Source organism: Dromiciops gliroides, chromosome 1 (genome assembly GCF_019393635.1).
Source record: "Dromiciops gliroides isolate mDroGli1 chromosome 1, mDroGli1.pri, whole genome shotgun sequence".
NCBI lineage: Eukaryota > Metazoa > Chordata > Mammalia > Microbiotheria > Microbiotheriidae > Dromiciops > Dromiciops gliroides.
Genome location: NC_057861.1, coordinates 758,227,077 through 758,296,825, shown reverse-complemented (window position 1 = coordinate 758,296,825; position 69,749 = coordinate 758,227,077). Strand labels below are relative to the sequence as shown.

The following is a 69,749-nucleotide window of genomic DNA, read 5'->3' as shown; positions in this document are numbered from 1 at the left end:
GCAGCCAGGATGAGAAGGCATTTGGAACCTTTCCAACATGATCTGCTCCATGCTATGGGAGAACCAAGGAGGAAACTGAACTTCCATCTGGTTGGAAGGAGGAGAGAGTCTAGGAAGGCTTCATGGAAAAGGTGGAATTAGATCTAGGACCTAAAGAAATAACATCAGGGCAGCTAGGAGGACCTGAGTTCAAATCCGGCCTCAAACACTTAACACTTACTAGCTGTGTGACCCTGGGCAAGTCACTTAACCCCAATTGCCTCACCAAAAAAAAAAAATTAAAAAGAAAAGAAAAGAAAAGAAAGAAAGAAAGAAAGAAAGAAAGAAAGAAAGAAAGAAAGAAAGAAAGAAAGAAAGAAAGAAAGAAAGAAAGAAAGAAAGAAAGAAAGAAAAGAAATAACATCATGGTTCTAAATCTGGAATTTAAGTCCAGAGTAGTTATCTACAAATGAATAAATTTTGAATGAAGTAGAACCAAAGGATTATCTAGTGCAAACTTCTCCCTTCCTATTTTATAGATGAGGAAACTAAGTCCCCAAATGGGGCAGTGATTCACAAGTTGTAAGCAGGACCAGGGTTTGAGAGAGGACCTCTCACTATAAGCCCACCTTTTATTAAAATGTTCTAAGAAGAATATTCTTAATCTTCCCTGAATGAGTGAGACAGAACAACAAAGACAGAGAGAGACAGTGAAAGAGATGGAGAGAGACAAAGAAAAACAGAGAAAGAGACACAAATATGGAGAGGCAAAGACAGACAGAGAAATAAAAAAAGAACAAAGGAAAATAGAAAGCTTTCAGGGCTGTTTTCCCCCATCTGCACTCCTAACCCGACCTCTTGGCCATCTGTCACTCCAAGTTCTAAGATCAATAATGTAGTCTAGTGGAAAAAAATTTCATGAGGAGTTAGAACTACTCTCCAATCCCATCTCAGCCATTAAGTACTTGTGTAACTTCCCAGCTGGGTGACCCTGGTTTTTGACTTTCACACTAGGAATAATTGTTCAGCCCCTTTATAACATCATAATCATTTTATATATGACATAGATGTCATATATAATATAACATAATTTAATATAACATAATATAATGTAATCAATGTAATAATTTTATAGGTGACATAGATGCCATCTATGTGAGATATAGTCTCCCTGCCTCAGTTCTTCATTCAGTCCATTCTGAACACTGCCATTAGATTGGTCTTCCTAAAACAACACTGATCACACCCTCAAAAACCTTGGATAAGAGGAAAAGAAATGTGAAAGAAGGTGGTCTAGCAGTACTAGATCTCCAACTGTATTACAAAGCAGTAATTATCAGAACAATCTGATACTGGTTAAGGACTAGAGTGGTGGATCAGTAGAATGGAATGTGGATTAATTACACTATAGGAAATGACTGTAGCAATCTAGTATTTGATAAACCCAAAGATCCAAGGTTTTGGAACAAAAATTCATTATTTGACAAAAACTTCTTAGGAAACTGGAAAACAGTATGGCAGAAACTTGGTATAAACCAACATCTCAAAACCTGTACCAAGATAAGATCAAAATAGGTACATGATTTACACATAAAGTAATACCATAAGCAAATTAAGAGAGCATGGAGTAGTTTATCTGTAAGATTCATGGACAGGGGAAGAATTTAGGACCAAAGAAGATATATGGAGAAAAACAAAATGTAAAATAGATAATTTTAATTATATGAAATTAAAAAGCTTTTGCACAAACAAAACCAATGTAACCAAAATTATAAGGAAAGCAAAAAAGGCGTTTTGCAACAGGTATCTCTGAAAAATGCCTCCTTTCTCAAATATATAGAGAACTGAGTCAAATTTATAAAAATACAAGTCATTCCCCAATTGAAAAATGGTCAAAGGATAGGAACACGCAGTTTTCAGACAAAGAAGTTAAAGCTATCTAATAATAGGAAAAAATACTCTAAATCACTATTGATCAGAGACATGCAAATTAAAACAACTCTGAGGTACTACCTCACATCTATCAGAGTGACTAATATAACAAAAAAGGAAAATGTTGGATGATGGTGGGGATGTGGGAAAACTGGGATGCTAATCCACTATTGGTGGAGTTTTGAAAAGATTCAACCATTCTGGAGAACAATTTGGAACTATGACCAAGGGGCTATAAAATTGTGCATACCCTTTGATCCAGCAATATTCCTTCTCGGTTTATATCCCAAGGATATCCCCCCAAAGGAAAAAAAAAGACTTCTTTGTACAAAAATATTTATAGCAGCTCTTTTTGTGGTGGCTAAGAATTGGAAATCAAAGGAATGCCCATCAACTGGCGAATGACTGAACAAGCTGTGGTATATGATGTGGTATATGTAATGGAATATTATTGGAACTATAAGAAAGAACAAGCAGGATGGTTTCAAAAAGGCCTGGAAAGACTTTTATGAACTGATATATAGTGAAGGGAGCAGAATGAAGGGAATGTGCACAGTGACAGCAATATTGTTTAATGAAGAATTGTGAATGACTTAACTATTCTCAGCAGTACAATGATCCAAGACAATCCCAAAGGCCTAATGATGAAGCACACTATCCACCTCTAAATAAAGAACTACTACTGATTGAACACAGACTGAAGCATGATGTTTTTCACTTTCTTTCTTTTTTTTCCTTTTATTTGAGTTTTTCTGTACAAAATGACTAGTATGGGGGCAGCTAGGTGGCGCAGTGGATAAAGCACTGGCCTTGGATTCAGGAAGACCTGAGTTCAAATCTGACCTCAGACACTTGACACTTACTAGCTGTGTGACCCTGGGCAAGTCACTTAACCCCAATTGCCTCACCAAAAAAAAAATGACTAGTATGGTAAAGTTTCACATAATTGGAGATATATAACCTATATCTGATTGCTTACTGCCTCGGGGAGGGGAAAGGGAAGGGAGGGAAGCAAGGAAGGATTGAATTTGGAACTAAAAACTTTAAATAAAAATGTTTATCACCTTCCCCCCCCCCAAAAAAAAAACCCAAACAACCCTTGGATAGCTCCTTATTGTCTCTGACCAAAGTCTAAGACCTTCCATCATTTGGATATAACCTGTTCTCTCAGCCTTACCTTCCATGATTCCCAAGCTCCTTCCGAAGTGGACTCCATAAGCCAGATATGTTTCACACTTTTCACTCTTCTTGCCTTTGTCCAACTTGTTCCCTGTGCTTGGAATGCCTCACCCATTGTTCAATTTATCCTTGGTCTTTTAGAGTAAGGATCGAGACTGGACCTAGGATTGCATTAGTATAGGCAATGCCCTACAAAGCAAACTCACCGAGGAACCAGTGTGTCCCTCTTTCAGGTCTTATAGAGTTTTCTATAACAACGATAAGTTAAGTAATGAGCAGAGAGTCACATAGCTAGCCTGTGTCAGAGGCAGGACTTGCATTCAGGTCCTCTTGGTTCATCTCTGGCCACTCTGCCATACAGTTCTCTAAGAAGAGAGGACATCTAAAGCTCTGCTCAAATCCAGAGACAAGGAAGGGAAGAGAATGTAGCCAGGGTAGGAGTGATGGTTTGGGAAAGAACTAAAGCATCAGCAGTCTGGAGCTCATGGTATCTATTGATGAAGAACAGGGTTAGAGGTTTTAAGGCAGAGGGAGATGTGGAATGACTGTGATCAGGGGAAAGTTTCAGAGTAATAGCAAGATTCAGGGTGTGGCCATCTCTATGCATCACTAAGAAATGATGGTCATGGGAAACGGATAAGTTGAGGCACTGGGAGGTTAGGGTGTTTGATTGAATATCAAGAAATATATTTAAGGGGGTAGCTAAGTGGCACAGTGGATAAACCACTGGCCCTGGATTCAGGAGGACCTGAGTTCAAATCCGGCCTCAGACACTTGACACTTACTAGCCTGTGACCCTGGGCAAGTCACTTAACCCTCATTGCCTTGCAATAATAATAATAATAACAATAATAATAAGTATAAGCATAAGTATATTTAAGTCTCCTAGTATGAGATCAGGAGTTGGAGTGGAGAGAAAGACTGTGAAATCATTGAAGAAGGAAGGGGAGTGCCCTGGAGAAGGATGGAACACAGCCCCCAGGGTTTTTATTGGGTGGTGAGAGAGAGTGAGAAGTGTAGCTGACCCTCAGAGAAGGAGAGGATACTGAGGACTGAAGGTAGAAGGTGAACTTGGAAGTGGCAAAGGGGAGTGAGCAGTGAGTCAGCAGGAATGAGTGAGTGCAGCCAGTGCTGGAAAGGGCAGGGCAGCCAGTGAGGCTGGGTCATAGGGAGGAAGCCAGGTCTCTGTGAGAACCAGCCGATGGGAGAAGTGGGAGAACAGATTTAAGATGAAAGCAAAGGTGTTGCCTATGGAACCGGCATTCCAGAGAGCACAAGGGAAGGGCAGGGGAGAAGGTAACATTTTGGGGTTTGGGAAGGACAGGGAGGGGTGCATTGAAAGAGATAGGAATGAGGGGTGAGGTAGTGGGGGTAGACAGTGGGGTTTATATAATGAGCAGGGGTTTCAGGATCATTTGGGAGGGGGAGGGTATGGTCAGGGGTGTGTGTGTGTGTGTGTGTGTGTATCATTGTTAGATGGACAGCAGAGTAATTGACAGAAGGGTAATGACCATCACTTGGGGTTTGGCTTCAGGGTGTATAGAGGAGGGGACCAACATGGAGTTTCTCTCCCATCCCTGTAGACAGGCTGGGCTAGGAGAGAGGTGCAGGGAGCAGAGAGATGACATCATCATCTTAATGGTAACTAATGTTCATGCAGTGCTCACTGTGGGCCAGGCACTTCGCTAAGTTCTTTATGATTATTATCTCATTTAATCCTCACAACATCCTGGGAGGTGGGTGCTATTATTGTCTCCAGTCTACAGATGAAGAAATGGAGGCCAACAGTTTAAGTGACTTGCCCAGGGTAACAGCTAGTGTTTGAGACTGGATTTGAATTCAGCTTTTCCTGACTCTAGGCCCAGTGCTCAGACCACTGGGCTACCTAGCAGACAAGAAGGGTTCCTTGCAAGAGGAAAGAAGATAGCCCAAGGGACTGGGAAACAATTGAGAAATTGAGAATATGGTCAGATCTATACCTTAGGGACATCAATTTGCAGGAGTGTCTGCTCTATAGGTACTTAATAAATGCTTGCTTGGATGGGAAAGAGGAAGAGACAGCTTTCTAGGTGGCCCTCTGTCACAGCCCATCAACTCTGGGACTTCTTTATAGGGCTTCTCAGGTCCAATGAGCTGTGTCTCCACTCTTGCCTAGCCCCCTCCCCCTTCATTACCAACCACAAGTGGGACCTTAGGGAATACCTTAGGGAAGTGGGTTTTCTCTCTCTCTCTCTCTCTCTCTCTCTCTCTCTCTCTCTCTCTCCCTCTCTCTCTTTCTCTCTCTCTCTGGAGGCAACAGTAGGTGAGTAAGAGCAAGCTCTGGGCCAGGTGATGGTGAGAGAGGGGATGAGCACTGGAAAAGGGAGGTCGCTGCTTCTAGCAAAGGGGCTTCGTGGAGGGTGGCCCTGGGAGTGGGGAGAGGGAAGGCCTGGAGTCAGCACTGGAGAGCTCAGCCAAGGGCGAGGTCCCTGGATTCCTGGGCTGACTGTCCTGCTGAGGTTCCTGGTGGCTAAATCAGTGTTGCTGGAAGTTCTGAAAGAAACCATTGCTTAGAAAGGCAGAGGCCCAGGGCTGAAACTAAGAGGGATCTGAGACACGCAGGTGCTGAATTTTGGGTGTAACAAGCTATTGCAGCAGGAGAGATGCCCACCAGAAATGGGGCACAAGTACGGGAATACCTTTCTTTTGGCCTAGAAAGCCTGCAGAAGTGGGCATTTAGCTCCGAATCATCTGCTTCTCGAGCTTTTGATAAAGCCCTCCCCTCCCCCATTTTTTGGTCCAAAGCTTCTCGCCTTCATTCCTCCTTCTTCAAAAGACAGGAATTATGCCTCAGACAAGGGATTCCTACCCCAAAGGCCCACCCTCTCCATAGAATTCAGAGCATAATTGGGAGCGGGCTGGGCTTCCTGCTCCCAACACTCCCAGTTCTCTTTGTCCTTCCCTTACGCCTGCCCGGCCCACAGCTCTGCTTCTTTTGTGACCTCTCAGCCTGACATTCACTACCCAGTGGCCTTTCAATGCCCGCTAATTGAAAGAAAACTAATGAGGCCTCTTTGGGAGCGGCTCCTTCTCCCCTTCTTGCTCTTTCCTCAAGCACCCCCCCCCATAGAGTCATTAACTCCTCAGTCCTCAGCAGCTTGATTTGTAACCTTGCATTACAAGAGAGGGGGGGAAGAAGGATGGAAGCTGGGGTTCACAGGCTCTTCCTGCTTGTTTGCACCATTCAGTCTTTCACTGGTCAGGAATGCCCTTGGAAGGGCCCTTCCAAGCTCCACACCCTAAGAGCCAGTGGTTTCTCGATAAAGACACACGTTCACATGGAAAGTTAATCAGACCAGGCTTTCAGGAAGGCGAGCCTTTGGTGATTTCTTCCTGGGGAGAGTGCAAGCGTATCCTTGGATGGCCTTGGTGAGAGAATTGTGGACATGGGCTGATGCATGCCCAGGATCCCCTCTCGCCATCTCCCAACTCAATGACTTTTCTCCATGCTTGGCATGTTCTCCCTCCTTATCTCTACCTCCTTCCTGGCTTCCTTCAAGAGTCAGCTACACAAAACGCTTTTCACACAAATAAAGTCAGATCTAAACAACTGGAAAAATAGTAATGGCTCATGGGTAGGCTGAGCCAATATAATAAAATTACAATTCTACCTAAATTAATCTATTTATTCTGTGCCATACCAAACTACTGAAAAATATTTTATAGAGCTAGAGAAAAAGATGACAAAATTCATCTGGAAGAACAAAAGGTCAAGGATATCAAGGGAATCAATAAAAAAATGTGAAGGAAGATGGTCTAGTCATATGTACCATATTATTAAGTGGTAATTATCAAATGCAATATAGTACTGGGTAAGAGACAGAGTGGTGGATCAACGGAATAGATTAGGTACACATTACATTGTAGTAAATGACCATAGTAATCAAGTATATGATAAACCCAAAGATTCAAGCTTTTGGAACAAAAGCTGCTGGGAAAATTGGAAAAGAGTAACTAGAAACTTGGTATGGACCAGCATCTCATACCCTCTACTAAGATCGGATCAAAACAGGTACATGATTTACACATAAAGAGTAATACCATAAGCAAATTAGGAGATCATGGAATGGTTTATTTGTCAAATCTGTGGATTAGGGAAGAACTTAAGACCAAAGAAAATATAGAGAGCATTACAAAACTTGGTCAGGATGTGGTACCATTTAAAAATATGATGCTTTTTAATGTTTCCATGTTTGGCTGTTCTAATAAAGACTTCCCTTCTTCTTCCTCCTCCTCTTCCTTCTTCCTCTTTTTTTTTTTTTTTACAATCATTGGGGGTGTGAGGGTTGATATTATTCAATTCTCCTTTAGACATAAACAATCTTTGCAAGGATGTTAGTTTACATTTCATCTCCACTGAGCAGAGTCCTATCTCACACCAAGAAGGATCTTCTTTCTGGGGCCCCCTCCCCCTCTTTTCTCTGTCTTTCCCCTTTGTCTCCCCTCTCATTCTTCTCTCTCTTTTTCTCCCTCTCTCTCTCTGTCCTCTGTCCTCCTCCTTCTCCTCCTCTGTCTCTGTCTCTGTCTCTGTCTCTCTCTTCTTCCTCTGTTCTCTGTTAATCTGTATCCTTTTGTGAGTCTGCCTCCATAATCTCTCTTTCTCAGACTGTCTCTTTACTTGCCTCCAGTTATCTCCCACTGCTTGAGCAGCTGCATCCATTGTGGTATCCCCTGCCCTTGGGGTCAGCCTGCCCCTGATGCCACTGAAGCATAGGGAGAGGGGATGAGCAGGAACTACTCAGGATATGTCACATCCTTCTACAGCATCAAAAAGCTCTTTCAGCACCGGCCATAAACATGGCCAGGAGCAGTCAGGAATCCTGTCATCCCCAGCGTCCCCAAGTAGTGATTCGCCTTGTCCTTGGAGTATTGGGAAGTTTCCAGGACATTGCTTTCAGGGGGCGCTTTCTGGGATGGCTTCTAGAGACTTATTCATTTTCATTTTACATGCGAATTGTGGAGTCCAATTCTCTGTCTCATAATTAAAGGCTGGACCTGCACAAGTGTGTGTGTGTGTGTGTGTGTGTGTGTGTGTGTGTGTGTGTGTGTGTGTGTGTGTGTGTAGGATAGTTCTGCAAAAGTGGGACCACACCCACCCTTTTAACCCAAGAGTACTTTATCTTCATTTTGGCCAGGCTTCTGGACCATCCTGTCAGTGTATATACAAGCACAAAACTTCAGGACGTGATGTTTTCTCAGTAAGCTGGAGCTAATGGATAAACTAGTTGTGTTGTTTGGAAAGCTGAGAGTATGAGAAAGCAGGGAATGGAAGAGAAGCAGCCCAGTTCTATTCATGAAGCCAAGAAGACCCAGAGTCAAAGGCTCTACGTGTAGGGTGACCACATCCAGCAAGTGGCCATGAGTCATTCCCATAAGTCTCTGGGATAGGAACAGAGATGGTGAAAGGAGCCTCAAAGGCACAAATGAAATTGAAGTTTGATGCATCAAACCATGATTCACATTGAACACGATTGTTTTAGCCAAGCACTTACCTCAGCCTCATCTCTGCTGGCCCTGGACAAGAATTCTATCAAGGACCTTCCAGAAAACTGAACTGATTCAAGCCTCCAACTCACTGCCCTAAATCCATGTGGACAGAGACATTGAGGCCAACATATGGGCAAATAAGTACACCCTCCCTCTACAGTATCTGACAAATGGTCATCGAGCCTCTGTAGGAGGATCTCTACTCACAGGGAACTCATTACCACTCATGGCAGCCGTTCCTTTCTTTGGACTCAGCGTGTTCCTTAGACCAAGTCTAATCTGTCTCTGTGCTTTCTGCCCGCTCTCCCTAATTCTTCCCTCCAGGGTCCAGCAAAAAAAGGCTAATCTCTCATCTACATGGCAGCTCTTCAGAGGGCAGAAGATGCCTATTTTATCCTCCCTCAGTCTTCTCTTCTGTAGGGTCAATGTCCCCAGTTCCTTGAACCAGACCCCAGGGGCATTCTCTCCAATGTCCTCTCTGAGCTGATCATCTTCTTGATTCTCTCTTTCAAGTAAATGATCTCCTGGGTTTTCAGATGGCCAAAGACAATCTGGCTCAAAGCCAAGGGAAGGTCCTAAATTACCAAATTTCTCTAGGGGAAAAAAGGTGAGGGGGGGGGGCAAAAGCAGCCGCTGGAGCATGAAGTCTATTCACTAAGGGGCACCCTGCATTGGGGGGTTGAAAAGGCAGTGCTGTAAGCATGGGGGCACCTCAGTGAACCCGAACACAAGATACATCTAGAGGGAACGCCTGTCTGGGGCCTTGTGAGGTTTTTTGTTTTCATCTGTTTCCGCACATTTGTTTCCACACTTGACTGGAGCAAACCCGAGGTCCCAAGAACAAGATTCCAGTTCCTTTTCAACATAAAGAACAGTCCACGCCCAGCCTGCATCACTCAAAGACGACCCTATAGGGTGGGGCACAGCCTGCCCGATGACTGTCAGGATCAAACAGCCAATTGAGCTCATGTGCCACCGAAGAACTCCTGAAGACAATCACTCTGCTTCCTTCCTTCCTTCCTGGTGAGCCCCCAGGCCGGCGCCTGAAGAGGGGCCTCTATCTGTGGGCTCAATAGCCTTTTGGAAGCCTTCCTGGGCTAAGTCCTGGAGGCTCTTTCTGCTCCCAGTCCTTGCAGACATGGTTGCGTTATTTACTTTGTGGTCTTGTATCCCCCAAGTAGACTGTAAGCTCTTGAGGGCAGGGACTGCCTCACTTTTGCATCTGTATTGCCAGTGCCTGGCACACAGTAGGTGTTTAATAGGTACCTATTAATTGATTGATGGTGGTCGATGTTTCCTAGTAGATGTTTCTGTTTGATAGATTGACTGAGCTCAGCTGGCACCAATTCACCATTAATGAGATTAGGGTAGAAAGATGGGGGTCGCTGGGGGCCCCATCCTACAAATGTGGGCCTTTGTTAGGAAGAAAAATGACAGGAGATAATATGGACAGATAATCCAAATCCTTCCACTCAACTGGGAAAACAAGGCTAGCAAACAGTTCACGGCATATCTTTGTAGGGGAAAGATGGCCTAGCATTCTATCAATATTCCTCATTTAAATGAATCCCATCCTTCAGACGGGCTCTGGATCATTGGCGGATCGCCACTGTTGCTATTTCCTCTTTGCATCCCTGCAATCACTCAGGGTGATGGATGGCACTGGGGCTAAGTTTTCTCTGTTACACGATAGCTAATAGAAATGAATCACTAATCACTGCCAATATCAATGACTACTAATAGCCATCGCACTGAGGATCCCAGGTAAGATGAAGTCGTCAATACTGTGGTGGTCAGCTATGAACCTGTCTTTGTAGACAGGCCAAAGGGCAATGGTGTTCCTTTTACTTACATTTTTTTTAGTCTGACCGTAATGAAGCAAAGATAGGGTTATGAAAACCCCAAATCACAATTAATTCCTCACAGATATCTCCATCAGTATTTTGAGGGACTTGTAATTATTTTTTGTTTTGAGATTGTGGTGCTCCGTGATTCACTATCAGACGGCAGAACTGGAAGAATATGGGTGTTAGGTAACCTTTGGCTTTGTCTGAGGGAGAAGCGTGGGAGTCATCGAAGGCACAGCAGCATTTTAAATCACAATACTTCCAAGAGGTATTGAGTTGCTTCTCTTTCTTTTTAATCCTGGTCCCAACTTCTTGTCCATCTGCTGATTGTCCAAGACATTCTTACTGCCTTCTATGGAATGGATATCCAACTGCCAATGATCACCTCGACAACTGGCCTGGTTTTTGAGTAATTGTTGCCCTAACTCTTTGAATAGCTGCAAAAAAAATCTTCCTAAGCTTCTGGTCTGCCCAGAGTACTCCTGGCCCTCCCACTCTCCAAACGAAACACAACAAACCCCTAAGAGTTTCCTATTGCTTACTGAATAAAGAACAATCTAGGACAGACCCAAGATAGCGGAAGAGAGAAAACACAACCACCAAATTCTCCCAACATTCCCCTCTAAACGACTTTTAAATAATGCCTCAAATTTAATTCTCGAGCGGCAGATCCCAAAAAAAAGGTTCGGTTGGGACATTTTTCCAGTCCAAGACAATTTAGGTTTGAAGGAGAGGTGTACGACACTGGGGTAGAGCCCTTGTGGCAGCAAAACCAGCTGTGAGCCTTGGAGTTAGCAACCGTAGCAGCAGCAGCTTTGTGAGCTCTCAAGCTTGAGACAGTAAAGTAGGGGAGGGGAGGAGGTTCAGGCAATTTGTCAGAAAGAGATTACAGGGGAATCCTTTGCTAGCACTGGGCACAGGACTGGGTGCTGTTTGTCAACTCCATTGCCTAGTCTCACTTCTGGGTCATAATTACAGAGTGGAGAGGGGCTGCTTGTGGCTGCAAGGAAGCAGGGGCCCTGAGGAGGAATAGTGATATCAGCCGCAAAGGATGAGAAGCCCTCCCTAGGTAAAGACCAAAGAGAAAAACAGGAAAGCAGTGACTACACTTCTCCCTGGATCACACCACCTTGGAAGCACTAAAAGACCCCTAGAACTAGTTTTGAAAACAGCAGCACGAAAAAGTTTGAAGCTTCTGGCATTCTCCCCCATCCCACCCCCACTTTGGGGAACATACCCCAAATTTAACATAAGGTTCAAAGTCGAGACATAGACTGGGAAAATGAGCAAACGACAACAACAACAACAAAAACTTGACCATAAAAAGCTATTGTGGTGACAGGGAAGATCAAGACACAAACTCAGAAGAAGACAACAATGTCAGAACAGCTAAAAGCAAAGCCTCAAATAAAGGTATAAGTTGGACACAAGCCAAAAAAGAATTCCTTGAAGAGCTAGTAAATATTTTAAAATCAAAGAAGAGTGGTAAAGGAAAAAATCGGAAAAGAACATTTAAAAATGTGACAAAATCATGAAAAGACAATTAATAACTTTGTTAAAGAGGAACAAAGAAATTTGAATACAATAATACCTTAAAAACCAGAACTGACCAAATGGTAAAAGTACAAAATTTCACTGATAAGAATAACTCCTTAAAAAGCAAAATTAGCCAAATGGAAAAAAGAGGTATGAAAGTTCACTGAAGAAAATAATTCCTTAAAAATTAGAATTGGCCAAATAGAAGTTAATGACTCCATGAGACATTAAGAAACAATAAAATAAAGGCAAAAGACTGAAAAAAAGAAGAAAATAAGAAATATCTCATTGCAAAATAAAGGAGAGATAATTTAAGAATTATTGGACTTTCTGAAAGCCATGATCAAAGAAAGACCTACACATCGTATTTCAAGAAATTATAAAAGAAAATTCACCAATATTCTAGAATCAGAGGATACAAAAGAAATGTAAAGAAACCACTGATCATTTCCTGAAAGAGATGTTAACATGAAAACACTCAGTAACATTATAGCAAAATTCCAGAGCTCTCCAGTCAAAGGAAAAATACTTCAAAAAGCCAGAAAGAAACCATTTAACTACCAATGAGCCATAATCAGGAAAATAAGAAAATTAGTAGCTACCACATTAAAGGACTGAGGGGCTTGGAATATGATATTTCAGAAGGCAAAGGAAATAGGATTACAACCAAAAATAACCTACCCAGCAAAACTGATTATAAACTTTCAAAGAAAAAAAATGGATATTTGGTGAAACTGAAGACTTTCTAGCATTCCTGATGAAAAGGCCAGAGATGAATAGAAAATCTGACTTTCAAATATAAGACTCAAGAGAACCATAACAAGGTAAACATGAAAGAAAAACCACGAAGCACTCAATAAGATTAAAATGTTTACATTCCTATACGGAAAGATGATATATGTAACTCCTAAGAACTTTAGCATTATAACTGGTCTAATAGAGTACTGGGCCTGAAGTCAGGAAGACTCATCTTTCTAAGTTCAAATCTGGCCTTAGCCCTTTATTAGCTGTGTGACCCTGGGAAAGTCACCTAACCTTGGTTGCCTCAGTTTTCTCATCTGTAAAATGAGCTGGAGAAGGAAACGGCCAACCACTCCACTATCTTTGTCAAGAAAACCCCAAATAAGGTCATGAAGAGTTGGATACAACTGAACAACAACAACACATGGGTAGAAGGCACAGGAATGAATCAGTTATGTTGGGATAATCTAAAATAAATGGATAGGAAAGAGAGAGGGATGAACTGGGAGAAGGGGGAAAGGAGAGGAAAATAGGGAAAATGATCTCATATAAGAGAGGTACACAAGGAAGCACTTATACAGTGGAGAAAAATGGGAGGTGTGTGATTGATGCTTGAACCTCACACTCATTCAAATTGGTTCAGAGGGAAAATATACATACATACACACATACTCACACACATACTCAGTTGGGTATAGTAAGGTATCTTACCCAACAGAGAAGTAGAAGGCTAAGGAGACAAGAGAAAGAGGGAGGGGGATGATCAAAGGGTGGGAACGTTAAGGAAGGCAGTAGTCAGAAGTGAAACAGACTTTTGAAGAGAGACAGAGAAGGATAAAGAGAAAAAAATAGGATGAATGGTAATACACAGTAATCATAACTGTGAATTTTATTGGGATGAACTCACTCATAACATGGAAGTGGATAGCAGAATGGATTAGAAATCAGAATCCAACAATATGCTATTCACAAAGAAACACACGAAGCAAAAAGACACACAGAGTTAAAAATAAAAGAGCAGAATAGATTATGCTTCAGCTGAAGTTAAAAAAGGCAGGGGTAGTGATCATGATCTCAGACAAAACAAAAGCAAAAAAAAAAGACCTAATTAAATGAGATAAGCAGGAAACTACATCTTGCTAAAAGGTATGTAGAAAATGAAGTAACATAAATATTAAACATATATGCACCAAATGGCATAGCATCCAGAGTCTTAAAGGAAAAGTTAAATGAGTTGCAGGAAGAAATAGACAGTAAAACTGTCTCAACTTTCCTTTCTCAGAGCTAAATAAATCTAACCATAAAATAAATAAGAAGTTAAGGAAATGGATATTAGAACATTAGATACAATAGACCCCTGGAAAAAAATTGAATGGGAATAGAAAGGAGTATATCTTTTTTTCCTCAGCTGTACACCTTCACAAAAATTGACCATGTATTAGGGCATAAAAACTTCACAGAAATCTTAAATGTACCCTTTTCAGACTATAATATAGTATAAAATACTTTCAGTAAGGGGCTGAGGATGCATAAAATGAAATAATCTAGTCCCAAAGAATGAGTGGGTTAAAGAACAAATTATAGAAATAACTGATAATTTCATCAGAGATAATGACAATGAGACACCATGTCAAAATTTGTGGGATATGCCCAACGCAGTGCTTAGGGGAAAATGCATGTGTCTAAATGTGTACATCAATAGGAGAGAGAAAGAACAAAGCAGATCAATAAATTGATTGCGGAATTAAAAAAGAACTAGAAAAAGAACAAATTAGAAATTCTCAATTAAACATCAAAATGGAAACTCTGAAATTCAAAAGAGATATTAATAAAATTAACTTTTTAAAATTGAACTAATAAAAATAGGAGCTGGTTTTGCATGGATTTGGGGAAAACAATAAAATAGATAAGTCACTGATTAATTTGATTTTTGAAAAAAGAAAGGAAGAAGTCAAATTACCAGTATCAAAAATGAAAAGGGTGAATGCACTACCAATGAAGACAAAATTAAAGCAATTATTAGAACTTATTTTGGTTATTATTTTGGCCAGTAGAACTGACAATCTAAATTAAATGGATGGATATTTATAAAGATATAAATTTCCCAGATTAACTGAAGAGTAAACAGAAAATTTATATAACCATAATTGAACTCCCTAAGAAAAAAAATCCCCAAGATCAGATAAATTTACAAGTGAATTCTACCAAATATTTAGGGAACAATTAATACCAATGCTATGTAAATTATTTGAAAAAATAAGTAAATAAGGAGTTCTACCAAGTTCCTTTTACGGCACAAATGTGGTCTTGATACCTTAAGCCAAGGAAAGCAGAAACAGAGAAAGAAAACTACAGGCCAATTTTCCTAATGAATATTCATTTAAAAATTCAAGTAGATTACTAGTAAGTAATAAAATATATTCCAGCAATACATCACAAAGATCATATACTATGACCAGGTGGGATTTATACCAAGAAGGCAGGGCTGGTTCAATATTAGGAAAACTATCGGCATAATTGACCTTATTAATAATAAAAACAACAGAAATCATATGATCTCGATAGACACAGGAAAGACTTTTGACATAATATTATACTCATTTCTATTAAAAAACACAAGAAAGCATAGAAATAAATGGAGCTTTCCTTAAAATGATACATAGTATCTACCTAAAACCAAGAGCAAGCATCATCTGTAATTGGGATAAACTAGAAGCCTTCCCACAAATCTCAGGGATGAAGCAAAGGTGCACATTACTAACGCTATTATTCAATATAATACTGGCTATAGCAAAAAGACAGGAAGATATTGAAGGGATAAAAATAGACAACGAGGAAACAATTACCGCTCCCTGCAGACGATATGACTAAATCAACCATGATGGAGTCAACTAGAAAACTATTTGAAACAATCAACAACTTTAGCAAAGGTGCAGGAGATAAAATAGACCCACATAAATCATCAGCATTTCTATGTATGACCAACACAATCTAGCAAAAAGAGATTTAAAAAAAAGAAAAGAAATACTGGGGAGTTTTCCTGCCAGGGCAAACTTAGGCACTATAAGATCACAATCACAAAACACTTTTCACACGAATAAAGACATCCAAACAACTGAAGAAATATTTGTTGCTCATAGGTAAGCCAAGCCAATATAATTTTTAAAAAATCACAAAAAAAGAATATTAAAAATTTTACATGTAATTGGAAAAAATAAAACCTCAAAAACAATGAAGGAAGGAGGGAAGGAAAGAAGACTGAAATTTTAAAAAAAGGAGGGAAGGAAGAGAGAGGGAGGAAGAAGACAAAGAAAGAAAAAAGCAAGAAAAGCTATCATTTTACCAAAGGTTGTATGCTATAAGCAGGAGAAAATGTATATAGTAATAATACCATTGTACAATGATCAACTATGAATGATTTAGCTATTCCTAGCAATGCAAATGATCCAAGACAATTCCAAATGTCTCATGAGGAAAAATATTATTCATATCCAGAGAAAGGACTGATGGAATCTGAAGGCAGATCAAAGCATATTCCTTTCACTTTATGTGTGTGTGTGTGTGTGTGTGTGTTTTTCTTTTGGTCTGTTTCTTCTTTCACAACATGACTATTATGTAAATGTTTTACATGACTGCCCATATAGAACCTATATTAAAGTGCTTACCATCTAAGGGAGGGGGAGGTGAAAGAGGGAGGGAGGACATTTGGAACTCACATTTTTTAATGAATGTTAAAATTTGTCTTTATATGTAATTAGAAAAGATAAGAGTATAATTTTTTTTAAGTTGTATGCTATCTTAGGAGGCTATCAACAATGTATCTCCATTGAGTTAACTTTACTAAACTATTCTAACTTGACGTTCTTTCATCTATTTTCTCATAGAGACAGCTCTTCTACAGCCAAAAGATGAAAATCTCGTGGGCCCATTATATGGAGAGACTTATCTTGATAATTTTGATTTTCAAAGGCATTCCTCTCCTTAGAGGGTTGAACTCCAGTTGACCCAGTTATGACAAACCTTAAGAACAAAAGGCAAGAACAAAAGGTAATGTGGCCAGCTCTTACATAATCTTCCACTTATCCCTTTTATAAACACACTTGATGTTGGAATAGGTAAAAATTTTTAGCCATACATTCATGATGAAGTGAGGCACTATGAAATAATGCTCACTTTTGAATCCTAGCCGGCAGTTATCGCACGCAGAAAACGATGATGACAATGATGAGGGTGGTGTCTTCCTGAACAACCCCACAGAGCACCTTGGGAGCTGCCACTGAGCACTCACTCCATGGAGCAGCGAGCATTTCATTAAGTGTCTCCTGAGTGCGAGACCCTGTGCAGGACACTGGGGTCTTCAAGGCTAAGAAGTAGCCAATCAGTCTTCTGTTCTTCCTTTCCAGCTTCTCTCCTTGAGAGAATGGGTCTGTTCTTATGATTGTTTCTTTCATGGGCTTCTTTGGCCTCCATCCCCTGGAAGCCAGCCGCACACAGTCGGAATTTATGCCAGGATCCTAAGAACCCAGCTAACCCCTTTCTTGTCTCCCAATGTTTAGTTCTGTACATAAAGGTTCAGCTCTGTGTCATCCAAGCAGAGAAGAGTGGACTAGAGTGAAAAAGGCTATTTCTGACTGTTGATTTTGGAATTATAACTTTATTTTGCTTTCTGGATCTCATTATCAAAGAAAATGGCTGTTTGGCATAAAAAAGTCCCAGTGGAGAATGGAAATCAAATTCAATGTGAAAGCTGCAGGTATGAAATGGGCATTTTGTATAGGTCTCTACTTTTAATCTCTTTTCATGAGCTAGAAACTCATTGCCCCATTTCTTTCCGGTGCAATCATGGAGCTGGCATCCAGAAAACCATGAGCCAGGTGAAGCGTGACATTTGGAAGCTGAATGCAGACACATTGCAGACAATGGGAGAAGGAATCTGTTTTCAAACTCGAGAACAGAGCTGCCAGCCCCATCCGTGGGCTTGCCAAACGAAGGCACCAATGTGGACCTCCATAAATGTTTGTTCCTTAGCTCCAGTTCAATCCAACCGACACCTGGTCCACATCCAGGATCTGCCACTCATGATACCCAGGAGCCCCTGGCTAGGCGGGTTCTTCTGTAAACTGGTGGGCTGGACTGGTGCTTTCTACACGCCAGGCAGGCTCTGTGTTATGCAGGTGCCATCCCACTCTAATTTCTGGTTTTCGGATTCCTATATCCAAAGTAGTGTGATAGGCCTCAGAGAGAGAAAGATTAAAATACAAACAGAAGGAACCGTCCCCTTCTACCAGGGAATGTGTGGACAGGGAAGTATGATGCCAGGTGGAGTCTGCCAAGTATCAGAGGAATACCTCTTTGGGGTGCTTGGGTTGAGCCTCTCTGAAGCAGAATGAAGTGGGAGCCCTCTGTGGGCATGAGGAATGGTCTTGTGCGAATGCACAGAAGTCTGAGGGGGCAACTGTCCAGCTCAGGGGATGGGTCACGGTCTAGTCTGGCTAGGACGTCGAGCGGGCAATGGGATGGATGTGCCTGAAGGAGATGGATAAGGCTAGAGGAGTAGGAGTTTTGCAGGGCCCTAACTGCTAGGCTATGGGTTTGTATTTTATCCAAAGGTAAAAGGGAGCCATGAAAGGCTTTCCCCACTTTTGGTAGGGGAGGCACACTGGTCAGGGCATTAATGAAGGACGTACTGAAGAACAGGGACAGGGGAAGCACCTGGGAAGCTAACAGTGTGCAGCGTGCGGGAAGAGAAGGGGGTGAGGAGGTGAGCGAGGAGGCAAGCTAACAGGCTGGGGGAGGGGAAGTGTCAGAGGAGACTCCGGAGTCCTGAGCCTGGCTGACACCACGGCCAGGGAGGGCACCAGTGGAAATCGGGAAGCTGGGAGCGTCGGGAGGAGTCCAAGCTCTGGACACGTTAGCAGGAGGCATGGGGGGACATGCTGGTGACCCAAGTGGACAGGAGACTAAAGCTCAGGAAGAACAGGTCACGCGACTTGTCTGAACAGGACTCATTCTTTGCTAAGGACAACATGACAGAGAGAAAGCACCTGCTCGTTGCCCTTAGTTGGAAACTCCTTGAAAGTGAGAACAATGTTCAGGCTTCATGTTGCAGGATGCCTGGTAAGGCCCAGATCTCTTCACCAGCGGGATCCTGGGCCGCCTTTGTCAAGTTGCTGCAACATTTGAGCTCCTGGGCTGGGCCCTGGGGACGTTTCTTTACCCACTCTGATCCTTTCTGGATTCTCAGGCCCTGAGCTGGGAGGGCCTTTAGCAATGCTCCCTCCTACCCCTGTCCTAGGAGGGCAGAGGACAGTGGATGGGCTGGTGGACACGTCTGGAACCCTGGATGGAACCGTCTGCCCCCGTGGGCTGAGTGCTCAAGGAGCTACATGAGAAGCCTCCGTTCTTACCATGGGACAGTGGCTCCATTGCAAAACACCATGTGGGAGGAAGCCACAGTGTGCCCCCTCGAGTTTCCCCACTGGCGACCCTAGTATGATCCCTCTAGGGCTCAGCTGCCCAGCCTCCAATCATGGGGGTCACAGGGGTTTCCCCAACTCCTTTCAGATGGAAGTGGCTCTTGCTGTCAGAACATTTTGCCTGCCCACTGGCTATTTCCCCCATAGCTTCTGATCAGGGAAGGCAGACAAACACAGTGTGTCTATCTCTCGCCCATGAGAGCCTGCAGACAACCAGCAGGCCTCCTGGATGACCCTCCCCAGCTCTTTCCACTAACCCTCGTCTGGCACGGACTCATGCCACCGGCCCCCCCCCCCCCGGCCCTTTTTAATTTTTGCCGGGCAATGAGGGTCAAGTGACTTGCCCAGAGTCACACAGCTAGTAAGTATCAAGTGTCTGAGGCCAGATTTGAATTCAGGTCCTCCTGACTCCAAGGCCGGTGCTTTATCTACTGTGCCACCTAGCTGCCCCCTACCCTGCCCCTTTTTCCTTGTCTTTTCCAAACGTGGTGCCCCGATCTGTCTTCCAGATCTGACCTGACCAAGGACCTGGAAAGGGAGGCTCCCTTACTGTACTGGAAGCCAGCATTGCCACTTTGGGCTGCCCATGTTGGCTCACAGAGTCTGTGGCCTTCTCAAGCTGCCCTTCTTGGAATGACTGGCACACAGTGAGTGCTTAATAAATGCCTTCCCTCAGCTAGCACTTGATCAGGTTTTTGTCCCTTTGTCTCTACTTCATTTCCTGTCATGATTTGCTCCAGCCCAACCTGCCAGCTTGAGATCTTCCGGATCTCGACAGCTTCTCTCCCCAACCTCTACCTTCATGCCTCCTTCATGCCTTTGTAGGGTCCTGGGTGGCCCAGTGGTAGCTCTGAACCCAGCCTGTCTCACCTCCTGGCTGTGTGACCCTGGGCAAATCACTTTGCTGTCCTTCCTTAGCTTATCCACCTGTGAGATGGGGGTGGTAACAGCCCCTATTTAGCACAGCTCTTGTAAAGCTAGAAAAGCACTTGGCAAACCTTCCAAAGCACTGTGTAATTAGACATGAACTATTATTGATCCGTCCAATCACGCTGCCAATCCTCCAGGCCACGCCTCAGCACATTCTCCAAAGAATACACAACACTCCATTTATCAAACGCTGAAATCCAAATAAAGCCTTTCCATATATAGTATTCCCCCTCTCCTATACCAGGCAGTGGAAGTAGAATGAAGTCCATGAGTCCAAGGACTTGGGTTCAAATCCCACCTGACCCAACACGCACAACCTACATGACCTCCCTAAAATCTCCAAACCCATTTCCTTAAGTGTAATATAAGGGAGTGCCCTCGGCCCATGGCTCAAAAGCCAGACAGATATTTCCTCTTTGGCAGATGTTATTCTGCCCTCAGTGACATTGCACATATTTTTTCTTTTTTTTTTTTTGCAGGCAATGGGGATTAAGTGACTTGCCCAGGGTCACACAGCTAGTAAGTGTCAAGTGTCTGAGGCTGGCTTTGAACTCAGGTCCTCCTGAATCCAGGGCCGGTGCTTTAACCACTTCGCCATCTAGCTGCCCCTGCAGATATTTTTTAAGGGAGGCATGACTTGATGAAATCCCAGTGACTATCCCGGGACAGGTTTCAAGTTTCAGAGGCTGAGGTTCTCCTTTTCTGCTCTAGAAGCTGAACTAGGGTGGGGGCCTGGAAGCCGTGGACAGGACCCTCATTAAGAAGTCACAAGCACACTGCTAATCCACACAGCTGCAGGGTCAATATCTTCAGATTATCTACTTGGATGAAGATACAGGCTTCAGCATGTAAAAGCAGCTGAAGCTCCATAAGAGAATTCTTTTTTTTTTTAGATGAGGCAATTGGGGTTAAGTGACTTGCCCAGGGTCACAAGCTAGTAAGTGTCAAGTGTCCGAGGCTGGACTTGAACTCAGGTCCTCCTGACTCCAGGGCCGGAGCTCTATCCACTGCGCCACCTAGCTGCCCCTCACATTAATTTTGAAATCACATAAGTCACAGTCAGTCAAATAGCCATTTCCCCCAAAGACATCGGACACTGGTGAATGTCAGCCTTCCTGATGTCAGGTCATGGGTTTGGCGCTTGGACCAAAGTCTAGTTCATATCAGAAGCAGATTCCAGGGCCAAGATGTCACAGTCACAAGTCTGGAAGAACCTCAGAAGTTATTGAGCCGGGGGCAGCTAGGTGGCGCAGTGGATAAAGCACCAGCCCTGGATTCAGGAGGACCTGAGTTCAAATACAGCCTCAGACACTTGACACTTACTAGCTGTGTGACCCTGGGCAAGTCACACTTAGCCCTCATTGCCCTGCAAACAAAACAAAACAGACCAAACAAAAAAAGAAGTGACTGAGCCCAAGTCCTCCCTCTTACAGAAGAAGAAACTGGGGTGCAGAGAAGTTGGGTCACCTGGGGTGGGTTGAAACCTGGGCTTTCCTGACTTCCAGCCCAATGCCCTACCCACTAGGCCATGCTGCCTCTTGAGAGCATCTCCCTGGAATCCCGCATAGAAGAAGGAGAAAGAAACAAAAGAGTTTGAGTTTCCAGAGTCCTGTTTAATGTGCAATGATCCTCTCTGAACACACCTGAGCATCAATTCCTAATGAACCAGGAGGGGCGCTTCCGGTCTCGCTCGATGATTCTCTTGCCTTGATCTTCTACTGATGGAGCTTCGCCTTGGTATAATACCACAGTCTCAACAGTGGGGGCCTTAAAGGGCCCCCCTTCTTGCTTCCCCATCTGCCTCCTGATTTCCGCAGTCTCGCTGCGGACTTTCTGGTAGCAATAACCGCAAAGGACATGCTTTTGTTTCAGATGGCCACATTCAGGGCACACATCTATATTGTTCTAAAAAAGAGAAACCCAAACAAACCAGAGAGAGATGGTTAAAAGTTTGCACTTTAAGAAATGAGCCATGCCCTAACACACACAAGTTCTGGGAGCAGAAGTATACAGAGCCTGTCAAAGTCTAAACAAAGGAAATTATGGGAATTGGGAGCTCCAAACACTTCCCCAAACTCCCTTGCTCACACTACTGCCTGTGAAGCAGACAGTGTCATTTTTGAGCACAAACCAGAGAGAGAACATTTGGCCTCGCATATGATTTGTCTCCCTTACTATCTACATAGCGCACAGCTAGTCACCTCGCTTTTATTAAGAGCCCTACTGTGTGGCAGACAGTGCACTAAGTGCCAGAGGTACAAAGGCAGGAAAAATCCAGGTTTTATACTTGAGAGCTACTTGCCTTCTGGGGGAGACAACACTGAGCACACAAGACACAGACAGAGCACTTGGGGAAGGCCCAACAAAGGACCACCAAAGGCTTCTTGTAGAAGGTGGGGCCAAAGCTGTGATCTGAAGGATGCTAAGGAAGCTGGGAGGGGAGATGAGGAGGGAGGCGTGGGGCTGGGGCTGGGGCTGGGGCTGGGAGGACCACGGGACGAGCAGGGTCTGCCTCTGCTCTCCTCCCTGCTCTGGCTCAGGAACATGAGATATACGCCAAGCTGATGACGTCATGGCGCTGGGAGGCAGACAGTCTGTGAAGAATTCTGTGGCTGGGGCGACGAGGGGAGAAAAAGGAGATGCCCAGCAGCTTGGGGAGGCAGGGGCTGAGGCTGGCTCCGGCCCACTCTGCTGTCACAGGAAAGTACAGCCCTGTTGGGCAGGACCCTGTGCCCTGCTGTGGTGATGAACAAAATCACAGAAGGGTGGAGACCTCAGGGGCCATCTTGTCCACATGCATGGCCGGCCCAAGAGCAGCCCTGTGGGAAGTCTTGGGTTTGAGTGCCTCGGGAGCCTACTAAGGATGGCCGACAAGTGAGTGCCTGTGGACAGAGGCTTGGAAGTCACAGTTCCCCAGCACAGGGAGGAAACCCTGCTGTGGGGCATCAACCACATTTAGAATCAGGTCTGGGAGCCAAACATCAATGAGCTGGGGGAATGTGGGGGGGGAGAGGAGAGGGGGAGCCAGGAGACCCATCCACAAGTGTCTGAAGGAACAGCCCAGGGAACATGGACTCCCACTTGTTGTTCTCCTTGGCCCAAGATGCCAATGGCAGAGAAATGGTCACCAGGAGGTAGGTGTAGACTCCTGTCCGCCGCCTCCCCCCCCCCCCCCCCCCCGGGTCACATAACCCTCTGCCACACAAGAGGTGGCTCAGGCCGGGTGGCTGCCCTCCAACTCTGCAGTGAGCATTTGTAGGCACTCTATTTTGTCTTTCATGCTTGCAAAGCATTATGGAGGCTTTCCAAACAAATGCGGCTCTTTCACGGCCAATTTTCAACATCTGACATGCTCAGATGAAAGTATCGTCTACCAGACTTGCTGCGCTCCTCCATCTTACTCGTGGTAACCAATTTCGGGGACCCACCTTCACAGACTGCACAGTGTTAGCATAACTCTTTTCAGGCTGGGACAGGGAACAACATAAACTTTGTCATTTTTTACCTTGACTTTAACTAGCTTCTGGATGTTCCTTCTCCTACATCGATTCACTTCGATTGAACGCCTGTTCTTAGGCACTGCCATCCAAAGGATGCCGTCTAAAAAGCTGGCAGCCTCGGTCCCGGTGCTGGCATCTGTCGTCGGCTGCAGGAGAGCAGCTGGGCCCTGAACCGCCAAGGCCGGTCCTGGAAAGTCAAGCACAGGAAGGTCCCGATATGGGCTTGGTTCCCGATGCCCGCCAGTCTGTCTCCAGCTCAACGCTGGACCAAAGCTGAGCCAAGTTCCAGCTGGAAATGGGCAGGAATCTGCCGTCAGGTCTGCACCAGAAGGAAAGTGAAGGCCAAAAGCAGGCAAGCCCTGTCCATTAAACTCCTCTAAGGGACCCAACTGGGCCATGAAGAGACAAGGAGGAGGAACCGAGGCAGGGCAGCCCATCTCAAGCAATGCGACGGCCTGCAAACCCTCACCCATCTCCACGGTCTTGGAATAATCACAATGACAAATAACCGGAGGCTCATGTGGGGGCCATATGATGGGTCCAGGATGATGTGGCACCAAGTGGCCTGGGCAGGGTTCTAGTCTGAACTGGTGGCACATCAGTGAGATCCCAGACCCACCCAAGTATGAGTATCTGGACCAGGGGCCCCACCCACACCACTTGGTCCATTCTGAGTGGATCTACAGTCAGGGAAGTGCTTTTATCTTACTGAGATTGAGGACAGTCCACCTGCCTCCATTAACTGGCCTCAGAGAAAACAATATGAGGTGAGACTCTGTAAGGAGCTCCGAAGAAACACTGCTTTAGCCGGACTCTGAGGCCGGGCCCCAGGACACAAAGACCGGATGGAAAAGCAGCCCCTGCCCGGCAGCAGGCACTAGGATGGGTAAGGGAGGGACCACCCCAGCACATGTGCACTTGCTTCAGGGAGCAAGTGCTGGAGCCTGGCGGCCAACAGGGTAAGGGGCTGCGAAGTGTGTGTGTGTGTGGGGGGGGGGGGGGCTCATCCACAGAGCCAGAGCAGGGGGAGGGGGGGTTGTAGTGGTCCTGGTTCCTGGTGATCCCCAAAGGGATGGGGGGGGGGCATAGGAAAAGCAGAATCAGGCCCCAGGACAGGCAGTGGAGGAAGGTGGTTCCCATGGGGACTGTTCGCGTACGAAGAGGGGCAGCTGCGGGGGGATCCCCCGGCTCTCCTCCTGAGCGCCCCGGCCCCTTCCCGCCGGGTAAAAACTGGCCGGGGTCAGGGTCGGGAAGAGGCCGCCTTGAGCGAGGGCTGATCCACCATTCAAGGCTCCGCCGGTCAGAGGCACCGGGGAGACCCAGGCATCTTCCTGGCTATCAAACGCCCATCCCTCGCCCTAAGAGATGCTGGGGGGTAGGGGGGGTCTTGTCCCCCCACCCCCAATTTCGGCCAGACCGGGCCGAAGCCTCCAAATGCCGCAGCCAATGACCTTCCTTGGGTCGAAGGTCAGGAACGGGGAGAAAGTGACGAGGAGGGGCCTCTACAGGCCTGACCTAAACGTAGCTGACAGCAGGGAGGACTCTGGGCAGGGGCCTCAGTGTCCTCTTCTGTCAACCGGGAGTCACTAGGCCCAAAGGACTTCCCCCGATGGGGGCCGGGGCGGGCAGGGACCAAGGGTCAGCAGTCCACGTGTTCTCGCAGCCTGCTCACTACGCCGCGGAGGAGTCTGGGAAGAAGGTCAGGCGCATGCCCCGTCCACTCGCCCCTGCACCTCCCTCACAACCCCCCCCACCCCCTTCGCTTTTGTGCATGCGTGGTGTCCACTCGATTCTGCGTCGCGCGCCCCCGCCCCGTGCGACGAGGGCGTGCCCGGCCCCGCCTCCCCGATTTCCCCCCCAGGACCTACCCCAAGAAGGGCCCGGGAAGCCGGCAAAAAGGTCCGAGGGAAGCGCCTTCTGCACCCGGGCCCTGCAGTCCCGTAGCAGGCGCGTGGCAGCCGCCGGCCACGAAGGCAGGGTTATCCGCAGGCACGCCAAAGTCAGGGCCATGGCCGCCGCGAGAAAGGAGGGAAGAGGGAGCGCGCCGGACAGCGGCGGAGACCTGGCTTCCGGCCGGAGGGTCTGCGCGCGGGGACTTGGGAAGGTGAGGCCCCTTTACCCCCGCCTACCCTCCCGGTGGACTACAAGTCCCGGCGTGCCGCGCGACCGCTACTAAGATCACCAATGAGGAGCCGGCGCGCGGGCGGAAGCGGGGCCGGGCCGGGGCGTCGTGCGCAGGCGCAGCGCCTCGGTCCGGCTACAACGGGGGAAGATGGCGGAGCGTGGCTACAGCTTCTCGCTGACCACCTTCAGGTAGGGGCGGCCGAGCCGGCCAAGCCGGTGAGGGCCGGAGACGGCTGGCCTGATGGCGGCCGGGCACCAGGGGCGCGGGGCTGCCTGGGGAGCCGGAGCTGGGCCCGGAGCCGGGATCTGGACTGGGACCGGCGCGGGGGCGGCCGTGCCGAGTCACCGTGAGACCGGCCAGGCCCGGGTCCCGAGAGCGCCGGCGCCGGGGCCGGGATCCCGGGATGGGGCCGGAGGCGGCGGCTGGCCCGGCTCGGGAGACCTCGAGGGCAACGCTTTCGCTTTCCCTTCCAAGGCCGCCGGCGTCCCCAGGACCCACACCTGGGCCCCCCCCCCTCGGGAGCCGGGTGCGAATCCTGCCGGGCCTGTTTCCTCCTCCAAGCAGCGATGGTTCCGAGAGCTTGTATGGGGCATCCTCCCGTGGGGTGCCTGCGTGCGGGGGGGAGGGCTGGGATCGAGGCGGCCAAAGGAGCTCGGGCCCCGTCCTGGGAGCCTTTACGTAGTGCCTACTGTGTGCCCGGCACTTGGTAAGCGTTGTACAGAGGCTGCCCGTCGGAGCCTCGCAGCAGGTCCGGGCGCTGTCACCCGCGTTCAGCATGAGGACACGGAGGCAGACAGGCGTCACGCAGCTAGCGAGTGTGGGGATCCGGATTCGAACTCAGGACTTCCTGCCTCCAGGCCCTGCGCCCTATCCGCTCTGCCACCAAAGTGTTTTTGCAGACTTTAAGGTGCTCCAGAAATGCTGGCTGTTAGTGTCGTTAACCGGGATTCGTGGGGGTCTGGGAACTTGGAAGGGGGAATGGTTGCATTTCTGTTGCAACAAAATTGATCTTTTTTTGGTCTTAGGTATTTTATGCTTTTAAAAATATTGTTCTGAGAAGGGGTCCATGACCTTCACCAGGCAGCCCTAAGGGGTCTGTGATGCAGAAATGTTTAGGAAGGCCTGATCCAGTCCTGCCCTTTCCTTTTTAGATGAAAAAACAGCACAAAGCCTAGTGCCTGACGTAGTAAACATTTAGCTAGGAGAAATGATTGGCTAAAGGTCATGCGGGCAGTGGATCAGGGCTCGGGTCCTTTGGATCCATTCCAGAAAAGTAATAGTTATGTCTAGGGAAAGTACAGTTAAGATTTGAGTTATAAAAGTTTATTTAACACCCACCTTTTTTTCTTATTAAAAGTATTTTATTTTTTCCAATTACATGTCAAGACAATTTTCAACGTTCATTTTTTATACATGTGCAATTCATGTAAAACATTTTTCCACATTAGTTATGTTGGGAAGGAGAAACAGAACAAAAGGGGAAAAAAAACATCCCCCCAAAAGAAAGTGAAAGTAGTCTGCTTCTGTCTTCATTCAGACTCCATCAGTTCTTTCTTTGGATCACCCGACTTAAGAACATCTTATTGGGTAAGATAAAGCATACCTCCACCAAACATGTCTGAGTCATCCCACTTATACAACCTTTTCATGATCCATAGTCTTGTATTAAGTTCTCATGACTATATTCCAGTCACTGTGCTAGACCCTGGGGGTACCAGCTCAGAAGTTAAATAGATCTCCCTCTTCAGGTGTAGAGACTAGGTGGTCCTGCCTAAGATTATTAAAGAATAGAAAGTAAAAAGAGGGTAATTTTTAAGGTGAGGCGCCTGAGAGGACCAGGAAGAGCCTCATGTGTTTGAGCTGTGCTTTGAAAGAAAATTGGGATTCCAAGAGACAGGTGAGGAGGGAGCGAACTCCAGGTGTGGTGTAATAATGCAGAGATGGGGAAATGGAGTGCAGGGTGTTAGGAACAGCACAAAGGCCAATTGGGCTGAACCACAGAAGAATAATATTTAAGATGGAAAAGGTTGGGACCAGGCAGTGAAGGACTTTGTCAGACAGAGCTTTGTATAAGAACCCCATTAGATGCTTAAACATTGAGGACCCCAAAGAGTTTTTGCTTATTATGTGAATTATATCTATGGATATTTATCCTATTTAACATAGGCATTCAGTATATTAGAAATTTTAAAATACTAAGTAATGATAAACTAGTAGATAGAATGATGGTTCTGGAGTCAGGAAGACTCATCTTTCTGAATTCAAATCTGGCCTCAGACACTTATTAGCTGTGTGACCCTGGACAAGTCACTTCACCCCATTTCCTTCAGTTTCCTCATCTGTAAAATGAGCTGGAGAGGGAAATGGTAAACCACTGCAGTATCTTTGCCAAGAAAACCTCAAATGGGGTCACAGAGAGTCAGATGCAACCTAACAACAAATTTAAACTAATGATATTTTATAATTCCCCCTCCACCCAAAAGTCAGAAGAGTGGCATTGTTTTAAATCTCCTTAACATCTAGCTTAATAGAAGATAGAATGATTCTCATATTTGCCTTTGTATTTAGTTAGTTTTGATATGTTGTTTTAGTTGAGTATATGACAAAAATCTAGCCTCACCCAGATAGATAGTTGGAAAAGGAAGTATTTTAATAGGCAAATAGCATATTAGAATTATTATGAAGATGGTTTGGAACTCAGGGACCTCCAGGGGCCACTTTGAGAATAGCTGTTATAAGGGATAGCCAGTGGGTTTGATTGAGTAGGAGATTGACATGATTAGACCCGTACTTTAGGAGAATCATTTCATCCACTATGTGGAGAATGGATTGGGGTGGGGATCACTAATTGTTATAAAGTATAATGGAGATACCTTTATAACCTGGACTAGGTTGTGGGTAAGACTAGATCCTGGCTTCTTAAACTGTGGGTTGTGACCCCATATACAGTTATGGAACTGAATGGGGAGCTCATGAAAAATTTGGCAACAATAAAAGGTTATCTACACCCATTTTATATGTCTGTATACCTGGGGTCATGTAAAAATTTCTCAGGCAAAGAGCGGTGGAGAGTCGGAAAAGTTTAAGAAGCCCTGGACTAAGTGATCTTTGAGGTTCCTTCCAGCTCCCAAATTTTGTGATTTAGAGAGAGTTTTCTAATGAAGGCATCGCAGCCGTCCCAGCAAGAGCTGAGGAGGCCCTTGAGAGACAGTGGTGGCTGTGAATGGACTGTGGCAGCTAGAGATCATTTGGCATGTGATTTCGAAGTCAGGGGTGACAGCTGGGTTGAGAACCTGTGTCAATTGAAGGGTGACAGTATCTCTGACGGTGAGCGAGTCTGTCAGGGCCTACACTATACTAAGGACTGGTGATACAAAAAGGCAGACCCAGTTCTTATCTTCAAGGCACTCACAGTCAAGTGGGGGAGACAACAAGCAAGTACATCTGCATAAACAGGATAAATAGGGAGCTGGCAAAGGCTGAGATGAGATTTTAGTGGGCACTGGAAGGAAGCCGGGGAGGCACAGAGCACACCAAAGATGTCGCTGGTGAGGAATAAGGAGAGGTTGGAGAGGGCTCTGAATGCCGAGCACAGCACCTTGTGTTTGCTTCTGGGGGCCATAGGCAGCCCCTGGGGAGAGGGGCTGGCATGGTCAGACCTTGGATTTAGGAAAATCTCTTTGGTGGCCAATGGAGAAAGAATAGGAATGGGGGAGGTGGAGTAGGCAAGCCCACCAAGCAGGCTGCAGCCATGACCCAGGTGTGAGGTGATGAGGACGAAGATATGGGTCAGGTTCAGAGAAGAGAAGGGGGCTCCCTTGGGAGATGCTCCAAAGGGGAACTTGGCATGCCTTGGCAATAGATGGGAGGTGAGTTAGTTATGGGTGTGGAGGGAAGTGAGGAACCAAGGGTGACAACTGGGCTTCGAGCCTGGGGGCTGGGAGGATGGTGGTGGAAGATAACATCAGAGTCATTAGGTGGTGGTTAAAGATGGTGAGATCAGTTTTGGACACAGTTTAAGATGTCTCCTGGACACCCAGTTCAAGATTTCTGAAAAGCAGGTGGAGATGTGAGATTGGGCAGGATGGGTAGACTTGAGACTCATCGGCTTAGAGATGGTCATTAAATCCCTGGGAGCTGAGGAGATCACCAAGTGAAGTGAGGAGGGACACCCAAGGTTGGAGGACGGGATCCGAAGGAGCATCCATCCAGAGAGACAAAGGAGGAGTCAGGGAGAAAGAGACCCAGGAGAGACCACCTTGAAAACCTAGACAGTCTTAGGGATGTTCAGAAGACCAGGGGGGTTGAAGGAAGAGATAATGAATTCTGTTCTGGACAGGCTGAATTGGAGATGGCCATAGGCCATCTCTTTGCAAATATCCAGTCATCTGTTGGTGCTGGGAACTGGAACTTATCAGGGAGGCTTAAGTGTGCTTTTGTAGATCTGGAAGTCTTGTATATCGGGATGATTCCGTGGGAGCTGATTAAATCACTGAGGAGAGTATAGAGAGGAAACAGAAGAGGTCCCAGGGCAAGATCTTGGGTTATAGTCCCAGTTGAAAGGCAGCACTTGGATGGTTGGAGGGAGAATAAGGAAAGGCAGTTACAAGAAAATCCCCAAAGTGTACTCTGTCGGGGTCTCGGGTTCAATTAATCATTGACACATCAGCATCACGTTACCTGTGTAACTGTGTGCACTTTATTATTCAGGATAGCCCAGTATTTGTAGCAAAAAAACACAAAGAAATCTCTGCAAGAATAATTCTAAGAGAATAAGAGTGATTTTCCAACTTTTCAGCCTTGACACGTCAGAACTTGTTCTAGGTCTAGGCAGAACAAAGTTTGCACAGCTGGGTCTTTGGACCCCGAGAGGCCGGCCAAGCATTGTCTCTGGAATCTCTTGCTGCCTCAGTGACCACGGCCCCAGCATGGGGAGGGGGAACTCAGTCAGAGGGGCAACAGAGAGCCCCCTGGGTTCTCCAGCATGCCCAGCCGTGTCAAATGCTGCAGAATCCAAGGAAAAGGAATTCGATGGGGCAGCAGATTTGGCAGAGATCATTGATACCATTGCAAAAAACATTTTTAGTTGGAAGATAAGGTTGGAACCTGTGGTGCAGGGAATTGGGAGGTGATTGCATCAGAGGAGAGGATGTAGAGGCAGCTTTTTGTCTGAGAGAGGGAGGAGAGTTCTAGGAAGGCTGCTTGAGGGGGTGCTACCATCCCCTCAAGTCAAGTGAGGCTTTGTTTGTGTGAGGATTGGGGGACAGGCCTGCTTGTAGAAGGCAGCCGGGATGGACCAGAATCTCTGGGAGAGAGGAGGTTTAGAGGGAGACTAACATCATCTCCCTGGATCCCAGTGACCCAAACAAGATAGTCAGGGTAATAATTAGTCCTGTTTTTGTAGGTGCAGAAGCCAGCACAGTGAAGGGAAAGGGCTCAGTGCTCATGGGTGCCTGAGTGAGAAGGACCGGTGTCAGGAGCAGGGCCCAGGGGCTCCTGACGGGTTCCCCAAGGGGGACAGCTCCGCCAAACACACACACACACACACACACACACACCAGACAAATATACTTTGGACAGATGAATGTCAGAGAGATCTATTTGACTAGTTTTCTCTGCCATCTATATGAACAGTTCAGTTAAGCTCATTGATTCAGCATGTGCTCTGTACAGAGCACTGATTATACAAAGACAGTAAGGGAAGCTTAAGGGGGGAGTGAGGAGGAAGGGAGTAACTACTGGGCAGGATCCAGTGGAGGAGGTGTATGAACTTTGCTGTGAGGTTTAGTGAACAGTGCACATTTATTGGGGGCATCTCTGGGCAAGGCACTCCATAGAAATTGTTGCATAGGTGGTAGGTTGAACACTACATTGTAATCAGTTCCATGGATATCTTGTCAGCTTCCCCTCTAGTGGGATTTAATTAAAATTGCTTAGGACCTAGAAACAAAAGAGCTTCTCTGTGGTGAATGCCTTTTCCTGGGTGTTTTAGTAGTGAAGTTTCCTGTCAGGAGTTGTAAGTAATTGCTATTGGATTGAAAGCAAGATGTGTACATATTTCCATTATTGACTTTAGTAGAACAGTGCAATCATTTCCCTCTCTAAAGTTGGAAGGATTCTTTTAAGTACATCTGTGAATTCCATCTTATAAACCTTAGAAGTAGTTTTTGTTTTCAAATTATTAAATTAGTTGCTGTGGTGATTTCTAAAAATGAAAAGTTACCTCTGTCAGGTGAGAGATGATTTAAAAATCACTCCTTTTGTAAGGGTCCACAGCTGTAAGCACTACGCTGAACAGAGGTTGTTTACAATGTAACTTACAAGGTTAGTTATGGATACATTTTTGTATGCCACAGCAGTTGTGTTGGTAATGAAATGCTTTCTTAGGCACATGTGGTAACTTTGTAAAAATAAGTCATTTGTAGCTTGGCTTGGTGTTCTTAGACCTGTGGTCCCCAGAGAAGATGTGCCCTGTGACTTGATTTTTGCAGAGGTTTGCAGTGAATCAGATGTACCCAAGTGTGTTGGGTAGGGCTTGAAAAGGCAGGGAGGGAGGGGTGTCACAGGGAACTCCAAGGAAGGATAGGGCCAAGCAGAACTCTAGCTTTTGATGGCAGGTCCCACACAAGATAGTGTTTTACTCTGATCAGGTGTTATGTAGAAAAGAAGAGAATGGGCAGCTAGGTGTCGAAGTGAATAAAGCACTAACCCTGGATTCAGGAGGACCCGAGTTCAAATTCGGCCTCAGTCCCTTGACACTTACTAGCTGTGTGACCCTGGGCAAGTCACTTAACCCTCACTGCCCCGAAAAAGGGGGAAAAAAGAAGAAAAGAAAAGGATGTTGCTCATTTACTGAGAAGAATAATGAGACCTTACAAGCATTTTGCATATCTGTCTTTTGAATAACCTCATAGTAATGTTCTGAAGAACCCATCTGTTTTAAGCAGGAACATGATAGTAAAACAACTTTGTCTGTCTCATGGAGTTCACACAATGGAATGAACCCTCTTAATGGCTCAAACACTGCAAACCTTTGAGCCCCTCACGTCTCTTTTTCCTCCTAGTCCTTCTGGGAAGCTTGTTCAGATTGAGTATGCCTTGGCCGCTGTAGCTGGAGGAGCCCCTTCCGTTGGAATCAAAGGTAATGGAGGTTGGGCCATTCTCATGACTTCAAAGTTACTTTGACTCAAGCTTCATTTCAGGTGCTCCTCGTATTGGTGTAATTAGAGGTGTTTTAAAACTTGGAGCAGCTACTTTCTGGGGGAGATGGTGTTTTGCTTATGTTGATCCTCACAGGAATGTGAATCTGAGTTAGATTCATCAGTTATCGTACTCAGCTCCAGGCAACGTAGTCTTTGCTATCTTTTCATTTCCGTTCTGAGACCCCTGGAATGCTTTCTATCATTTCTTTTTTTAACCTTATACTTCAGTGGTTTTTCCTGTGAGTTGGTAGTTTGATGACATACAGCAGTGGATGGAATCATGCATTTTACCAAGAGCATTTGCCTTGTATTTTAATGACTGTAGTTGGCCTTGAAATTTCATTTTAATGGAATACTAAGTTTTTATAAAAAGGCAGAATGCCAGAACTATTGTAAATAGTGTGAATTTCCAGTGAATATTCAGGCTTGAGTTGTGATGGGAAATGGTTTTATTCCTCAGCTCAGAAAGGTAACTTTGAGTGTGGAAGCCCAACAGAAGAGTTCACAGAATGTGGGTAACGAGAAAATACGGTGACCCAAGGGAGGGGCCTTGAGGGATGAGAAAGTTCTGTTGGGTGGCCTTCATGCATAAGGAGCAGGGTCTCTGAACAGCTGAGCATTGAGGAATGTTTTCTTTCAGCTGCCAACGGTGTGGTCCTGGCAACGGAGAAAAAGCAGAAATCTATCCTCTACGATGAAAGAAGTGTCCACAAGGTGGAGCCAATCACCAAGCACATCGGCCTGGTCTACAGTGGCATGGGCCCTGACTACAGGTCTGGGGTGGGAGTGGGAGCTGGTGGTGGGGACTGAGCATCTGTGACACAGGCAGGCTGTACCATTTTTGTTACCCCTTTAACCGGAAAGCTTTGTGGAAAGGTGGCTTGTGGTGAAAGGCAGACAAGATTGGCAAAGTCGGGGCCCACGGAAGGCTCACTGACACGCTTGTCCAGTTTACTCTCCACTCCTGCCTCCTCCCTTCTCAGGGTTAGGAGAGGAGGGCTTGGTGATCCCTTGGCATGCTGTGTATCCTGTGGGGAGGGGCCAGCAGTGAATCAGACTTGCTGTTGGAATTCCAGATGTCTTAAGGCCACATCTGGCAGAACTAGGAAAGAGATCCTAAATGATCCCAACATCGAATCACTTGGAAACCTCCCATCTTTACAGTAGAGATGGGAACTAGACCTGGGTGGTCACCAGCCTGGAAACTCCTGCAAAGGGAATTCCTGAGACTAAAGCAGACCAGCGGCCCCATGCCACCTAGGCTGATGTTCTTTCTCTTCCCCCTTGCCAGAGTGCTGGTTCACCGAGCCCGGAAGCTGGCTCAGCAGTACTACCTGGTGTACCATGAGCCCATCCCTACAGCGCAGCTGGTGCAGAGGGTGGCTTCTGTGATGCAAGAGTATACACAGTCAGGGTAAGTGCCCTGTGTCAAGGCAGCCTTGTCCAAAGGACATGTTCTGTTTGGCTAATGGGAGCAGTCATTGTAGAGGCTCTTAACTTTGTTAATGAAGTGTCACAAAAGTTCCAGTTAGGGAAAACACAGATTTCTTTTCTTTGCTAATTCTGGGTACATTTTGCTGGGTGGGAGCGCCTAACGATGCAGGGAGTTCTCTGCCCATCATCTGTAGACAGCTTCTAGTGTCCCTCCAAAACACAGGTTTATTTGCACAGACGTGTCATTTCTAAAAACTCTCTCTGAGGCTGACAAGTCTCTTTGTCTTTAGCGTCCTTGTGGGATCACTTTCGTTGACATTTCCCCCATGACAGATCAGTGTTTGAACCAAACACTGAATTTTGCCTTTTTCCTTTCTGCAGTGGCGTACGTCCGTTTGGAGTATCACTGCTCATTTGTGGTTGGAACGAGGGCCGACCGTACTTATTCCAATCTGATCCGTCTGTGAGTATGACTGTTGAAGCCTCCGTTAAAGTAGAGTCTTTAGGAGATCTCAGCTCGTACGGTGCTTCTGATGATGACATCCATCGATGACTCAGCATACTATTTATTATCATTTAGTGGTTACAAATAATATTTATTATAAATTCTTATTCTTGTGTTTTCCTTTGTAGCATTCGCGTTGTGGGGACCAAAACTTAGTGTCTTCTGTGTGTTTTCTGATTTTAGCTACTTTGATGTAATTGGAGGTGGCTAAAATGCTTCTTATCACCTTAGGAAACATTGTAAGGAGGTCTCTGGGGCTTACGAGTAGTGACCTCTACCTCCTGGGCTGGTCTTAAGCCCTCTGCTGCTGCTGCTGTCCCACTAGACACTCTTCCAGGGCTTAGTCTAGTAGGATTTGTGCACATCTGAATAAGCAGGAAGAAGCAGAACCAAGTAATAGCTTCCAAATCTTGGGCATAAACCTAGCCTCCATTTAAGCCATTCTGACCCATAAAATGACCACTTGTGTCATTGTATGCAGCTCTTTGCTGCTGTGTCTCCCCCACTGCCACACACACACACACACACACACACACACACACACACACACCCCAAGAGCAGGGATGGATGTTCATCATCTACTCTGGATTTAGAAGAATGGCTATTATTGATTCATCTGGGGTGGGTGAGTCACCATGATTTTTTTTTTTAGTAAGGCAATTGGGGTTAAGTGACTTGCCCAGGGTCACACAGCCTCAGGAAATTGGCATCTTGTTCCTTTAGAATTGAATTGGGCCTGAAAAGACCTTAAAGGGGCTAGGGGAAGTACAGAGATATAGTGAAGTGGTGTGGCCGGGGTCACAGGGCTATTAAGTGTTGGAGGCAGGATCTGAACCCAGGCCTTCCTGCCTCGAAGGCCAGTGCCCAGCCTGCTGCCTCTTTCAGGCCTTCATTCCTCCCCTTCTGTGTTACAGAAAAGGGCGATCTTTCTTGTTTTTTTTCTGTAATTGTGGGCTTTCTGCCACTCTTTGTGTTTTGTGAGTTGTGTTTCTAAGGCTTCTTTTTATGTAAATTTAAATTCCTTTATATACTTGTGTTTTTTACTCCCCTTTCTGACCAGGGCGCTTACTTTGCTTGGAAAGCTACAGCAATGGGCAAGAATTATGTGAATGGGAAAACTTTCCTCGAGAAAAGGTGGGTGTGCTGTCTCCTGGGGCCCTTCAGAGTTCTTTAACTTTTCGGAGTCATGTGCCTAGAACTGGCCTTACATTCTGGAACGACTTCCCTACCATCTTCTCCCTGATTTGTTCCCCCCCACCCCACTGTGCCTGGATTCTCCCAACAGCCCTTCCCTGGGGGTTTGAGCCTCTTATCATCTCCATTTTAGAGATTACACTTTACAAAAACTAAGGCAGGTGATGTTGAAGTGACCTGCCCAAGGTCACACAGCTAGTAAGTGTCTGAGACCAGATTTGAACTTGCATCTTCCTGGCTGCTGGCCCTATGCTCTATCCACTCCATGACCATTATATTTGTCTCTTTAACCCTTGGGTTACATGTGTGTCCAATTTATTTACATTGCAGAGAAACGTATGGGTGTTGTTGTGAAACTTTAATTAATGGCACAAATAATACAGACTATTCCATTCAGTTATTCTTCACCATTTTTGTCTTCGATTCAGAAAAAACCAACATAATTATTTTCAGTCAAAGTTCATTCACTTTAAAGTAAATTTGGCAAAGTCAGATATTTTCCATCTGAAATTTCCTTGTTTTATAATATAGTTTTATTTGTTGCTTAGATTAAAATGTTGATTACAAGACTTTTTTCATTTGAAACTTGCTTGGGGCCAATTTTTCGCGCTAGCAAATGTCAACACGGGTCAGAAATGACTTTGGCAGGGTTAGCACGGCACCAAAACAGCCCAGTGTTGTTCTGATGTGAATTAGAAACATTTCTTACCAAAGTGCACCCCAGAATTTGTTTTCAATGAAGACTTTAAGGTGGCCGCCACAGCAAAGCGCTTTCCTTTTCTTAAATTTAGATACAATGAAGAGCTGGAGCTAGAGGATGCCATCCACACGGCCATCTTAACATTAAAGGTTGGTCAGGTCTGTGGCCGGGGAGGTGGTGCCCAGTGATTTCATGATCATTGTAGGCCTTACACGGTGGCTCGTTTACTTTTAAATCCCACAGGAAAGTTTTGAAGGGCAGATGACGGAAGACAACATAGAAGTTGGCATCTGCAACGAGGCGGGTTTTAGGAGGCTCACCCCCACTGAAGTCAAGGATTACTTGGCGGCCATAGCGTGATATTCCAATGACTGAATCATCTGAAGTTTCAATTGATTTACTGATCTGAAATGTTTCCAAATGTTTTGCTTTTTCTGGTTTTTGCATACTTATTTCTACATAGTTAAATGGACTGAAGTTTTTAAAAATGATGTAAGAATTAGGTGTAAATCCTAATAAACTACTCGATCCAGCTGGTTGGGAACTTCACCTGCTCAGTGTTTGAGGAAACAGAGAATGGCCCCGGCCCCTTCTGACCTCCCACCTCTTTTGCTATAGAGGAGCCAGCCCTTTCCCCTTTATGACACCTTGTGAGGATCGGGGTCTGTCATGAGGACTGTGGGGGGGGGTTGGCTTCAGGTCAGGGTGTGGCTCAACCATTTTTCAGGAATGAGGAGACATGATTCAGCAGGACAGGACTGAGGGCGGGCAGCTGGGGACAGGCCCGGGGGGAGGAGAGCCAGCCACCACGCAGAGTGGGCAAGCTTTCCCATGGCCCACGGAGGGTAGTGCCAAGGCAGGGTAGAGCTGGGCATGAACCCTGCTGCTCTGCCTGCAGCCAGGCAGTGCCAGCGAGAGGCTCCTGCCCTGTGGAGGGGAGCCAGATGGGGTAACTGAGCTGGGGGCCCCGAGGGCCCAGCGGAGTCTAGGAAGGAGCCTCTGGCTCCGGCGCTGACCAGGGGCGGGAGTGCGCATGCGCGCCTACCCGGGGCAGAAAGCATGGGCCCCAGGAGCCGCCCGCCGGGCGTCGCTGCCGAGCTCCGGCATCCAGGGTGCGCCGGGGCGGGGCCGGAGGAGCAGGGCGGAGCGCGCCACGCGAGGGGCCGTGGTAGCGCTTGACGGACGGACGGAGTTCGTAGAGCCTCGAACAGCCCGGGTGGGTGCCGGACGGAGCGTGGCCCCGCCCCGCGCCGCTGGCCGCAGGGAATGCCGGGTTTCCGGCAGCCGACGGAGGGATGGGGCCGTTGGCAGCTCGGGGTTGATGCGAGTCTACCCGGGACCGCTGCGCATGCGTGCTGCTCACAGGGAGGGGTAGGGCCAGAGGGGGGAGCGACCCGCAGGCGGCTGCCCTCAGCCAAGATGGCCGCCGGGTCGGCTTCCTGCGCACGCCGGGCGCGCCTCCACGGCCGGGGATGCTCGGGGCGGCGTCAGCCGGCCGGGGCCATGTGACCTGCGCGTCCCCGAGGCGACGGTGGCCGGCAGGGAGCGCAGCCGGAGCCGCAGCAGAAGCCGGTCTGCCCGCCGGCCCGGCCAGGTGAGGCGCCGCCCGCGCCCCCTCCCCCGTAAGGCCTGGGCCCCCGGGCAGAGGAAACAGGCCGCGCGGGGCTGTGCGGGGGAGAGGCGCGGGGCCGGGACGAGCGGCCCACCCCGCAGAGGGGCAAACTGAGGCCCGGAGGGGGGGCATTAACGGAGGGCCGCCTTAATACCCCCCCCCCAAGTTAGCCCGGCTAGGGAAGCACTTATTAATCCCCTGCTGTGTGCAAGGGCGGGGGTATCTGGAGACCCCTCCTGCAGGGGTTGCGGGGCGGGGGGGGGGGAAGTGGGGGGATGGGAGGGTATCTGAACTCGAACCCAGGGCCAGGGCGAAGTCATCTGAGCCCTACCCCCATCCCCTCTCTCTCCTTCCCCCTCCCACTGGGGGGACGTGGGGAGGGGGAGGGGGCTCCAGGGATCAGGAGGAGGAACAGGAAGAGAGCCACACCCTTGCCATGGGTGGGGCCAGCCTCAGCCCCTTCCCACTTGGGGGATGCAGGAAGTGCCCCCCCTCCTTAGGGACTGGGTGAAGGGACGGGGTTCTGAAGGTATTTGTGGAGGTGCCTCACCCCCTGCAAGCCTTGAAGGACACCACCAGAGATGAGGATGGAGAGGGGCCAGGCGGGGTCTGTGCTTAAGAATGGGGCACGGCCTAAGGTCCCAAGTTCAAGGCCGGCCCTAGCAGCGAGGTGTGCCCCCCCCCCCCCGGGGATCAGGGCCCACCCTAGGGTTTGCAGGGCACTTCCAGGGTCCACAGGCCCTGTCCAGGGCACCCCGCAGGGTCTGCAGGGTCAAGGGCCCCCTTCCCCACCCCCCCAGGGTCCAGGGGCCCAAGCAATGCTGCCTCCTAAGGTCTGGGCACAATCTCCTTGGACCATCCCTGTCTGGGCCGGACCCTGGTGGCTTCTCGCTGGGCCCAGAGCCTGGCAGGTCTCACATTCAGGTCTCCGAGCGATGCTGCCCCACCCCCTCTCCTCTACTTTCCCTGGGGGGCGCAGGCAGGTGACAGGGCCGGGCGCCCAGCTGGGAAGGGACTGGAACTTGGGCCTCGGGCTCTGCCCGCCTGAGGCCGAGCCTGTCTGTGTGATCTCAGGTGGTTCCTCCTCCTCGGAGGGGGCACGCTGACATCACGTGGTGCCCGCAGGAGTCCGTGGCCGGTGCCCAAGAAGGTTGGAACCCTGCGGAGACCTGAGCGACCCTCACGGCAGCACTGGGAGGAGGAGGCTGCTGTCGTCCCCCTTTGGCAGCCCAGGAAACCGAGGCACGAGGGCTCCACCTCGGATCCGCCCTGTGCCCGCAGCGGTGCCACAGTCCCATCAGGCCTTGGTGAGCCCAGGGGAGCTGAAGAGAGGCCGAGTCCCGGCCCTCCTGACTGGACTGGCCTGGCCACCCATTCTTCCTGGGTCACCAGATGATCCCCCCTGCCCCCTTAGATGGGGGCTCCTTGAGGACATGGGCTGCTTTGGCCTCTCTGCCTCCTGGCTTGCACAGGCCTGGCACGTGGTGGACACTTAGTAGGTCCTCATCTCCACATAGCCCCTGGACTCCCCTCTTCACAGTCTGTGCTCCTTAGATTTCACATGTGTAGCTCCCCTCCCTCGGAAGGAGGCTTCCCTTTGTTCTTGGTACTTATGTTGTCAGTGCCCAGCACCTTGTTGGCATTTAGTAAATGATCGAGGATGAGTTTGCCCCGTGCCAGGCCTTCTTCATCCGCTCCAGGGTGAGCAGCCTTGTTGTGGGGGCTGGGATCTCATGCTCTTGCGTCTCACCCGGGCCCACTGGATGGCCTGTTTCCTCTGTTTCTTCATCATAACAACAGGGGGGTTGGTGGCAAATGGACTGGGTGCCCGCTGGTCGCTATGGTCCAGGTCTCACTTTTCGGGCCCCTGCGTGGGGCGGGTAAGTTGTGGGGCTGAATCAGTGCCAGGAGGTGCCAGGCCTGGTGGAATTGCAGGTGGGGCCTGTGAAGAGACTCTTAGCTGTGGGCCCCCACCTCTGGGGGCTCAGGTTCCAGTTGGGCAACCCTAGCCTCAAAGCGCTTCAGCAAACGTCCAGAGTGCTCTGTATGCTCGGGCTCTTACCACTCTTCACCTCCATGGAGCCTGAGGCCTGGGTCGTCAGGACGTGTCGGGGGTCACTAACCCAGTTTCCCTTCTCTTCCTAGTGTAGGGAGAATGCTGCCAACATGTCCCTGCACTCGATGCTTTGTGAGCGAATTGCGGTCGCCAAGGAGTTAATCAAGAGAGCAGAAGCCCTTTCTCGGTCAAGGAAGGGAGGTGTCGAAGGGGGGGCCAAACTATGCAGCAAGCTGAAGGCCGAGCTGAAGTTCCTGCACAGGGTGGAGGCGGGCAAGGTGGCCATCAAGGAGTCCCACCTGCAGAGCACCAACCTCACCCACCTGCGAGCCATCGTCGAGTCCGCCGAGAACCTGGAGGAGGTGGTTAGCGTCCTCCACGTCTTCGGCTACGTGGACAGCTTGGGAGAAAAGCAGACCCTCGTGGTCGACGTGGTGGCCAACGGCGGCCACACCTGGGTCAAGGCCATCGGCCGCAAGGCTGAGGCTCTACACAACATCTGGCTGGGCCGGGGCCAGTATGGTGACAAGAGCGTCATCGAGCAGGCCGAGGACTTCCTGCAGGCGAGCTCCCAGCAGCCCGTGCAGTACAGTAACCCCCACATCGTCTTCGCTTTCTACAACAGTGTGTCCAGCCCCGTGGCCGAGAAGCTGAAGGAAATGGGCATCTCCGTCCGTGGGGACATCGTGGCCGTGAACGCCCTCCTCGAGCAGCCCGAGCAGCTCCCGCTCAGCGACAGCGAGTCCGACGAGGAGGCCCCGGGACTCCTGCAGGTGACCCGCGTCGACAGGGAGAACATCGTGGCAAGTGTGGCTTTCCCCACAGAGGTCAAGGTTGACGTGTGTCGTCGGGTGAACTTGGACATCACGACTCTGATCACCTACGTGTCCGCCCTGAGCTATGGCGGCTGCCACTTTGTCTTCCGAGAGAAGGTGCTGACCGAGCAGGCCGTCCAGGAGCGGAAGGAGCGTGTTCTGCCCCAGCTGGAGGCCTTTATGGCCAACAAGGAGCTCTTTGCCTGCGAGTCGGCCGTCAAGGACTTTCAGTCTATTCTAGACACCTTGGGAGGGCCCGGGGAGAGAGATCGGGCTGCCCGGCTCATCCAGCGGATCCGTGTGGTACCGGACCAGCCTTCTGAACGTGCCTTAAGACTGGTGGCGAGTTCCAAGATCAACAGCCGCTCGCTCACCATTTTTGGAACAGGAGACACTTTAAAAGCCATCACCATGACGGCCAACAGTGGCTTTGTGAGGGCAGCCACCAACCAAGGTGTGAAATTCAGTGTGTTCATCCACCAGCCCAGGGCCCTCACTGAGAGCAAAGAGGCCCTTGCCACCCCCTTACCAAAGAGCTGCCCAGCCAGCAGTGAACTCTGACTAGCCGGCCTTCTGCCGCGAGCCGTCCTCGCAAACATCCGAGGTCTCGCTGCAGGGCTCACATCCGCTCGCTCTTCTCAAACACAGACGCACAGTGGGAGAGTCGGGGGAGCGCATCCATCCGCAGAGGCACAGCTGGGTCCTGGGGTCGCTGCCTTTGCACAAGGAGAGAATGGCATTTCAGGGTAGTCTGTCTACACAGCATGCCGCATTAAATACCCAGTTAAAGACTCCTCCAGCTTGGGTTTGTTTTTTGTTCCTTGCCTCATTACTTTTCGAGGGGTGGGGGGGTCGCTAGCCACAAGCCCCTGTAAGACAGCCATGCACAGAGGGTTCCTTCGACCCCTCCTCATCAACTGAAGAGAAAACTGAGGGCCCCTGAGTCTGTTCCCTGCACCACTTGTGGGAAGGAGGAAACCTCCCAGCCTCTGGCTTCTGAGCGCTAGATCCATTTATCCCAATCGATCCAGTTCCAGACAAAAGCCCAGCTGGGAGACTTAGAAGGGGCAGGGGAGGAGAAAGGCGCTTGGTGTGCTGGGATGCCCCTCTCATGGAGGCCACCCACTCAGAGAAAAGCTTGGTCACAGCAGTTAGGTTTCTGCCTGAAGTGCAGGAAACCAGGGACCCAAAATGCAACGGAAAGACCTTGGGCATAGGCTTACTGCCTGTCCAGGTGACTTGGCTTGGACTTGAGGACAGCCTGAAGTACTTGATGAGAGGGTGGACTAGCCCATTGACTGCTGGCTGACCCACCAGCCTCCTCCCCTTCCCCACTGCCTCCCCAACATCACAGGCCCTTCTGTAGAGACTCGGAGGAGGGAGCCTCTCAGAAGGGTCAGAGTCTGATTCCATGCCAAGGGCTCAGACGACGGGTTATATCTGGAACCTCGGGACTCGTTCCTTTTCTGTAGGAAAGTGTGGGCTAAATGCCAGACAGGGAACTTGCCCATGGGCTTTTCCAACAAGCTGGTGGGAGGCTGGGGACTTGAGTCCACACTGGTAGTTCTCTGCTGGAGCTGCTTTAGCAGGGTGTGTGGCACAGTGACTGCACCTCAGCTTGGAACTTACTGGACACCACTGCACCGACAGACTGCTTGATACGCTAAATTTTTTGCGTTAGGACCTAGTTCCTTGGCACTTTAATGACTCAGACATCTGGATTTTTAGCAGCAAAGTAAATATGTTTATGATTTAATTTGGTCAAGGACCAAGCACAAGACAGAGTCAGGTGAGATGGTGAAGTCTCAACGTCTGACAATCGTGGCCTTGAATTTGGTGAAAGTGGGTTTAGTTGTTGCCTAAGTGGGCCTAAGACAGCAGGAGCCATGGAGACAGAGAGCAGGAAGACCTGTGTTCAAACACACAGCTGTGTGACCCTGGGCAAGTCATGACCTCTGTCTCAGTGTCCTCACTTGTAAAATGAGAATAACAACAGTGCCTACACCTCACAGGGTAGTTGTGAGGCTCAGATGAGATGTTTGTAAAGCACTTAAGCCCAGGACTGAGCACACAGTAGGTGCTCAGTAAGTGATTGTTCCCTTTCCCTCTTCTATTTATAAATCGGTAATTCTTGAATACCATTCTTCACATTAGCCAAGGTCTCTTTGTTCCATGATTATGTATCACCAGTACACGTACAGAAATTGTCTTATTATATTTGCTTCAAGATATATTTTTATCATAATCCTGATCTGTTGGCTCCTTTAACAAAGAGCTAGTTTGCCAGTTTTTTTCATTTCCTGTTTACATTTTCTAAATTAAATTTTATTGTTTTCCAATTATCAAGCATTCATCTTTTTCCTCCCCCTTTCATGAAAAAAAAAATCCCTTGTAACAAATGTGCTTAGTCAAGTAAAACAAATTCTCCTTGGCTGTATCCAAAAATGTGTGCCTCACTACATCTGCTTACCATTGAAAGGCGTCTGTGTCCAGCCCTGTGGGACAAGTTGCAAATCCCTGAAATAAGGAGAGCGAGCAGGATGTGATGTGTAAAGGACTAGGAGCTGGGTTGGTTGGACCTGGTGCCCAGGCATTGCTGCTCTTTCCTCATGAGGAAGCCTCCTTCCTTCCTGTGTTCCTGGTCCCTGGAGCTGTCCGGCTGCTGTGGCATTGCCCACTACAATGGGTGGAATCATTTTGTGGCATAATCTGAAAACTGACTTTGCCCCTGTCTGGGGCCGGGCCATGTTTCCATTTGATTTTGCTCCTTGAATTCGATTGGAATTTTCCATAAAAGGTTTCTGGATTTGTCAAAATGGTTCAGAAGCAGCAAGAAGTTACTCCAGCGGCCAGCTGGTTCCTCTCTTGATTTGCTTTGATTTTCTCTTGCCTCCAGTGCGTTTTCCAAATGTCAGCCGGTTAGTTTGGAGAGTGGGGCGGCAGTTAGGGAATTGCTTTCTTGATCCAAGAAGAGAAAGAAACCACCTGGCTGACCGTAGCCCTCTTGAGGAGTCTTCTGCTTTGAAGGTTACCCTGCCCCTTTCCCTTCCTGATAGGTTTTCACTAAATGACAGCTGAGCTGATTGCTTGTCCCTTGAGGCTGAAGTAAGAATACCCCACATGTATTATTAAGCCCCATTCATTGAGGATCACAGAATTTGAGCATTGGGAGGGATGTGGGACCATGTCATCCAATTCAAAGCTCCCAGAAATCCTCACCCTCACCATCCAGCCTCTGCTTGAAGACCCCCAAGGAAGGAAGACCCCCCCCTTCAGAGTTCTGCTGCGTGTCCCCTAGCCTCAGTTCTAATTGTAAGGAAGTTCTTGCTGACCCCCAGTCTCTGTTTGCCTCTTCATCACACCCATCACCCCTTGTTCTGCCCTCCGGGACCAAACACAACAAAGAGATGCTTAAAAATGGCTTTCTGTCCCCTCCCCAAAGTGTTCTGAGCTAACCGCACACACCCCCCAGGAATCTTGTATGTCCTGCCGAGGAATGAATGCTTTGCACTATCCTAGTTCATTTACTCTTCATCATGTGAAGGAAAACACCAAAAGATTCAAGGGCATCCTCCTGGTCACAAGTGCAATTTAGGACCTTTTTCCAGAAGCATGAGTTTGGCGGTGTGACCGCTAGAGCCCATTCTAGCAACTCCAAACGTGGCCTCAGAGAAGGGCCCGGATCGTTGTACTTACAGCATCATAATGCCATGGATTTGACACTAGAGGATCTGGGTTTGAATCCTGCCACTGCCACTCTCTTCCTGGGTGTCCTTAGGGTTCCCTTTTCTGAGCCTCGGTTTCCTTTTCTGCAAAAAAAGGTTTGGGGACTAGTCACTAAGGTCCCTCCTGGCCCTAAAATCTGCATTCTCTTAACATGCATTTCTAGTCCCCATTCCACTTAAAGATGCTAAAAATCTCTCTGCTCCTATCCTTACTGTGAATGTGAATTTGCCTGCTGGGCATCTCTTAGTGCGCATTCGCTGCTCCGTGGCCAATTGTCTGATGCAGTGTTGACGTGAACAGAACAACCACTTTCGGGGTATCTTCAGACAGGAAAATAAAGCAAGTGGGCAAAGCCAAGATGAAGCATTGTTCTATAGGCTCTTGTCCTAAAGCATAAAAAAGGTACTTGAAAGTAGTTGCTGAATGAGAGTCTTGGTTTAAAAAAAGAAAAGGGAGGTGAGGATGGGAGCATAGCCATTGATAACCAGGCTCTGACATTGGCTAAAGAAGAGGCTGTAAACATCCTGGGCTTTTTCTCGCTGCTGCAATCTCAGTTCAGACCAGAAGGCTGCGCTTACCCATCGGCTTCCTTGAAACAAACCTGAGTTTTCCAGGGCAATACTGACACCGAAGGTGTCTCGCTATTTTCATTTAGACTCGATATAAATCACGAGTCCCCAAAGTGTGAACAAAATTCCACTTCGTGTGTTCTGCTGCTCTTTAGGAATAATAAATATTGTTTAAAAACATCACGGCTGTTTTCAAGAACACATTACGGAAAGTGATTAAAAAGCTAAAGCGGTCGATTGTGATTCAATAAACATCCTGCTCAGTAGTAAAATGCATTTTGAATTATGGCCACCTTCGTTTTAGCTGACATGTTAGTATTTGTCAAATCCCTTCATCTTCTGGAGTCTTATCTGTAGAATGGGGTAATGCCATTCCATCCTACCAGAACTGGTGCCGTGCCTGTCATTTGCCCGGCACTATTCGGGGACTGAGGACACAAAGAAAACCTTGTGGTGGTCCCTCCCCCTCAGGAGCATTTCTCCATAACTAAGCCTAGGGTACACACAGGATAAGTAATAGTTAGCTTCAGGGAGCCCCACAAGTGAGAACATCAGGAAAGACCCCAGGTAGAAGACCCTGGAGCTGAGTTGTGATGGGCGTTAGAAGGTGAGGTGAGGAGGGGGTGCACCCTAGGCATAGGAGGGAGCCTGCACAAAGAAGGAGACCACAAGGGCTGAGATGGGGAGTCATTGGAGGAGAGTCGTCCTGGAAAACATGCAGATTCCAAGTTTCTATTGCTACCCAGGAGCAACAGGGAACCTCTGAAACACGGTGAGTAAGGGATTGTCCTAGGTAGATTGGAGAGAGGAGAGGCCGGGCAATAGTTAGCATTTAAGGTTTATAACACACTTTACAATTGTTTTCTCACTGGATCCTCACAACAATTCTGGGAGGGAGGAAATTGAGGCAACAGAGGTTAAATGACTTGTCCAGGGTCACACAACTAGTAAGTGTCTGAGGTCACATTTGAACTCAGGTTTGCCTGATTCCAGACTCACTACTCTATCCACCAGTGTAGGTAAGAGGGGATGAGGTTTTTGAGCATGGAAGTTGTATCAGTTAAGATAAGGGGGCAGATGTCAGGATGGGAAGGTGAGGAGGACCAGTGGGCTGGAGTCTGGTGGAGATGGGGGATCCATTTTGGGCATGTTGAGTTTGACACACCCGGGACATCTGAGTAAAGGTGTCTCACAGGAGAGCGAGGGCTGCTGTGAGCTCTAGACAAATGCTAGAAATGATTTTCTTTGTTGTGTGTGTGTGTGTGTGTGTGTGTGTGTGTGTGCGATTGTCGTGTCTTCTACTGATTGACCTTTGGGAGAGGTCTCTCCAGATACGTTCTGCTGCTTGTCTCTTCCAGATGTCTGGCAGGTTCTCTCAGGAAGGGATCAGTGCAGACATCTGGATTAGAGTCTTTCAGATCTGGGACTTGTTAGTGGGTCAGGAAGTAAACCTTTTGCATGTAAAATGATTTCCGTTAAGGAAATAATCTCTTTGCTCTCTCACCCAAAGATGTTTAAACTGTAGCCTTAGGATCCTGTGTAGGGATTGCAGGCGGTTAAAAGCCAGCCCACAATGAGGCCTTTGGACAAGTCTATTCCAGAACGAGGGTAGTGACTCCTGCAAGGGCTCTGCACCTTTGCCAGGTCTCTGCCTGAGGAAGGAAATGCTTTATGGGCAAATGTACCCACATGCACACACACATGCACATGTACATGCGTGTGCACACATGTGAACATACATGAGCCCTGCTGCCTCTACCCCAGTGCTAACAATGGAGGAGCAGAGGGGCAGCTTCTCTCGTCTGCCAGAGTCCTCCATGGAGGGGTGCTGATGGGAGGCCCTAGATCTCACATTTGGAGCTCCAAAGGGCATGTTGTTGGACGCTTTGGAGGCTGGGGGCAAGGAAGGGGTGGGGATGTGTACCATGGGCCTGATGGAGGAGCCAGAGTTTTTTCTGCACTGCCCCCCACACACACCCTATTAGTCACAGGAGCTGGAGCAAGTGGCATTGCCTCCTCGTCTGTAAAGTAAGACAGTTGTCCTGGATCTGTTTCCCAACTTAATTTAGCCAATTTTAGCTTGATACATGGGCAAAATTCAGTTCCAGTCTGGAAGTGAGGGGCGGGTTCCGCGAGTGTCAAGAACCCTGTGTCCTTGTCTCAATGTGATGAGTGGACTCTCCTGGCCTGACTCTAAGCTCACCTTCAGGGCCTGGGCTAGGGCTACATATGTGAGCTGAAGGAAGGCTGCAAGGACTGACCGTCCAACCCTGGGCCACAGAGTGGAAAAGAGATTTTTTCTATCTATTTGTTTTTTCTTCCATGAATCATTAGGCTGATCTCTTGAGTCACCACAGAGCTCATTTAGGAGGCTCTATACAGTCTGAAGCTCGATACAATCAGCAAAACATCGCCCCAAAATGGGAGCAGCTGGGGAACCTTGCCACCTGTGGGGACGCCCTCTCCCCCTGGAAGCTCATGGAGGACACCCCATATGACAGGGCCAGGCACCCCTGTTGAGCACGCATACCTCCCTGCTCCAGGCTTCACATCCATCAGAACATCAGAGCTCTCTGCACTTTGGTCAATGGATCTTGTATGATCTTTGTATGTGTGTGACAGATACAGTTTGGAGGAGAGCCTTGAGACGACGCCTGTCACTATCCAGTCAAAGAGTTTGTAAGCCACAGACAACAGATGTAGTGGGATCTTGTATTCTCTGCACCCTTCATCAAATCGGGGGACGACAAAGACGTGGTCTGCCTAGAAGTGGCCTGTTCCCTTCTGTTTTCATCACGGCTGCCCTCGATTTGTGTGTAGACCACTCACATAAGGAATCATGTATCCATTTGGGCTAATGAGTCTTCTTAATCTCCTCTTAATGGTAGTAATATCATTTGTAATTTATTTTCCACTTAAAAAAACCATCCCCTCCCTAAAAACATTTGTTAAAGACAATCCCACAAGAATTCCTTTCTATCAGATATCCTCCGCATGCTTGGTCTGGTCTATCTGCTCATTCCCCAGTTTTTTGCATCAGGGACTGAGGTGTTCAAAGTCCTACTGCATGGGTGCCCCTGTAATTGATTATGGAAATAGATCATTATAAGTAGCTGACAGATGTGTCTTGCTTTTCTGCTAATGGACACACCAGTGCCGTCTGTGAATGTTCTCGTGGGTCTGCGATGCTTTCTGCAGGCTTGTTTTTCCCTCTGATGCTTGCTCATGGCCTCGGGAGGAAGCTTCGCTGTCTTCTGACACCTCCATCACCTCCGTTCCACCTAGACTGAGGCTTTCTTTGGCCGGAATTTGTCTCCGCTTGGTGAGAGACTCAGGGCCTGCCAAGGCAGTTTCTGTGCCCTCTGGGCCTTCTCATTGTGGTGACTGCTGTACACAACTTAGGGGTCTGCAAAGACTTGTGATGAGTTATGGCCATTTCTTTAACATTTTCTCTCTCTCATTCTGTCTCTCTTTCTCTCCTTCTCTCCTTCCCTCCTCTTCTCCTCTCCTTTCCTCCCCATCCCCTCTCCTCTCGCCTCTTCCTCTCTCATTCTTTCCTTCCCTCCCTCTCCCTCTTTTCCTTTCTTCTTCTTCTCTTCCTCCTCCTTCTCCCTCCTCTTCTCTTTCCTCTTCCTCTTCCTCATTCCTTCTTTCCCTCCCTCCCCTCTCTTCTCCTCCTTCTCTTCCTCCTTCTTTCTCCTCCTCTTTCATCAGCTTATTTGAATAAGTACAGCCAAATTTGTAAGGATATCAATTGTTTTGTCCCACCTCTCTCATCCTAATTTGATGTTGATCTTGACCTTTGCTTTGACTGGTCACCGCATTTCACATAAAGCAGGTTCCCAAACGACTCCCACATCAGGACCAGTCAATAAAGACAAGGCCGATTTCTTTGGTGACGTTCTTCGGCCCTTGCAATGTCTAATGTTTTTCTGGCCCGGACTTGGAGGAATGTTTATGAGCCAGAAGAAAGAGGCTCCTTGGCCATCCATGAGCTGCTGGACTCATTTATTTCCTGGACCTTATGCTCCAAGATGATTTTCATTCCCCTCGCCGTGCCCCACTTCCCACTGAGGTTCCCCGGGGCAACACCCCTTCTGGGCTCACCCTCCCAGCGCCCACTAGTCCTGGCAGGGGCAGGCTCCAAGGGCAGCCGCTACTTCTCCAGCCTGGGTTCAAGTACATGAGAGGCTGGAGCTGGTTTTCTATGACTGTCAGTCACAAGCTCCTATCCACTGCGCCCCTGAGTGATGATCGATTATGCAGCCAGAATGAACTAGCTTTTAGAAAGGGGTATTGATGTGGTGTAGTAAAGTAAAAAGAGAATGACAAACATCTACCTCATGCCCCTTTACCCACACAGCTCATTTTTGGAAGGGCTTTTCTCCTTGGGTGGAGTCTAGGTCTCATAGCTGTCCGCCAGGCTCCCACGGGGGTGGGGGTGGGGGTCCTGCAGAGTCCTGATGCTGCCTTCTTCGAGGTGTTCAAGTTGTCCTTTGAATGTCCTTTGGCCCCCTCTGCAGGTACTGCAGCCAATCACTGCTGCTCCACAGGAACTGCTACCAGCACCAGTGGGAAGGCTTTCCAAGGTCACCGGGGAGCCTTTCCTTTGTCAGTGGGTGTGAGTGGATGAGGTGGATGTGGGTGGGGAAGAAGCACTCAATGCCTTTCCAACCTTGTAAGATCTGCTGGCCTTGCCCCTGGAAGCCCAGGCATCAGAGGTGGGTGTGGGTCAAAAATGTGAATAACGTAAAACAGAACCAAGGCTTTTGGAACGCTGTGCACATGCTTGGAATCCAAGCAGGGATCCCACGAATCCCCCTTTGCTCCAGCTGTGATCACCTCAGGGCGATCACGGCACTGATGATCACAGACTCTGCAGAGGAATCAGGCATTTCATGGTTCATTTGTTTGGAGGCACCAAGCCTGTAACATCAAATGCACATTTTCATGTGCTTGGTGCTAAGCCACAGCTGCCTCCTCTTTCCTGTCTCATAGACCTTTCTTCTCCCTTGCCCCTCTCTTGGAGGATTAGATTTTATTTTCAAAAATTAATTTTTTTAATGAAAAAACCTATTTCTCTCTTACCTTCTCCTCTTGGGGAAAAGAAAGAAAAACAAAACCCTTGTAACCATTACGCTTAGTCCAAACAAATTCACAAATTGGCCATGTCCAAAAAGTATGTCTCCTTCTGAGAACTCTCTTTCAGGAGGGGAGTGGCGCACTTCATCATCAGCCTTCTGGAATCAGGCGACCTCACTTTGTACCTCAGCCTGTTGCCAAATTCACATGAAGTAAAAGATAAACCAATCCGCTGCTTCAGTTGAAAGAACAGACCTCCTGGAGTCCTGTGAGTATGAGAGGCCTTTTCCAATAGACAGACCAGTCCACTTTGGGATACTTTTGGTTTTTAAGACACTTTCCTTGCATTGGGCCAAATACAATTTCCTTCCTGTTCCTTCCACTTGTTATCCCTAATTCTGCCCACTGAGGCTGAGTAAAACAAGCTTAATCTCTCAGAAAGCCCTTCAGGGAGGTGAAGAAGAAGATAGCTCCTGTCATCCTGGGGTCTTCTTCCCAGTCCAACCATGGCCATAGCCTTCAGATAATCTTCACTATGGCCTGGTCGTGAGGCCTTGGGACTTTTCTCAGCACCCAGGTTCTTCTCACTCGACAATAGCTTTCCCCAATGCTGGCCCCTTCTCCCACTGGTGAGCTCCTTTAGTGTCCTCCATTTTGGGGATGGGCCTGGGTCAGCCATACCTCATTTCCCTCCTGGCTGTGCATACTTTGGCACCATGCCCCACTCACGAATAACCCTTGTTTCTACTTCCATCTCCCTTCGGTGGGTTGGCTTGCCCTATTAGAATGCAAGCTCTGGGAGGGCAGGGACTTTCATCTTGCTTGTATATATGACCTCCACACTTAGGAGGGGAGGGAGGGAATGAGCATTTATTAAGTGCTGACTATGTGCCAGACAGTGTGCACCGTGCCTGGCACATAGGAAGCCTCCCCGCACTGACCACAATGTCTGACACAAAATAGATGCCCTGTGAGTCTGGTCACCCTCATCTGGGCACATTCCAGCTGGCAGATCCTTTCCAAGTGAGTCACCGGAACTAAGTCCAGCACCTCAGATGCTGTTTACACAGAGCAGAGAGCAATGGGGCTTCATCAATCAACACGCATTAGGCACCTGCTGGTGTCCTCAAGCCAGCCCAGGCCTATGGATACAAACACCTGTCACTGCCCTCTGGGGGCTCACATTCTTTTGGGAAAGGTCAACTTCTCTGAACGCCCAAGAGCTTGAGGGCTTGGGTGTGGACTCTGTGACACACTCTGGGCTTGTCCAGTTCGAGTGTCAACACCTGGCTCTGTCTTCCCCATCCTTTCCTTGTGCAGATGTGGTAGTGACCCCTACGAAATGTCACCTGATTAGCTTTTGCCTACTCTCCTCTTCTGCCCCAGTCCCTTGGGAGCCTGCCCACTGTCCCAATTGCTCCCCATCCCCTTTAACTTCAAGGCATCTGCTGATGTGGTGAGTGGGTCTCCTTGTGCTTTGTGGAAGTGTCAGAATCCCCCACTCCCCAAGTAAATGGAACCTTGAGGACCTTCAAGCCTAAAGTGGATCTGAATAAGAGCCCTCTTCACAGCACTGCCCCCCTGACCCCAAAGGGCCAGACAGCCTGAACTGGGACTCCAGGAAGGAGCAATAGGTTGCCTCCTGAGACAATTTAGGACATTATTAGATTACTAGAAAGTTTCTCCTTTCTTCAATCCTAAATCTGCTTCTGCAACTTATCCCTCTTGTTCTTAGTTCTTCCTTCTGGGGCCAAGCAGATATCCCTTTCCCCCACAAAAGACTAGCAAATGCTTGGAGACAGCTGTCAATAATCAGTCAAATTAATATGACACAAAAGGAAAATAATAAATGTTGGAGAAGCTGTGGAAAAATTGGAACACTAATGCATTGTTGGTGGAATTGTGAGCTGATCCAGCCATTCTGGAGAACAATTTGGAACTATGCCCAAAGGGCTATGGGACGGGACTGTGCATACCCTTTGACCTAGTAATACCACTACTAAGTCTGTATCCTAAAGAGATCATAAAAAATGGGAAAGGACCGACATGTACAAAAATATTTATAGCAGCTCTTTTTGTGCTGGCAAAGAATTGGAAATCAAAGGGATGCCCATCAATTGGGGAATGGCTGAACAAGTTGTGGTATATGGATGTAATGGAATACTATTGTGCTGTAAGAAACTATGAGCAGGCAGATTTCAGAAAAACCTGTGAAGACTTGGGTGGACTGATGCTGAGTGAAATGAGCAGAACCAGGAGAACATTGTACACAGTAACAGCAACATTGTGTGATGATCAACTGTGATAGACTTGGCTCTTCTCAGCAATGCCAAAGACAATTCCAAAGGACTCCTGATGGAAAATGCTTTCCACGTCCAGAAAAAAGAACTGTAGATCCTCAATGCAGATTGAACCATACTGTTTCTACTTTTGTCTTTGTTTTTTGAGGTTTTTCCCTTGTGTTCTGATTCTTCTTTCACAACATGATTAATGCAGAAATATGTTTAACATGATTGTACATATATAACCTATATTGCATTGCTTTCTGTCTTGGGGAGGGGAGAGGGAAGAGAGGGAGAAAAATTTGGAACTAGAAATCTTATGAAAACAAATGTTGAAAACTATATTTACATGTAACTGGAAAATAATAAAATGCTTTTATGATTAAAAATAATCAGTCAGTCAGTCAACCAATCACCATGTATTAAGCACCCACTGCCAGGCAATGTGCTACTTGCTCTCCCTTTTATTCTGTAGCCTGAATAGCCCCAGTTTCTTCAGCTGATCCTTGAGTAATCTTGAAGCCATTATCTTGGTTGCCCATTGCTTACTTGGAACATAGAGTGCCTGGCACATAGTAGGCACTGAATAGGAGAAATAGAAGCAGAATGCTGTCGTCTGAACCAGAGACAAAAGGCAAGAAGGGCATCCTGCAGAAAGCTAGAAGTTGGTTACAGAAGGGGGCCTCAAGGCCAGTAGTCTGGCTGGTTTGGAGTGCCTAAGGTTGAAACTAGTTTGGGCCTCCATTGCTTAATTGGTTTTTACACCCCAGGGAGGGGAGAGGGCTCATTTTAATACACATGAGAGGTATGTAATGAAAGGAGAGACATGTTGGAGGGGAGGCAGTCGAGATATTTTGGGAAGAATGTGCCTCTCTTTGTCTTCTACCCATGATGAAGAGGGGAGGGACTTTGCATTAGATTTAGGGATAAAAAGAGACCTTTGCTGTGACTGATTCTAGTGCATGCCCATTCTTGCAAGAATGTAATAAAGCTTCATATGTTCACCAAAAGGGAAAGTCGCATATTTTTATTTCTCACACTTGCTTGCTAACCTGCCTTGCCTTTCTCTATGAGTTCTTCTGTTTATCAGTGCCCTTCATAAGCTTTCGTGCCCAGAGCTGGACTCAACACTCCTGGGCAGAGGGAAATTGAATTCAAAGCACGGGTGATGCCCTTCCTTGTCCTGGGCATGAAGTTGGTCAACTTCAGGGGCATGGTTGTGGTTGTGACAACTGATTTGGAGATCAATCAGGTGAGCCTGAAGATCTGCTGGGAGATTCTCATCTACTGCTTGGGGACTTCTGGTCCACAGTCTCTGAATTCTACCAAAGATGGTGATTTAGACTCTCAGGAATTGTGCATCCCCCCCCCCCCCATTAACAACTCACAGCAAAGGTTAGGGAGAATAAACACAATTAGTTTATTGTTTTAAGGCACTTCAAACAAAACGTGTGTCTCTTTAGCAGAGATTACAGAGAGAAGTCATCTTGTGCCTTGGGGGAATCAGGTTTTCTCCTCCGAGGCAGCAGGGAAATGGGCTGATTTCTACAATCCCATATTTAACTAGATAGATGTTTTTGTCTCTGTGCACGGCAATTCCTCTGTGGATGTTTGCTCTGTAAAAGGAAGACAAAATGATGAGCTTGTTGTGAGGACGGACCTGGAAGCAAATTGATTTTCACCTGGTGAATGAAACACCTTGGGCCGCCTCCTCCTACATTTTCCACCCAGAGAGAGGATCACATTTCTACAGGACTCCATGGTTTAGAAACAAGCACCCTGAGAGGGAATCAGGGAGTCATTTACAGTATCCCTGAGCAGGAGATACCTGCACTTACCATTCAGCCCAGCCTGCCCCTGGACCAGAATCCTCTCTACCTGCTTGCTCCCTTCCTGTCAAGTGGCCCAGCCTCTCCTGGAATACCTGCAGGGACGGGGAGCTCACTATCTCCTGAGATGGCCCATTCCACCCTGGGACAGCTCTCTTTGTTGAGACCTTTCCCTGTACATCCAACCTCTCTCTGCCTTCCATTCATGGCTCCTACCTCCTTGTCACAAGCCTTCAAATACTGGAAGACAGCAAGGCTCCAAATGATAAGCCTGCACAGGCCTGTTTTTTTATTGAAACCCAGAGCCAGGCTGTATCCATCTCTCCCACTGTGCAGCCTCCCAGTCTGCCAAGCATCCCAGCTAGGAAATCCCTTGGAAGGTGGCTCCAGGGCTGGCTGGCTTACCTGCTTGCTTTAAACACTGTTCCCTTTTCATTAAGCAGACCAAGGAGATAAATGCTCCCTCCCCCCTCCTGCCATCAGGATGCTTTCCTCCTAGCACAGTGTCTAGCACACAGTAGGTGCCTAATAATTGCTGGTAGATTCATTGTATCCCCATTGCCCAGCACTGGACTTCGTGGATGCTTTCTGAATGATTTGACCAAGTATCTAGTGATCCCCACCATGATCCTGTGAGTTAGGGGTTCTTGGTATCTTTAGGTTTTCTAGGTGAAGAAATTCAGCCTTAGAGAGTTAAGGGCCTTGCCTGGGATCAAAGAGCCAGGCATTAAATGAAGTGGGATTTGAACTCAGCTCTTTGGCATTCCTTGGCAGCAGTGTGGCTAACCACTCCACCAACCTTCTTCACAATTGCTTATATGAATCTAACCCTTCAAAGTTTACAAGGTACTTTTCAAATGTTACCTCATTTGAGGCTCACAACCTCATGTGAGGCAAGCAGTAGAAGGAATTACTGTCCCCATTTCACAGATCAGGAAACTGAAATGCTGACACATCAGGCAATTTTCCCGAGATCACACCATGAGTATCTTTCTGAAGTGGAATTCAAAACCGCCCCTCCTGACTACAAAGCCCCCATTCACCCCCAGCCCAACCTTGTGCTGTTTAATACTATTTTGCCCCATGTTGCGATTAAAAATTTGAGGCTTAGAGAGTGTGAGTGACTTGCTCAAGGTCACTCAGTAGGTAGAAGAGCTGGAACTTAAGTGGAGAATGCCCACTGGCAGCCCCTCTGGTGGCCCTGCCCTCCCTCCTCGCCATCCCCATTAGGTGGGAATCAGGGGAGCAGCTGGCAGCCGAGGGCAGCCTCCTACCGGTGGGGTAGCTCTCCATGGGCTCTCCGGTTGGCACCTCGTCCGTGGCTTGCAGGGGATCTGAAGAGGGTTCTTGGCTGGGTCCCTCGAGTGCTTCCTCACTGGGCTCATTGGTGGGATCTGCAGACACCTCTTCAGAGCCTCCAGTAACATCTCTGGTGTTGCTAAAGGGCTTCTGGGTGAGGTCCAGGCTTGTTCCCTCTGTTGATATCTCCAAAATTGGGGTGGTGGAGTTCTCAGCAACAGAGTCTGTGTATTCTCCTGGATAACAAAAACAGAACTTAGCCCCCTTCCCTTCACTCCACTGGCTGCATGCCTTCCCCCAAACCAGTGCATTAAGCAGGAGAAATGGAAGATGAGGGGGTTGGCTGGCTAGTGGAGAGAGAGGCCCCTCAAACTAGGAATCCAAGCTCTGCTCATTGACTCCCTGGAAGACGTTGGATGAGTCCTTGCCCTGCTTGGGACCTCAGAGCTCCCTCATCAAATGAGGGGGCTGGAATCAGAGGTCTCCAGCTTCCTTCCAACTCCATAGCCCAGAGCCTCTTCTTTCAGAGCTCACCCTGCCTAAAGGATCCGCTCTCAGAGTTGTCATGGAGTCAGACATGAGGGAGAAGAGCAGTGTAGCCCAGTACAGTTTCCAGCCTCTCACCATTACTCTTGGCTTTTCTTTGCTCCCATCTAACCTTGTCTGTAGCTTTTCCATTGTTAGTGATGAAAAGCCTGCTGAGCTGGAGACCTGGTGGGGTGGAGTGGAGTGGGGAAACAACCCTCCAGCCCCTCATTTAATTCCACTGAGAAGGTTCTTTCTAGCTCACCAACTGCACAGCAATGCAGAGTCTTACAAGATGGTGCTCTCAACTTACCTTGTCCTATGGAGAAGCCAAGAGCCAGAGCCACGAAGGCAGAGAGGACCAGGGCCTTCTTCAACATTGTTCAGGCTTTCTCCAGATGGGAAGGACTAGTGGCAAGTCAGGCTGAGCTGTGTCTGGCAGAGAGAACTGGAGTCCTATTTAAAGGGGCTCCTGAGCCTGCGTCAGCTCATTGCCTCCACCTCCTTGGGAGGGAAGCTTTTTGGAGACAGCAAGTGATGCAAGAAGAAACTCATTTTGCCTCCAGGTTTATGGCAGAAAAAGTACAGGTCTTAAGAGCCTCGGTCTGCTCCCTTGCCTTGCAGTTCAGGTCAGATGGGAAGCCAAATTACAGGTAGGTGAGATGGTATGAGATAATAGATGGGGCTCTTGCAAAGGTCACCTAAGAGAGAGCAGGGCTGCCCGGGGCTTTTGTTTAGGCTTTTGGAGGATGAGTCAGCGAGGCAAATTCTGACCCTTGGGGTAGTTGAAAAAACAGATATGACTAAGGATAAGTGACTCAAGATCTTTGCTCAAGGAGGATGGGTGCAGGGGGAGAGTAATGGATACAAAGTTAGAGACTCTGACCAGACCAGGGTTCGCACACTTACTGGCTGTGGGACTGGGAGCATCATTTAACCTTCATGGGCCTCAGTTTCCTCACCTGGGCAATGGGGGTATGGATGCTGGCACACAACTCTTGCAGGATCAAATTAATATCACAAATCTCAGGGCGGCCATAAGAGCCCTCTGAGTCACAGGAGCACCGGGGAGCTGAAACAGAATGCCCTGTACCTTTCAATCTTCCTGGTCTTTCAGACTTTTCCTGAAGACTTCCAGGGATGGGGAGCTCACTACCTCTAGAGGTAGCCCACCTAAACTATTCAGAAGAGTCTTCTGGCATCAAAGCCAAGTTTCCTTCTTTTGACTTTTGGCTCACTGTTCTAGCTCTACCCTGTGAGGCCAAGAATAGCTTGTCTAACCCCTTCTCCATGGGGCAACTCTTTTAAAAATTTTGTTTTTGTTTATTTTTTTCAATATTAATAATATTTTATTTTTTCCAGTTACATGGAAAGATAGTTTTCAACATTTGTTTTCATAAGATTTTTAGTTCCAAATTGTTCTCCCTCCTTCCCTTCCCTCCCCCTCCCCAAGACATAAAGCAATGTGATATAGGCTATATATGTACAATCACATTAAGCATATTTCTGCATCAGTCATGTTATGAAAGAAGAATCAGAACAAAAGGGGGAAAACTCAAAAAAGAAAAAAAAACAACAAAAAAGTAGAAACAGTATGGTTTAATCTACATTCAGAATTCACAGGGTTTTTTTTTTTTTTTTCTGGATGTGGAGAACATTTTCCATCATGAGTTCTTTAGAATTGTCTTGGATCATTGCACTGCTGAGAAGAGCCAAGGCTAACACAGTTGATCATCACATAATATTGCTGTTACTATGTACAATGTTCTGCTCACTTCACTCAGCATCAGTCCACTTAAATCATTCCAAGTTTTCCTGAACTCCTTCTGCTCATCATTTCTTACAGCACAATAGTATTCCGTTAGATTCACATACCTCAACTTGTTCAGCCATTCCCCAGTTGATGGGCATTCCCTCCATTTCCAATTCTTTGCCACCACAAAAAGAGCTGCTATAAATATTTTTGTACGTGTGTGTACTTTTCCCTTTTTTATGATCTCTTTGGGATACAGACTTAGTAGTGGTATTGCTAGGTCAAAGGATATGAACAGTCCTATAGCCCTTTGGGCATAGTTCCAAATTGCTCTCCAGAATGGTTGGATCCGTTCACAGCTCCAGCAATGCATTAGTGTTCCAATTTTTCCACAGCTTCTCCAACAGTTATTATTTTCCTTTTTTGTCATATTAGCCAATCTGATAGGTGTCAGGTGGTATCTCAGAGTTGTCTTAATTTGCATCTCTCTAATCAATAATGATTTAGAGCATTTTTTCATATGGCAATAAATAGCTTTGATTTCTTCATCTGAAAACTTCCTCTTCATATCCTTTGACCATTTCTCAGTTGGGGAACGACTTGCATTCCTTTAAATTTTATTTAGTTCCCTGTATAGTTTAGAAATGAGGCCTTTATCAGAAACACTGGCTAAAAAGAAGTGTTTCCCAGCATTCTGATTTCCTTCTAATTTTGGCTGCATTGCTTCTGTTGGTACAAAACCTTTTCATTTGATGTAATCAAAATCATCCATTTTGCATTTCATAATACTCTATCTCTTATTTGGTCAGAATTCTTCTCCTCTCCATAGATCTGAGAAGTAAACTATTCCTTCCTCTCCTAATTTACCTATGGTATCACCCTTATGTCTAAATCATGTATCCATTTTGACCTTATTTTCATATACGGTGTAAGATGTTGGTCTATGCCTAGTTTCGGCCATACTATCTTCCAGTTTTCTCGGCAGTTTTTGTCAAGTAGTGAGTTCCCATCCCAGAAGCTGAAGTCTTTGGGTTTATCAAAGAGTGGGACAACTCTCAATTCTTGTGGCTACTGTCAGGCCTGGCTTCCTACAACTGACCCCTGCATAGTGTGAACTTGAGGCCTCGGACCTCACTGGTCCTCTTCCCCTGCTGAATCTCAGGCTTTTCAATGTCCTTTCTAAAATGAACTTCCCAGAACTGAATGCAGCACCCCAACCTTTCAGGTGTGACCCGAGCAGAGGAAGGTGGGACTTCATCTAAATCTCCAAACTCTGCTGTTTCCAACGCCAGCCGATAACACTGTTAACTCACACTGAGCTTCACTCCATTAAGGCCCCCAAGTGTTCTTTCATCGGGAATGATGTGACAGAAGATGCTTTGCCATCTGCTTTGGCACTGGACCCTCAGGTCAATGGGGACTTTCCATTTGCCCAGAAGCTGAAATCTCGAGACATGCCTTCTCCTCCTTGTGAATGTGAGCTCCTTGGGGGGGGGGGCGGGGAGAGGGGCTGGCATGCTTGGTATACAGGCAGCACTTAATAAGTGCTCAGTCAGTCAGTCTAGTACAGGCCAGAGTACCCACAGTTGCCAGTTACTGGCACCGCTTAGGGCTTTGAGGTTTGCAAAGTATTATAAGTACATCATCTTATAGAATCACCCCAGCCCCCCGGGGGTGTTATTATTGTTCCCATTGGATAGATTTGGTGGTTGAGACTCAGCAGCACAGGGCCAGGTGAGAGTCAGACACCAGATTGGAACCCAGGGACTCCTGACTCTACCTCATTTGCTCTTTCCACTGTCCTGCTTCTTCCTCAGTGGCTGCTTTGTTTTGGGTCACTGAGATCAAGTCAGTCAATCCACAAGCATTTCTTAAGGGCCTGCTCTGTTCCAGGCACTGGGCTAAGCTTTGGCTATACCAGAAAATACAGAAGCAAGGTGCTCTCATTCCAATGCAAACAGTAAGTTCAGAGACATAGAGAGGAAAGCCGGGAGGTCTCTGCAGAGGGAAGGCAGCAGCAGTGGAAAGGAAGAACTGGAGAGCCATCAGGCGGGACTTGGGCTGAGTCTTGGAAGGAGGCAGGAGGAGCATTCTAGGCTAGGGGAAAGCCAGGGCAAAGGGGGTGCTGGTGGTGGGGGGGAGGGGTGCCAGAGGAACAGCAAGTAAAGTGTCAGAAAGCTGGACAGTTCCTAAGGGGCCGCCCCAAGGCTTCAGCCCTCAGAGAGAGGGTTTTGTGTTTGATCCGACCAACAGGACGTAGGGAGTCTTTGGAGCTAATGGATTGGGCCAGGGCTGCCCATTCTGCGCCTTAGGAAACCCCTCTGGGCAGCTGAGCAGAGGAGGGCCTCCCCCAGGCGGTTAATGCCTTAGTCCAGGTGTGAGGGAAGGCAGCAAATTCTTTTTCGCTAGGGGCATTTCAGCTGCAGAAAAGGCAGGACAATGGGAGCGGGTGTTGGGGGGGGGAGAGGTTCGGTGTCCCTCTCCCTGCACCTACCACCTCAGACTAGACATGTGGCCCAGGGACCCCTTTGTGGAGAATGAGTCTTAAGGTGGTGGGGCGGAAGAGGCTTTGTGTATGGATTTGGCAAATGTTTGTATGTGGCAGGATGTGTGTGAAGGAAGATATTCTAAGTCAGTCAGGTGGAGAGATGGGTAGAGTCCTGGAGTCAAGAAGACCTGAGTTCATATCCAGCCTCAGACACTAACTGGGCAAGTCACTTAACCTCTGATGCCTCAGTTTCTTCAACCACATAATGGGAATAATAATAGCACCTAATAATAGAAACTTCCCAGGGTTCCTGTGAAAACAAATTGGGACATTTCCAAAGCAAAAGACCTGCAGACACTCTAAAAGTGCCGGCTATTGGGAGTGACAGGGGGCGACTGTGGGGGAGGCCCCGGCTCCCTTTCCCTGCTATTTTCTCTTCCTTGGCACTGCTCTTTCTCTCTTCTTCCCTCATTTTCTCTCTGCTTCTTTCTGCTCCTGTTCTTTCTAAATGGGTTTTCCCCTCATTTCTCACTGTTATGATTTGGCCCCTGACTCATTGACTTCTTGTATGTAGGGGATGTATGTATGTATGTATTTTATTTACATATGACCACGTGCAAGCCCAGACAGAATGTGAAGGGCCTGTAAACTTTCAGCCAAAAGAAGAGGAGAGAGAAGACAACAATGATATGGCTGCAGGGGGAAAAATAGTTCATTGTAAATGACTTTTCACACAAATCAAATCAGATCTAAATAATTGGAAAAACATCAATTGCTCATGGATAGGCTGAGCTAATATAATAAAAATGACAATTCTACCTAAATTAATTTACTTATTCAGTGCCATACCAATCAGACTACCTAAAAATTATTTTATAGAGCTAGAAAAATAATAACAAAATTCATCTGGAAGAACAAAAGGTCAAGAATATCAAGGGAACTAATGGAAAAAATGCACAGGAATGTGGGCTAGCCATACCAAATCTGAAGCTATACTATAAAATGGCAGTCATCAAAACTATTTGATACTGTCTAAGAAATAGAGTGGTGGATCAATGGAATAGGTTAGGCAGAGGAGACACAGAAGTAAATGACTATAGTAATCTACTGTTTGATAAACCCAAAGGCTCTAGTTTCTGGTATAAGAACCCAGTATTTGACAAAAACTGGCATATGAAAAAATGCTCTAAATCACTATTAATTAGAGAAATGCAAATTAAAACAACTCTGAGGTACCACCTGGCACCTATCAGATTGGCTAATATGACAAAAAAGAAAAATAATAAATGTTGGAGAAGCTGTGGAAAAATCGAAACACTAATGCGTTATTGGTGGAGTTGTGAACTGATCCAAACATTTTGGAGAACAATTTGGAACTATGCCCACAGGGTTATGGGATTGTGCACCCTTTGGCCCAGTAATACTAGGTCTGTATCCCAAAGAGATCATAAAAAAGGGGAAAGGACACACATGTACAAAAATATTTATAGCAGCTCTTTTTGTGGTGGCAAAGAATTGGAAATGGAGGGAATGCCCATCAGTTGTGGAATGGCTGAACAAATTGTGGTATATGAATGTAATGGAATGCTGTTGTGCTGTAAGAAATGATGAGCAGGCAGACTTAGCAAAACCTGGAAAGACTTAAGTCGACTGATGCTGAGTGAAGTGAGCAGAACCAGGAGAACATTGTACACAGTAACCGCAACATTGTGTGATGATAAACTGTGATAGACTTAGCTCTTCTCAGCAGTACGATGATCCAAGACAATTCCAAAGAAATCATGATGGAAAATGTTCTCCACATCCAGAAAAGAAGAACTTTGGATTCTGAATGCAGATTGAAACATACTATTTCTACTTTGTTGTTGTTGTTTTCCTTTTTGAGGTTTTTGCCTTTTGTTCTGATTCCTCTTTTATAACATGACTACTGCAGAAATATGTTTAATGTGATTGTACATATATAACCTCTATCGGATTGCTTTCTGTCTTGGGGAGGGGGGAGGCAAGGGAAGGGAGGGTGGGAGAACAATTTGGAACTAATAATCTTATGAAAAAATGTTGAAAACTCTCTTTACATATAACTGGAAAACAATAAAATGCTTTTATGATAAAAAACAGTAGTTCTTGGTGGCTTCCTTGAAAGAGCTTCAGAAAAAGTAGCTTCTTAAAAAAAATTAGAAGAGTTGAAAGAAAATGTCCCATGCTTTCTGCTGCTCCTGTCAAAGAATCACAGCATTTGCACCTTGTGGGACTGAGGGACAGGTTGGGTGTCCCCGTGCCATACTTAGAAAAAGGCATGGGCCATTGGGCGGTCTTCTTGCGGAAGGGCTTGGGAATGAGCTGTATGGTATGGGCAGGCAGCCCTGGAAGGAGGGAGGGCCCACAGGGCAGGTCTGCTGAGAAGGGGATCCCTCTCCACCAGCAGAGTCATCCAAATGAAGGTATCATTTCTCATTCCAAGTCTGGTCACCTCCTTTTAGGAATCCTTCCCATCTGGCTCTAAACTCCCCATCAGTTTAACCTGAACAATCTTCTCCAAGGACCTAAGAGCTGGCTCTGGAAGAGAAATCTTTTGCTTGGAGATGGCTTTGACTCGGGACCTCCAAACCATTGAGCACGTTCTGCCAGAGTCTTTGGCCATTTGGGCCAGACACTCAGGGTGTTCTGAGTGTGGAGTTAAGGTCAAAGGGATGAGAGTATTCCATTCTTTGAGAGAGAGAGAGGTGGATGTGGCCACTCAGGCCAGTGAGCTCTCCAGGCTTAGGGGATGCCATTTGCAAAGTGCCTCCACATACATGATCTCATTTCATCTGAGAACAGGTCAGGAACCAAGGTCATTGCTCAGCTGAGGAAACCGAGGCACCGAAAGATTAAGTCAATTGCTGATGGGCACACAGGGAGGAAGTGGCAAAGCTGGGGAGGGGCTCTTTCCGTTCCTTCTCTTCTCTCAGGACTTCCCTGCTCCATGCTGCCAAAATAATCAGGTTAAAGGTGCTGTTGGTTCTTGTAAATGTTGATATTGCAACAAGAACTTTAGCTAAAGAAGATGCTTGGGGTTAAAGTGGAACAACCATTGAGTCTGGAGTCAGAGAACTTTAGCTCAAATCCTGACTCAGCCACTCATAAGTCCTTTCCCTTCTGCCTCAGTTCCCTCCTGTCAGATGAGTGCATGGGGCCAGATGGGCCCTTAGGGTCGTTCCAGCACCAGGCTGATGACAGGATAAGCAAGAACATGGCCATTTTGTCATCAAACAAGGGCAGTGATTGCAGGGCTCTGTCAGATCACACAGTTATGCCCCTGGCTTCCTTTGTTCCTGAGATATATCTCAGGACCAGAGTTCATTTCCCCTGGGGAAAATGAGCCAGGATTATATCTGTGGATATGGGGACATAGCGCCGAAACTCACCTGAGATAAGAAATCCTTTGCCTCTCAATGGCCAGTTCCTGCGGCCTGTCGGAACACCCCCCCCCCCACCGCCCAACTCACGCCCTAGCTCCTCTTCTTGCCATGGGGAGGCTGGTTTCATCAGGTCTAGAGCTAAGATCATGCTTTGTGATTAATTTAGCTGATGACTCCTCCCTGAGTCCAGCAAAGGGGTGAGAGGTCTCAAGGGGGTAGAGCTGATGGGGCAGGTGCCACGTCTGAGGTAAGACTGAGGGGGAGAAGAGAATGATAGCAAAGGTCAGTCCACCTAATCAACTTCCTAAATACCCACTGAGGACCCCCTGTGGGGAGAACCATGCCAGACATAAGGGACAGCAGTGGACAGGGCACTGGGCCTGGAGACAGGAAGACTGGGACCCTGGGCAAAGCTCTTCACCTTGTGTGCCTCAGTTTCCTCATCTGTAACATGAGCCAGAGAAGGAAATGACAAACCTCTCTGGTATCTGGACCAAGAAAACCCCCAATGGGGTCACAGGGGAGTCAGACCTGGCTGGAAAATGACTGAACTAAACCAAGATCAATGTGTTCTTTATACATATTGACCAGACCATGACCATCATTATTGCTGAGCAGAATTCGCACTCAGGTCAGCATTCAGGACCCTCAGCAACCATGCTCCTTTCCCAGGATTCTCTCACAGGACTCCCTTCTGTTCACTCTGTGCTGTTGCCATACTGGTCTGTCCAGGCATTTTTCAAAATGTTTCAATGCTTCCTTCCTTCCTTCCTTCCTTCCTTCCTTCCTTCCTTCCTTCCTTCCTTCCTTCCTTCCTTCCTTCCTTCCTTCCTTCCTTCCTTCCCTCCCTCCCTCCTTCCTTCTTTCCTTCCTTCCTTTCCTTCTTTCCCTCCCTCCCTCCTGTATCACTGTTGCCATTTTTAATATCTGGTTTCTTCTAATTTCTGAAGTCTTATTATTTGGTTCAAGTTCAGTATGTTCTCCTCTAAGTCATTTTTTCCTTCTATTTCTTGACCCCGGAGCTTTTATTTCTTTCCTTTTCTTTTTTTCTTTTTTTCCTGCTTGCTTCATTTCCTCTAGGTATTCATGGTGTCTTTGTGGAAAGCCCATTTCCCCCTATGATTCTATACCTGTGATTGCTATGGAGTTGTTTTCTCATTCTAAGCTTTATTTGGGGTGTCTGGGGACTGAACAATAATTCTTGGTGGTTGCTTCTTTCTTCAACCTTAGTTCCTCAGCTGGAGCAATGTTCTAGTGTCACAATCTGTCTCTTGCTGTGGTGGGAAGTGTGGTCAGCCCCGCTGACCTCCCTTTCCTGGGGTCAAGCCTCTCTTCCCTGCTTGGTCTTTGAAGTCCAGAGTGCTAGATCACCAGGACCCTCTGTGATGGGGACTAAAGATGAGGAACACAAGGCATAGCTCGGAGACATCCTCTTCAGTCGGTCAGTCAGTCAACTAGCACGAATTAAATGCCTATTGTGTGCCAGGCACTGTGCTAAGCCCTAGGGATCTAAAGACGGTCTCTGCTCTCCAGGAGCTCACTAATGGGGGAAACAGCAAGCAATCCATTGGGTAAAAACAAGTTATTTATAGTGAAAAAATTGGAACAATCGACAGACGGAAACACTGGCGTTAAAGAGGAGCAGGAGAGGCTCCTATTTAAAAGATGGAGTTTTAGCTGAGACTTGAAAGAAGCCAGGAAAGCCGGGAGCTAGAGAGGAGCACCAGCATTGCAGGCAGGAGGCACAGCCAGGACAAATGTCTATAGTCAGGAAATGATGGTCCTCCTGTGTGAGGACCAGCCCGGAGATCCGTGTCACTGGAGTATGGGGTTGGGCGGGGGGAGAAGACTGGTAAGAAGGGTCCAGGTTATGAAGGGATGGCAGAGACATTTTACATTTGATCCTGGAAGCGATTGAATAGAAAGGTGACATGGTCAGACTTGGACTTTGGAGATGAATTTGTCAGTTGAGTGGAGGATGGACTGGGATGTGGAGAGACCAAGGCAGGCAAACCTCCCAGCAACTAATGTGATAGTCCAGGCATGATGTGGTAAGGGTCTGCACCAGCATGGGAGTAATGTCAAGGGAGAGAAGGGGTGTGCTGAAGAAATGTTAGAAGGGTAAAAATCCACAGGACTTGACAATAGATTGGATTTGGTGGGGGAGAGAGAGACAGAGACAGAGACAGAGACAGAGACAGAGACAGAGACAGAGACAGAAATAGAAAGACAGAGACAGAGAGAGAGACAGAGAGAGTCAGAGAGACATAAAGAGACAGAGGCAGAGACAGAGAGACAGAGACAGAGTGACATAAAGAGACAGAGGCAGAGACAGAGAGACAAATAGAAAGACAGAGACAGAGAGACAGAAAGAGAGAGAGACAGAGAGACAGAGACAAACAGACGGGGTGGAAAGTCGGGGAGGGCAAGGATGACTATGCATATTTGTTAAGAGGTTTTGGGGATTTTTTAGATCTTTGGAAGGGGCAGGATAGATAGATAAAATGCAAATAAATACAATGAAAAGGGGAAGGATATTAGAGCAGGCAGTTGAGAGATCTTGGGGATCTCTTTGGAGAGGGTAGTTTCATTTGAGTAATGAAGTTAGGAGTGAGATGAAAGATGATTGAGGAGTGATTGAGAAGACAGTTTAGCCAGGAATGAGAAGAAAGAAAGATAGGAGACAATAGCTTGGAGCATGGTTGGATAAAGTGGAGTATTTTTTTCAAAGAATGGAGCCTCGGGCATGTTTGTCATCAGCAAGGAAGCAGCCCACAGGTGGGGAGAGATTGAAGATAAGTGAGAGGGTGGGAGTTGCTTGTCCTTCATTCTTGAAGAGGACCATGACAGATGTCCTGACTTGTAATAAATTGGATTTAAGTGAGGAAGAGCTGTGAAAAGTCACCAGCCTCACTTTCTCTTCCAGAGTCATTTGGGTCCAGTAGCAAAATATATATCACGACTGGAGATGGCTCCAGATGTTTAAGACAATTGGGGTTAAGTGACATGCCCAGGATCACACAGCTAGTGTCTGAGGTGAAATTTGAACTCAAGTCCTCCCAACTTCAAGACTAGTGCTCTATCCATTGCATTCCCTGGCTGCCCCCAACTTGGGCACATAAGACAGGAGTGAAGGGGGGTGATGGTGATAGAAGACATCTGAGTGATGTGAGAGGAAGAGGAGAGTAGAAGATTCATAAGGAAAATGAAAGTGTGCTTTAAAAGTTTAAACGCGTATGTTCGATGTGACACAGAGGACAGAACCTGTAGTAATAATAGAAGTTACAGACAGACAAACTGAGGCTCAGTGTCCCTAAGAATTAGGGTTCTTCAAGTATAGAAGGGGCTGATTTGCTGTTGTTGGTTTTCAACTAAAGGCAAGATTTTTATTTGTCAGGTATGTTGTGGAAGAGATTTTTTTCCAGATATTGTTTCTACTATATGGTCTCTGCTACCTCAACTGGGCCATCAGGGAAGGAAGGCAATGATTCCATCCTCCCTAGTTGAGTCACTGGGCAGCTAAATGGTGCCACAGTGCACAGAGCACTGGGCCTGAAGTCTGGAAGGCCTATCTTCCTGAGTTCAAATCCAGCCTCAGACATCTACTAGCTGTGTGACCCTGGACAAGTCACTTAACCCTGTTTGCCTCAGTTTCCTCATCTGTAAAATGAGCTGGAGAAAGAAATGCAAACCACTCCAGTATCTTTGCCAAAATCCCCCCAAAACCCAATGGGGTCATGAAGAGTAGGACACAACTGAAAATGACTGAATAACAATTGATTCACTTTCCCACTGTCCTCTTTGGCTTTTCCAAAGCTCCTCATCTCTCCTTAATCCTCACACAACATTCCCTCTGTCCACTCACTGTGCTAAGGACCTTGCCTCCTACTTCACTGAAAAAACTGCCACCCCCCTCTCTTCATGCAGCCCAAGACCCCATGAATTCTTGGCAGGCATCACACTCCACTCATACTAGTTCACAGGCCACTGAAAGCCCTTAGTCTCCTTCAGACAAAATTCTGTGTACCCTATACCCTCCCCAACCATGTTCTTCTGAAAGTGGTTTTCCTGAACCCAAGTCCACAGCACTGTCTACTTCCTCACCAAATAGCTTTGAATTGGCTTTGTACACTTTGGGGATTTTGTACATTGGGTTCCCTTTTACTATTCTCCCCACCCCTGCAGGTGGGGAAAAGCCTAGACTTTAAGCCCATAATCATTTCTATAATTAGCAATTGGAAATCCAAGGTAGGGATGGAATGAATCACTGAGGAGACTACTCCCCCTGTTGAGAAGTCAGGCAGCTCCAGAGCAATGAAGCCAAGGTCAGTCATGATGGCAGATAAAAGACAAGGATTGGCACAGGTCCTGAGCATCTGTGGCCTAGGCGAAGTAGTGGCCGGTGAGCCCCAATCCTGGGCATAGGAAGCATCTCTGGAAACCTGGTGCAGTTGGCTTGTGCCCATCACGCTTCTCTCCATTGGGGATTTCCATTAAGAAAAGCTAGAATGAACCAAAGCACAACCAGACTATAATAAATCTATGGACTCTAGCTGAGGTCCGGAGGAGGAAAGGACCCTGCCCCAGACAGCTGGGGGCACAGCTTAGACTAGTACTCACAGTCCTGTGCTCTCTCCACTGCTTCTCCCATTTGCATTTTAATAGGAGTAAAAACTCAAGCCACAGGAAACAGTTATAATTGTGGAAGTGCTAAGTAGCATCGAGAGGGTTGGAGAAGGCTTTGCTTGGGGTGGGTGGGGAGGAGCAGGTCAGGAGGACTTTCCTGTGTTCTTGAAATCGCCCCCCCCACCGGAGGCAATGCCCATTCCACATACATCGACTCTGCCTTCGGTGCTTCCTAGCTGGGCGACAATGGGCGACTCCCTGTCTCTTACCCTCAGTTTCCTTATCTGTAGAATGGGGACGATCATCTCCTCAGCATTTACCTGCCAGGGGTGTGTGAGGATTCGGTGCCGCGCAGTGTGTACAGCACTCTAGAGAAGTCAGTTTGTTCTCCCACTGCGTGCTGACACGTGTGCTTGGACCCAGGCTGCTGTGAGAGCTCAGACGACAGAAGCCTCCAGTTCGACAAAGCAGACGGCCATCCTCTCTGTACTTTGGATGCTGCCTGAGCCTGCCAGCAGCAGTTTTGTCTTTGGAGATGGAAGGGAGTTCATCCCAGATAAACATTTCATCTGGGGCTGAGGCTGTTGGACACAGAGGCCCCTTCCCAAGATAAGCTTTAGCAGCTGAGCCTGCTCATGATCACAGCCCAAGAGACCATTTGGAACCTTTCACCGTGTGTCAAGTTTGGGCTTCAGTTTGGGGAGGAGAGATACACCCTGGACTAAGGCAGGGCTTCCAGCATTCTCTAGGACAAGGCCCCCTTTCAATGCCCCACCTTTGGGTTTAGCTGCAAATGACTGTGCCTGGCATGACCTTCCATTGATTGGGAAAATACAAGGTGACAAAAAGCGTCCCAGAATTCAGAAATGCTTTTACAGTG

General features: G+C 47.4%; 4 protein-coding genes across 7 annotated transcripts; 3 read left to right on the top strand and 1 right to left on the bottom strand.

Moving 5' to 3' along the window:
• Positions 1-21,738: 21,738 nt before the first annotated feature.
• On the bottom strand, positions 21,739-25,763 carry MRPL32 (mitochondrial ribosomal protein L32). The gene is made up of 3 exons (XM_043972699.1): positions 25,515-25,763; positions 23,652-23,833; positions 21,739-22,051 (listed from the first exon to the last, which is right to left on the bottom strand). Exons 1-3 carry the CDS (start codon positions 25,654-25,656, stop codon positions 21,797-21,799), a joined length of 579 nt encoding a protein of 192 aa, XP_043828634.1. The 5' UTR covers positions 25,657-25,763; the 3' UTR covers positions 21,739-21,796.
• Positions 25,764-25,816: 53 nt separating this feature from the next.
• PSMA2 (proteasome 20S subunit alpha 2) lies at positions 25,817-37,355 on the top strand. Its single transcript, XM_043972661.1, has 8 exons — positions 25,817-25,959; positions 32,836-32,912; positions 33,614-33,746; positions 34,265-34,387; positions 34,789-34,870; positions 35,973-36,046; positions 36,898-36,955; positions 37,050-37,355. Exons 1-8 carry the CDS (start codon positions 25,919-25,921, stop codon positions 37,164-37,166), a joined length of 705 nt encoding a protein of 234 aa, XP_043828596.1. The 5' UTR covers positions 25,817-25,918; the 3' UTR covers positions 37,167-37,355.
• On the top strand, positions 26,000-28,082 carry LOC122732495 (fibroin heavy chain-like). 2 transcript variants are annotated; one of them, XM_043972683.1, is made up of 2 exons: positions 26,000-26,678; positions 27,309-28,082. In XM_043972683.1, exon 1 carries the CDS (start codon positions 26,012-26,014, stop codon positions 26,675-26,677), a length of 666 nt encoding a protein of 221 aa, XP_043828618.1. In that variant the 5' UTR covers positions 26,000-26,011; the 3' UTR covers position 26,678; positions 27,309-28,082. The 2 variants fall into 2 exon arrangements, with proteins under 2 accessions (XP_043828618.1, XP_043828609.1); XM_043972674.1 differs by having other exon boundaries at positions 27,220-28,082.
• Positions 37,356-38,226: 871 nt separating the features above from the next.
• Positions 38,227-42,083, top strand: C1H7orf25 (chromosome 1 C7orf25 homolog). 3 transcript variants are annotated; one of them, XM_043978360.1, is made up of 3 exons: positions 38,227-38,428; positions 39,544-39,725; positions 40,564-42,083. In XM_043978360.1, exon 3 carries the CDS (start codon positions 40,585-40,587, stop codon positions 41,848-41,850), a length of 1,266 nt encoding a protein of 421 aa, XP_043834295.1. In that variant the 5' UTR covers positions 38,227-38,428; positions 39,544-39,725; positions 40,564-40,584; the 3' UTR covers positions 41,851-42,083. The 3 variants fall into 3 exon arrangements, with proteins under 3 accessions (XP_043834295.1, XP_043834294.1, XP_043834296.1); XM_043978359.1 differs by lacking the exon at positions 39,544-39,725 and having other exon boundaries at positions 38,276-38,400; XM_043978361.1 differs by lacking the exon at positions 38,227-38,428 and having other exon boundaries at positions 39,593-39,725; positions 40,569-42,083.
• Positions 42,084-69,749: the final 27,666 nt, after the last annotated feature.

Bases quoted from the DNA above. Each gene is read 5' to 3' on its own strand.
- LOC122732495 (XM_043972683.1), top strand. From the start codon at position 26,012: ATGGCGGCCGGGCACCAGGGGCGCGGGGCTGCCTGGGGAGCCGGAGCT.
- C1H7orf25 (XM_043978360.1), top strand. From the start codon at position 40,585: ATGTCCCTGCACTCGATGCTTTGTGAGCGAATTGCGGTCGCCAAGGAG.
- PSMA2 (XM_043972661.1), top strand. From the start codon at position 25,919: ATGGCGGAGCGTGGCTACAGCTTCTCGCTGACCACCTTCAG. The intron at 34,871-35,972 runs GTGAGTATGACT...CTTTCTGACCAG, and splicing joins TATTCCAATCTGATCCGTCT to GGCGCTTACTTTGCTTGGAA. The intron at 36,956-37,049 runs GTTGGTCAGGTC...TAAATCCCACAG, and splicing joins CGGCCATCTTAACATTAAAG to GAAAGTTTTGAAGGGCAGAT.
- MRPL32 (XM_043972699.1), bottom strand. From the start codon at position 25,656: ATGGCCCTGACTTTGGCGTGCCTGCGGATAACCCTGCCTTCGTGGCCG. The intron at 23,834-25,514 runs GTAGGTCCTGGG...TTGACTTTCCAG, and splicing joins CTTCCCGGGCCCTTCTTGGG to GACCGGCCTTGGCGGTTCAG. The intron at 22,052-23,651 runs GTAAAAAATGAC...TCTCTTTTTTAG, and splicing joins AGAAGCTAGTTAAAGTCAAG to AACAATATAGATGTGTGCCC.